General features: G+C 32.9%; 2 long non-coding RNA genes across 2 annotated transcripts; one reads left to right on the forward strand and one right to left on the reverse strand.

The window, feature by feature from the left end:
* Positions 1-29,842: 29,842 nt before the first annotated feature.
* On the forward strand, positions 29,843-32,007 carry LOC139526854 (uncharacterized). Its single transcript, XR_011665204.1, has 4 exons — positions 29,843-29,919; positions 30,729-30,783; positions 31,072-31,261; positions 31,912-32,007. It is a non-coding gene; the product is annotated as an uncharacterized lncRNA (long non-coding RNA).
* A 30,723-nt stretch (positions 32,008-62,730) lies between these two features.
* LOC139528773 (uncharacterized) lies at positions 62,731-65,942 on the reverse strand. The gene is made up of 3 exons (XR_011665674.1): positions 65,846-65,942; positions 65,354-65,470; positions 62,731-64,743 (listed from the first exon to the last, which is right to left on the reverse strand). It is a non-coding gene; the product is annotated as an uncharacterized lncRNA (long non-coding RNA).
* Between the last annotated feature and the right edge of the window lie 6,147 nt (positions 65,943-72,089).

Here is a 72,089-nt window from a genome sequence, read left to right on the forward strand (position 1 = left end):
TGCTGGAGAAAATTAAGACATCAATGGTTTACCGATATTCATCGACCGGTGTTAAACGTAATACAACAGATCCAATGCTGGAGAAAATTTAGCCAACAATGATGGTTTACCGATATTCATCGATGGATGTTAGACGTTATACAACAGATCCAATGGTGTAGCAAATGTAGACATCAATGGTTTACCTATATTCATCGACCGGTGTTAAACGTAATATAATAGATCCAATGCTGGAGAAAATGAAGGCAACAATGATTTACCGATATTCATCGACGGATGTTAGACGTAATACAACAGATCCAATGCTGGAGAAAATTAAGACATCAATGGTTTACCGATATTCATCGACCGGTGTTAAACGTAATACAACAACTCCAATGCTGTAGCAAATGTAGACAACAATGGTTTACCGATATTCATCGACGGATGTTAGACGTAAAACAATAGTTCCAATGCTTGAGAAAATTTAGGCAACAGTGGTTTACCGATATTCATCGACGGATGTAAGACGTAATGCAACAGTTCCAATGCTGGAGAAAATTTAGACAACAATGGTTTATCGATATTCATCGACAGATGTAAGACGTAATACAACAGATCCAATGCTGGAGCAAATTAAGGCATCAATGGTTTACCGATATTCATCGACATATGTTAGACGTAATACATCAGATACATTGCTGGAGAAAATTTAGGTATCAATGGTTTACCAATATTCATTCACGGATGTTAGACGTAATACAAAAGATCCAATGCTTGAGAAAATTAAGAAAACAATGGTTTACCAATATTAATCGACTGATGTAAGTCGTAATACAACAGATCCAATGCTGGAGAAAATGAAGGCAACATTGGTTTACCGATATTCATCGACGGATGTTAGACGTAATTCAACAGATCAAATGCTGGAGCAAATTAAGAGATCAATGGTTAACCGATATTCATCGACGGATGTTAGACGTAATACAACAGATCCAATGCTATAGCAAATGTAGACAACAATGGTTTACCGATATTCATCGACGGATGTCAGACGTTATACAACAGATCCAATGTTGGAAAAAATTAAGAAAACAATGGTTTACCGATATTCATCGACAGATGTAAGACGTAATACAACAGATCCAATACTGGAGAAAATTAAGATAAAAATGGTTTACCGATATTCATCGAAAGATGTTAGACGTTATACAACAGATCCAATGCTGGAGCACATTAAGACATTAATGGCGTACCGATATTAATCGACGGATGTTAGACGTAATACAACAGATCCAATGCTGTAGCAATTTAGGCATCAATTGTTTACCTATATTCATCGACGGATGTTAGACGTAATACAACAGATCCAATGCTGTAGAAAACGTAGGCAACAGTGGTTTACCAATATTCATCAACGGATGTTAGACGAAATACAACAAATCCAATGCTGGATAAAAATAAGGCAACAATGGTTTACCGATATTCATCGACAGATGTTAGACGTAATACATCAGATACAATGCTGGAGAAAATTTAGGTATCAATGGTTTACCGATATTCATACACGGATGTTAGACGTAATACAAAAGATCCAATGCTTGAGAAAATTCAGAAAACAATGGTTTACCGATATTCATCGACGGATGTAAGACGTAATACAACAGATCCAATACTGGAGAAAATTTAGACAAAAATGGTTTACCGATATTCATCGAAAGATGTTAGACGTTATACAACAGATCCACTGCTGGAGCACATTAAGGCATCAATGGCTTACCGATATTCATCGATAGATGTTAGACGTAATACAACAGATCCAATGCTGAAGCAATTTAGGCATCAATTGTTTACCGATATTCATCGACGGATGTTAGATGTAATAGAACAGATCCAATGCTGTAGAAAACTTAGGCAACAGTTGTTTACAAATATTTATCGACGGATGTTAGACGAAATACAACAGATCCAATACTGGATGAAAATAAGGCAACAATGGTTTACCGATATTCATCGAAAGATGTTAGACGTAATACATCAGATACAATGCTGGAGAAAATTTAGGTATCAATGGTTTACCGATATTCATACACGGATGTTAGACGTAATACAAAAGATCCAATGCTTGAGAAAATTCAGAAAACAATGGTTTACCGATATTCATCGACGGATGTAAGACGTTATACAACAGATCCAATACTAGAGAAAATTTAGACAAAAATGGTTTACCGATATTCATCGAAAGATGTTAAACGTTATACAACAGATCCACTGCTGGAGCACATTAAGGCATCAATGGCTTACCGATATTCATCGATAGATGTTAGACGGAATACAACAGATCCAATGCTGGAGCAATTTAGGCATCAATTGTTTACCGATATTCATCGACGGATGTTAGACGTAATATAACAGATCCAATGCTGTAGAAAACTTAGGCAACAATGGTTTACCGATATTCATCGACATATGTAAGACGTAATACAACAGATCCAATACTGGAGAAAATGAAGACAAAAATGGTTTACCGATATTCTTCGACAGATGTTAGACGTAATACAACAGATCGAATGCTGGAGCACATTAAGGCATCAATGGCGTACCGATATTCATCGACGGATGTAAGACGTAATACAACAGATACAATGCTATAGAAAATTTAGGCATCAATTTTTTACCGATATTCATCGAAGGATGTTAGACGTAATACAACAGATCCAATGCTGGAGAAAAATAAGGCAACAATGGTTTACCGATATTCATCGACGGATGTAAGACGTAATACAACAGATCCAATACTGGAGAAAATGAAGACAAAAATGGTTTACCGATATTCTTCGACAAATGTTAGACGTAATACAACAGATCGAATGCTGGAGCACATTAAGGCATCAATGGCGTACCGATATTCATCGACGGATGTAAGACGTAATACAACAGATACAATGCTATAGAAAATTTAGACATCTATTGTTTACCGATATTCATCGAAGGATGTTAGACGTAATACAACAGATCCAATGCTGGAGAAAATTTAGGCAACAGTGGTTTACCAATATTCATCGACGGATGTTAGACGTAATACAACAGATCCAATGCTGGAGAAAATTTAGACAACAATGGTTTATCGATATTCATCGACAGATGTTAGACGTAATAAAACAGATCCAATGCTGGAGCAAATTAAGGCATCAATGGTTTCCCTATATTCATCGACAGATGTTAGACGTAATACAACAGATCCAATGCTGGAGCACATTAAGGCATCAATGGCTTACCGATATTCATCGACGGAAGTTAGACATAAGACAACAGATCCAATGCAAGAGCAAATTTAGGCATCAATGGATTAGCAATATTCAACGACGGATGTTAGACGTAATACAACAGATCCAATGCTGGGGCAAATTTAGGCAGCAATAGTTTACCGATATTCATCGACGGATGTGAGACGTAATACGATAGATCCAATGCTGGAGAAAATAAAGACATCAATGGTTTACCGATATTCAACGACGGATGTTAGACGCAATACAACATATCCAATGCTGTAGAAAAGTTAGGCAACAGTTGTTTACCGATATTCATCGACGGATGTAAGACGTAATACAACAGATCCAATGCTGGAGAAGTTTAAACAACTATGGTTTGTCGATATTCATCGACAGATGTAAGACGTAATACAACAGATCCAATGCTGGAGCAAATTAGGGCATCAATGGTTTACCGATATTCATTGACAGATGTTAGACGTAATACTTCAGATAGAATGCTGGAGAAAATTTAGGTATCAATGGTTTACCATTATTCATACACGGATGTTAGACGTAATACAACAGATCCAATGCTGGGATAATTTAGACAACAATGGTTTCCCTATATTCATCGACAGATGTTAGACGTTATACAACAGATCCAATGATGGAGCACATTAAGGCATCAATGGCTTACCGATATTCATCGACGGATGTTAGAAGTAATACAACAGATCCAATGCTGGAGCAAATTTTGGCAACAATAGTTTACCGATATTCAACGACGTATGTGAGACGTAATACAACAGATCCAATGCTGCAGCAAATTAGGGCATCAATGGTTTACCGATATTCATCGACGGATGTTAGACGTAATACTTCAGATACAATGCTGGAGAAAATTTAGGTATCAATGGTTTACCGATATTCATACACGGATGTTAGACGTAATACAACAGATCCAATGCTGGGATAATTTAGACAACAATGGTTTCCCTATATTCATCGACAGATGTTAGACGTAATACAACAGATCCAATGCTGGAGCACATTAAGGCAGCAATGGCTTACCGATATTCATTGACGGAAGTTAGACGTAAGACAACAGATCCAATGCAAGAGCAAATTTAGGCATCAATTGTTTACGGATATTCATCGACGGATGTTAGACGTAATACAACAGATTCAATGATGGAGCAAATTTAGGCATCATTAATGGATTAGCAATATTCATCGACGGATGTTAGACGTAATACAACAGATCCAATGCTGGGTCAAATTTAGGCAACAATAGTTTACCGATATTCATCGATGGATGTGAGACGCAATACGACAGATCCAATGCTGGAGAAAATTAAGACATCAATGGTTTACCGATATTCATCGACGGATGTTAGGCGCAATACAACATATCCAATGCTGGAGAAAAAATAGGCAACAGTGGTTTACCGATATTCATCGACGGATGTAAGACGTAATACAACAGATCTAATGCTGGAGAAATTTAAACAACAATGGTTTATCGATATTCATCGACAGATGTTAGACGTAATACTTCAGATACAATGCTGGAGAAAATTTAGGTATCAATGGTTTACAGATATTCATACACGGATGTTAGACGTAATACAACAAATCGAATGCTGGGATAATTTAGACAACAATGGTTTCCCTATATTCATCGACAGATGTTAGACGTTATACAACAGATCCAATGATGGAGCACATTAAGGCATCAATGGCTTACCGATATTCATCGACGGATGTTAGACGTAATACAACAGATCCAATGCAAGAGCAAATTTAGACATCAATTGTTTACCGATATTCATCGACGGATGTTAGACGTAATACAACAGATTCAATGATGGAGCAAATTTAGGCATCAATGGATTATCGATATTCATCGACGGATGTTAGACGTGATACAACAGATCCAATGATGGGGCAAATTTAGGCAAAAATAGTTTACCGATATTCAACGACGGATGTTAGACGTAATACAACAGATCCAATGCTGGAGAAAATTAAGACATGAATGGTTTACCGATATTCATCGACGGATGTTAGACGCAACACAACACATCCAATGCTGGAGAAAAGTTAGGCATCAATGGTTTACCGATATGCATCAACGGATGTAACACGTAATACAACAGATACAATATTGGAGAAAATTTCGGCATCAATGGTTTACTGATTTTCATCGACGGGTGTTAAACGTAATACAACAGATCCAATGCTGGGGAAAATTTAGGCAACAATGGTTTACCGATATTCATCGAAGGATGTTAGACGTAATTTAACAGATCTAATGCTGTAGCAAATGTAGACAACAATGGTTTACCGATATTGATCGACGGATTTAAGACGCAATACAATAGTTCCAATGCTGGGATAATTTAGACAACAATGGTTTCCCTATATTCATCGACAGATGTTAGACGTAATACAACAGATCCAATGCTGGAGCACATTAAGGCATCAATGGCTTACCGATATTCACTGACGGAAGTTAGACGTAAGACAACAGATCCAATGCAAGAGCAAATTTAGGCATCAATTGTTTACGGATATTCATCGACGGATGTTAGACGTAATACAACAGATTCAATGATGGAGCAAATTTAGGCATCATTAATGGATTAGCAATATTCATCGACGGATGTTAGACGTAATACAACAGATCCAATGCTGGGTCAAATTTAGGCAACAATAGTTTACCGATATTCATCGATGGATGTGAGACGCAATACGACAGATCCAATGCTGGAGAAAATTAAGACATCAATGGTTTACCGATATTCATCGACGGATGTTAGGCGCAATACAACATATCCAATGCTGGAGAAAAAATAGGCAACAGTGGTTTACCGATATTCATCGACGGATGTAAGACGTAATACAACAGATCTAATGCTGGAGAAATTTAAAACAACAATGGTTTATCGATATTCATCGACAGATGTTAGACGTAATACTTCAGATACAATGCTGGAGAAAATTTAGGTATCAATGGTTTACAGATATTCATACACGGATGTTAGACGTAATACAACAAATCGAATGCTGGGATAATTTAGACAACAATGGTTTCCCTATATTCATCGACAGATGTTAGACGTTATACAACAGATCCAATGATGGAGCACATTAAGGCATCAATGGCTTACCGATATTCATCGACGGATGTTAGACGTAATACAACAGATCCAATGCAAGAGCAAATTTAGACATCAATTGTTTACCGATATTCATCGACGGATGTTAGACGTAATACAACAGATTCAATGATGGAGCAAATTTAGGCATCAATGGATTAGCGATATTCATCGACGGATGTTAGACGTAATACAACAGATCCAATGATGGGGCAAATTTAGGCAACAATAGTTTACCGATATTCAACGACGGATGTTAGACGTAATACAACAGATCCAATGCTGGAGAAAATTAAGACATGAATGGTTTACCGATATTCATCGACGGATGTTAGACGCAACACAACACATCCAATGCTGGAGAAAAGTTAGGCATCAATGGTTTACCGATATGCATCAACGGATGTAACACGTAATACAACAGATACAATATTGGAGAAAATTTCGGCATCAATGGTTTACTGATTGTCATCGACGGGTGTTAAACGTAATACAACAGATCCAATGCTGGGGAAAATTTAGGCAACAATGGTTTACCGATATTCATCGAAGGATGTTAGACGTAATTTAACAGATCCAATGCTGTAGCAAATGTAGACAACAATGGTTTACCGATATTGATCGACGGATTTAAGACGTAATACAATAGTTCCAATACTGGAGAAAATTTAGGCAACAATGGTTTACCGATATTCATCGACGGATGTAAGACGTAATACAACAGATACAATGCTTGAGAAAATTTAGGTATCAATGGTTTACCGATATTCATACACGGATGTTAGACGTAATACAATAGATCCAATGCTGGGATAATTTAGACAACAATGGTTTCCCTATATTCATCGACAGATGTTAGACGTAATACAACAGATCCAATGCTGGAGCACATTAAGGCATCAATGGCTTACCGATATTCATCGACGGAAGTTAGACGTAAGACAACAGATCCAATGCAAGAGCAAATTTAAGCATCAATGGATTAGCAATATTCATCGACGGATGTTAGACGTAATACAACAGATCCAATGCTGGGACAAATTTAGGCAACACTAGTTTACCGATATTCATCGACGGATGTGAGACGTAATACGACAGATCCAATGCTGGAGAAAATTAAGACATCAATGGTTTACCGATATTCATCGACGGATGTTAGACGCAATACAACATATCCAATGCTGAAGAAAAGTTAGGCAACAGTGGTTTACCGATATTCATCGACGGATGTAAGACGTAATACAACAGATCCAATACTGGAGAAATTTAAACAACTATGGTTTATCGATATTCATCGACAGATGTAAAACGTAATACAACAGATCCAATGCTGGAGCAAATTAGGGCATCAATGGTTTACCGATATTCATACACGGATATTAGACGTAATACAACAGATCCAATGCTGGGATAATTTAGACAACAATGGTTTCCCTATATTCATCGTCAGATGTTAGACGTTATACAACAGATCCAATGATGGAGCACGTTAAGGCATCAATGACTTACCGATATTCATCGACGGATGTTAGACGTAATACAACAGATCCAATGCTGGGGCAAATTTAGGCAACAATAGTTTACCGATATTCAACGACGGATGTTAGACGTAATACAACAGATCCAATGTTGTAGCAAATTAGGGCATCAATGGTTTACCGATATTCATCGACGGATGTTAGACGTAATACTTCAGATACAATGCTGGAGAAAATTAAGACATCAATGGTTTACCGATATTCATCGACGGATGTTAGACGCAACACAACACATCCAATGCTGGAGTAAAGTTAGACATCAATGGTTTACCGATATGTATCAACGGATGTAACACGTAATACAACAGATACAATATTGGAGAAAATTTAGGCATCAATGGTTTACTGATTTTCATCGACGGGTGTTAAACGTAATACAACAGACCCAATGCTGGGGAAAATTTAGGCAACAATGGTTTACCGATATTCATCGAAAGATGTAAGACGTAATTTAACAGATCTAATGCTGTAGCAAATGTAGACAACAATGGTTTACCTATATTCATCGACGGATTTAAGACGTAATACAATAGTTCCAATGCTGGAGAAAATTTAGGCAACAATGGTTTACCGATATTCATCGACGGATGTAAGACGTAATACAACAGATACAATGCTGGCGAAAATTTATGCATCAATGGATTAGCGATATTCATCGACGGATGTTAGGCGTAATACAACAGATCAAATGCTGGAGAAAATTTAGACAACAATGGTTTATTGATATTCATTTACAGATGTAAGACGTAATACAACAGATCCAATGCTGGAGCAAATTAAGGCATCAATGGTTTACCGATATTCATCGACGGATGTTAGACGTAATACATCAGATCCAATGCTGGAGAAAATTTAGGTATCAATGGTTTACCGATATTCATACACGGATGTTAGACGTAATACAACAGATCCAATGCTGGGATAATTTAGACAACAATGGTTTCCCTATATTCATCGACAGATGTTAGACGTAATACAACAGATCCAATGCTGGAGCACATTAAGGCATCAATGGCTTACCGATATTCATTGACGGAAGTTAGACGTAAGACAACAGATCCAATGCAAGAGCAAATTTAGGCATCAATTGTTTACGGATATTCATCGACGGATGTTAGACGTAATACAACAGATTTAATGATGGAGCAAATTTAGGCATCATTAATGGATTAGCAATATTCATCGACGGATGTTAGACGTAATACAACAGATCCAATGCTGGGTCAAATTTAGGCAAAAATAGTTTACCGATATTCATCGATGGATGTGAGACGCAATACGACAGATCCAATGCTGGAGAAAATTAAGACATCAATGGTTTACCGATATTCATCGACGGATGTTAGGCGCAATACAACATATCCAATGCTGGAGAAAAAATAGGCAACAGTGGTTTACCGATATTCATCGACGGATGTAAGACGTAATACAACAGATCTAATGCTGGAGAAATTTAAACAACAATGGTTTATCGATATTCATCGACAGATGTAAGACGTAATACAACAGATCCAATGCTGGAGCAAATTAGGGCATCAATGGTTTACCGATATTCATCGACGGATGTTAGACGTAATACTTCAGATACAATGCTGGAGAAAATTTAGGTATCAATGGTTTACCGATATTCATACACGGATGTTAGACGTAATACAACAGATCCAATGCTGGGATAATTGAGACAACAATGGTTTCCCTATATTCATCGACAGATATTAGATGTTATACAACAGATCTAATGATGGAGGATATTAAGGCATCAATAGCTTACTGATATTCATCGACGGATGTTAGACGTAATATAACAGATCCAATGCAAGAGCAAATTTAGGCATCAATTGTTTACCGATATTCATCGACGGATGTTAGACGTAATACAACAGATTCAATGATGGAGCAAATTTAGGCATCATTGGATTAGCGATATTCATCGACGGATGTTAGACGTAATACAACAGATCCAATGCTAGGGCAAATTTAGGCAACAATAGTTTACCGATATTCAACGACGGATGTGAGACGTAATACAACAGATCCAATGCTGTAGAAAATTAAGACATCAATGGTTTAGCGATATTCATCGACGGATGTTAGACGCAACACAACATATATTAAATGCTGGAGAAAAGTTAGGCATCAATGGTTTACCGATATGCATCAACGGATGTAACATGTAATACAACAGATACAATGCTGGAGAAAATGTAGGCATCAATGGTTTACTAATTTTTTATTCGACGGATGTTAAACGTAACATCGACGGATTTTAGACGTAATACAATAGTTCCAATGCTGGAGAAAATTTAGGCAACACTGGTTTACCGATATTCATCGACGGATGTAAGACGTAATACAACTGATACAATGCTGGAGAAAATTACGCAATCAATGGTTTACCGATATTCATCGACAGATGTTATACTGTATAGTCTAGCCCCAAAAAATCTCACTAGTTACTAGGGAGTATCAGATTTCTTAAATTTGTTATGATTTTTAGCAGACAGCTTCTGCAAATTGTTATCTGTAGCACCCCACTGAGCCTGTACTATGTATAAGAGTGCCAGTGTCAAATATAATCTAACGGTTCTTTTGACCTGGTATTATTATATAAAGAAAAAGAAGGAGAAAGAGAAAGGCAGATGCAAGGAGAAATTAATGATAAAGTTTTAAAGACAGTAATTAATTGGTATGTATTGATTAAAATTTCAAATATATATGAACATGATGAATTATGAATAAATATATTCTGATAAAAAAAATAAATAAGAATTATATTTTATTGTACATCTACATTTACTTTTAGAGGAATATATATACATGTTATATGTAAAAATATGTTTTCAGTTTATTTTTTTACTGATATATTTTTGAGGTAACAATTGAAGAAAGAAGTTGGATAGGTGCTTCTAAATATATATAAACTTCTTGATGTTATTTATTCATTTCGAATTATAAACATCTATTGATAAATTTGACTGTTTTATAAATGTATACTTATAAATAAAGGGAAGAAGAATGTGAGAGAAGGTGTAAAATTGTTAATTAAATCACACAATATTTATTAAACATTTCATGTGTGTTTAGTCATTGTTATTCTGTACGATTTTTTTTATTGTAGTTTATATTGTTCACAGTTCCAAATATTATCTAACTTCGGAGGCAAAAAAAGACCATGCAGATGTTACATGTAAGTATTTTTATTCTTTTTATTTATGAATTATCGGGCAAATATAGATGAATTTCGAACACTTTTTCTGTAAAGTAACACACGTATTAAATCCAGTTTTAAATAATTCAATAAGGAAAAATAGTAGTCCTTTTATGTCACTAAGATTCTTTACACGAACTGAATAAATACAAGCTTAACAAGAACCCTTAAACTTACAAAAAAAGGGGGGTGCACTAGTGTATCTTTGCCAAATGTTACTGAACATTTTAGGTCTGTTTTTCTTGTAACACTTTGCGGGGGACATTGAAATACAGCCCCACCCCCTGTATCCGTCCGTCTGTCCGTCCAGTCTTGTTAACACGATCACGCGAACAATTCTTGTCAGATTTTCATAAAAATTCTTATACAATAGGTTAATATTAGCAATATCTCTGACATAAGTTCTTCAATGGTGGACGATCAATATTTAAACAAAATTTCTCTTGAAAAAATGAAGCATGTGCAAGATGGGGACTTGAAAAGCTCAACATGCATAATTTGTTTTATATCAAGACTCTAGAGTGAATACATGTAGCACAGTTATATAAGGAAAGCTGGGTTTAGTAAAATTTTAATGAAATAAATGCTGAAGTTTCCCACATACGCTTGAATAATTTTAAAACTTGAATTCAATGAGTGTTGAATCAAATTATTATCAGATACAAATTTAAAAAAAATAACAATGAGTTTTTTTAATTACAGAATGTCGTCTGTGATTGTTCCAACATTAAAAGGTCTTGCATTTACTGAGGAGGAAGATGAAATTCTGTTGTTGCTCTCTGATTTCATTGGGTTTCTCCGTAGTAAAAGAGAAGAAGCGGATAAAAGCGTACGCCCAGATAATTTAAAAGTGGAACTATCAAAGAGGAATCTATTGAGGACAAGCAATGATCAAGTGTATGTAACATTTCAAGGTATTCTTTTATATACTGCAAATCATATCAACGACTTTGCCGTTTGTAATAATATTATTGGAGAAATTTCTAACATTCTCTGCACCAAAAGAAAAAAAGAAGACAACATTTCAACACTAGATTTGTACAGAGAAATTTCTGAGCTGAATATATTTGGATCATATAAATATTTGTCAAATAAAAAAGCAATTCAAACTCTTTACGTAAACTATAAAACAGTATTTACTAATGAAGAATGGAGCAAAATAACCATTTTTGAACATCAGTTTTGGAAGAACAATAGAACTGAATTAGAGTATGAAGAATCTTTAAGGAGAAAAAAACTTTTTTTGCTGAAGCTAAAACAGGCTGCAGATGTCGGAAAAAAACTCTCATTTGATGGTTCACGTTTAATCTATGAAAATCAGAGACGCAGAGAAGCATCGGAGGTTATCAATGGAGAGACCTTAACACTGCATGGTATTACACATACTTATGATGGAATCACAAAGATTCCTTTTAACGATATTATATCTAATGAGTAAACAGTTGTCGCTGCAGAGTGTATCGAGTCTTTATGCATTGACCATAGTCATGGAATTCATATTTTTGTTGAGGTAGAATCAGCAACAGATTTTCAGACATACGATGACCATGCAACACTTTTAAGATCAAATATGCATAAAAAACATGGAGTTGTTGTTCCAGAAATTATATTTATGGAGGAAAATATACTTTCAACGTACAATTGTAAGAATTGCTCAATCAGCGCAGTACATAAATTTCACATACGTGATGATTACTTTTCCAAAAAATTAGGAGACAAAATACTTTATGTATCTAGAGAACTTGAAGAGAGTTATACAGACATCTTTACCCCTGACACAATTGATTGTAATGATATAATCTATTGTGAACATTGTTTTAGAGGTATTGCAGGATACATTGACAGGCCTTTGAACTGGCGACAATTTGATTTACTTAAAAAATGGTATGTAGAAGTGCCACTGGAATTTCAAATTATTTTAGGCAGTTTGTTTATAAATAAGGAGAGTCTTCGGAGATCAGATGAAGGTGACAACTATCTATACAGTAAAATTGGACGTTTGTATGCTCTTCTTGATTCTGGACTGAACATTTTAAACAGAAATTATAATGGTATTGTACAGCAGCTTAACACTGAAGAACTTATTGTAAATTATCATTCAATATCAACTGTTTTCTCTGTAACTGGACAAAGTGGTACAACTAGAAGTTTAAAGTCAGCATCACGATGGCTCCAATCATTAGCTGATGTAGACAACAGATACTATGAAACATTCCTCAAGAAGTACTCATTACAGTATACCACCATAAATGATGAACTTTCAACAAGAAAAGTTTGCATGAGAGACTGTCATGCCATATTGTACTTGGACAATCTAGTTAGATTAAGTGTACATGCTGATCCAGATCCTGGTAAGAATCGAACAAGTCAAATTTGTACTCTGCCGATCACAATTAAAGGGTTACCTAAGGATTCTCGGATTGTAGAAACATGACACGAGAAAGACTGCACAGGCGGTGACGACTGTCCATGTTTTGAAAGAAAACAACTTGACAAAGATGACCACAACCTTCTTTTCAACTGCACAAAAGATGAACAGATTGCTCTGTACAGATTAAATGTTCAAACAAGTTTTGGACCTGCCATGCAAATTCCAAACATAGAGAAACTGATAGAAGACTGTTCACAATACTTGGACATGAGCTTTCAGATTGCTGACAAAGAATCTAGTGACATAACTATTGATGATTTAAACAAATCATTGCAGGCAATTTTCCTGCATGAAGAACAATTTGCCTGTGAAAATGAAAGTGAAGATGAAGATAATGCTATGGAAAAGTCAATGAATGATTTAGATATATCAATGATGTCTGTTCTTTTACAAGACCATTTAGAACAGGAGGAGGATGATTTTTTGCCAACACTGTCAGATAGCTATGAGTCGGACAATGAAAAGGATGTATATTTGGCAGAAGATGAATATTTGGCTGAACTTTTACCTGAAGATGAATTTATGGATGGCATCAAACCGTTAGACATTTCATTTGAGGAACCTGATATTTCCACAATCTCAAACATAACTCAAACCCCAATGAAAGTTACTGAAATGGAAACTGTCCAATCGCCATCAGTTGAAAAGAAACCAGTAGATCAAAATAACATATTAGCACTTTCAGATGAAACAAACTTGAAACTTTAAGAACTGGATGAAGTAAGCCTAAAATTTCAAAAATTTAAGGTCCCACCTCTACTTTGCAAGCATCCTACGCCAGCACAAGGAAGAGATGACGATATAGCCCACCTGAAAGAAATCCTTCTTGATATTTTGTTGAAACTTGGGCGATATCCAGGAACTTTCTCCAAAGACAGAATTCTTTTTGCACCTGACCACAAAATTGCAAAGAACCTACTGACTCTACTGAATAAAGATCCAGTGTTTCGACAATTCTTACCAGAGTTCCCAGTACTCCATCTAAAAAAGTCCAAAATCACTAATTTGTTTTCTGGATACAAAGATGCAGGAATACTTCACCTCATGAAATACATGAAAGATACAGATAAAGAAGCTGACTGGGTAGATTTATTATCATCAAATATTGAAACAGCAGCACGATATATAAAACGACTGGCACTTGCAATACATCTAGCATTTTTCCTGAAATTTGTGTCAACATTAACAAAGCAAGAAGCCAACAACTTAATACAAGACATCAAATCAACTGACCTGAATAACCTACGAACCCAATGGTATGACCGTCTCAGCTCTTTTATGGCAAAGGGGCGGGAAAATAATGCCACATTTGCTTTGCATGATGATTTAATGCAGCATTGTGAAGAAGTTTTTGGAATTAGCATTGCAGAGCGAATGGGAGGATCCAGTGGTTACAACCGTCTTCTTGGATGTGTAAAATCGTCATTGCCATTTTCGTTCTTAAATGGTGCCACATCATATGCCTCTTTTTGTACTGATTTACTCCATGTTCACTACACAGCTGGAACGTTTCACCAAAATATGAAGCAATCCCTGTTTTCAACACCACACAAGGACAGTGATGTGAACTTCGCCTTAGATACACAAAGAGAAATGGACCATCAGGATGCAAGCAAGGGTTTCAGACCTAGATCAACTATAGATTCAGTCATACCAAGAATGGCTATAGTAGATCATTTTACCGATGTGCAGTCCGCAAGAAGATGTTTGAATACATCTCAATTAAACACAACAGCCATTAATGAAGAAGAGGGGGACATTTCTTTTGCTTCTTCATCTGATGAACAAAAACAGCTCAACTTCAATATCACGGAAAAAGACCTGAAATGCATTGTACCTGTTGCTAAACTAATATTAAGAGTTGGAGCACTGAGTTTAGAAAAAGATTCAATTCCTAAGAACGTCTATGGACAAACAAAGCGAATTTTATCTGATGCTATTTTAGACAAGGAGTCATATAGTGCTGGAAAGTACATGGTCAAGAAGTATGCCTGTCAACAAAAATTGTTCAATTTATCTACTGATGATCTTCCTGATTTGACAACAGTCAAGGGACCAGCATCTCTTCTTCAAAGATTGAAAACATCAAAAGGAGTCACTATCAGAAGAGCAAATATAAAGACAAAAATATTATCAGAAGCTCAGAAGAAGGAAGTAAAAAGAACAGCATTTGTTAAGAGACAAAAAACAATAGCTGACTGCATCAGTTCTGAGATGAATACATGCCAGGCTATAGTAAATCCAGACTGTTCAAAATCTACCATTCAGAAATCTCCAAGTATCAAGAGAGCACTGCAAAATGTATTGTCATTATGCATACCATGTATTGAACAGCACAAATTAGAGGAATACCTTGCAAGTAATGACATTATTTTACTGAATGTTACAGAAATACCAGCCAAAATACAACAAAACATCAAATATGCAACTGTAGAATTTGCAGGGGTAAATTTTAAGACAACTGCAACATCAGGTGATGAATATTTATCTCATGTTGAGAATGGAATAGTTAAACGTTTTTTGAACGCCAACATTTCCCAAACTTGCAGAGAATAGTAATATGTGAAGAAAAGTACAGCTTTACTCCTGACGACTTCAAGGCAGCAACTAGACAAAAAAGACAAACCATATCATCTTCAACCATTTCACATCTAAAGATTGGATCAGAAATGTTATCTTAGCATAAGCTATCAAAGTCAGCTGTTATACAAACAGATCTTGGAAAAAGGCTTATCAGTAACTATCTTGCCCGAAATGTTAAGAACATGAACATTACAGATGTTGTTTTGGATATAGATAGTGAGTTATTCCTAGAAACGTGTACTAAACACAAGATTGATGAATGCTCCTGTCCATACAAGTTACACACAACTCCTGTACGGGCATACTTTTCAAAATCAGGCTTCATAAGACATGAAACGTTAAACAATATAAAACAAAGAAAAGGAGAAGGAGAAATGGCACAGGTTGATTGGTTGTCTGATATAAAAGAAAATTTAAAAGAAAATGAAGCAGTTGTCAGCATCGTAACATCAGCAGATGTTGACAGTCTTATCATTCATTTATTTGCATTGTCCATTCACTGGACGAGACGAAGTGACGGTTCATTCAGAAACAAAGTCTATGTTTATCTTCAGAAACAAAAATCTGAACTGTACTGCATAACTACTATCCTGGAGATTCTAGAGGCACGATTTGGACGACAGAATGTCTTAACGCTAGTCATTGCACTTTGCATTGGTGGAAATGATTTTCTTCCAAAGTTTCAAGGGATTTCCCACGCGAAATGGATATCTGCAATCTTTGAAACACCAGAAGCTCTTGAAAAATTGGTTGAATTCAACAATGATCCAGGTTCAATGCAACCAATTTCTGCTTCAATTAATGAGGAGGTGTACTTTGAAATAGTCAAAAGGTTGTACGTTACAGCTAGCATTAAATCCGAACAATTGAGTTTTGAAGCTACTCGTCAAATGTCAATTAAACCACCGGGAAAGCAACAAAAACATCCCAAATTTTGGATGCCACCAAAATCGGCACTTGTAAAAGTCACAAAACTTATAAACTGTCAAATCAAATATTTATTCACAGTTTGGACTCATGATGCTGTGTTGCCAAATTTTCTTGCTGAAGGTTGTTTGAAAAAGGACACCGCAGGAAGTATACAATATGATTTTGGGGATGAAATACAAATTAAGAATATCGAGACTACCTTCACCATTCAAGATGACGAACTGAAAAGACTGATTGGTGCTGCTTCTATTTCTAGAAAAAGGGAAAAGAAAACAAAAAGAGTCAGATCCATTGAATCAACACCAGTGAAGCCAGAGCAAATAAAGAAAAAGCCGATTATGTCAACTCCCATGTAAGTAATAAAGAATGACTTCTTTTTTTTTTGACTTAATATATAGATAAATGAAGATGTGGTATGAGTGCCAATGAGACAATTCTCCGTCCAAGTAACAATTTAAAAAAAAGTAAACGGTTATAAGTCAATGTACGGACTTCAACACTTCATTATGTTTATATATAAGACATTATATAAAAGATGGGATAACAAACAGTGATAGCTGGAGTACACATAAAAAAATCTGTAGTCTAAGAGTATTATTTTAATAAAATACTAATAGATACGGACTAAAAAAAAACTTTTCAGACATGCATACTATACTTATCGTAATGTTGTACCATTTTGTAAAAATACCCCCCTTTTTTCCCATTGAATCTTAAATATGCCCCTTGACTACTTATACCTGTATTTAATTTTTAACATTTATATGATTTATTCCTAATGCAATATAAAATGTGTATGTATAGTTATTTTTGTGTTTTTATTTTCAGAAAAATGAAACTACAAAAGAAAGATGCCTGATTTTCAGAGAAAGATACAATTCATTATGAACTTTGAATCAAAAACTACATCAATTAAAATATCAATTCATTAGCATTTTATTAATCATTTCAGTATTTGATTTATTTATATTTATAACAAAATTTTAACAAAATTATTTGTAATATCTCAAGCGTTCTAACATTTTTTTTAACTTGTGTTGATAGATCATGTGTTCCAATATTCTTCTCGTATATTTGTGTAAGCATAAAATAAGGAAAATAATAAAGAGAAAATATTTTTTTATCTTTGTTTATATAATTATTGATAAAATGTAATTAAACATGTTTTTGTGTATTTGAAAAGAGACATGTTTGTGAAAAATCAATACAATTTGGAAAATCAATATTTAGTTAAATTTTAAATAAACATTATTTAATATAATGATAGCTTTTCTACAAAAAATATTATTTGAAGTTATGTTACTTTTAAATATTGACCTATGTACATACATATTGGCTTATAAATGTGCTAATCACTTTCAACATGTGTTTGTCATTTTATCAGTAGATAATTTTAACTTTATCTACAAGCTATCCCACTGTGCCACTGACCATAAATTGTTTACAGAATTCATTAAGCAATTATTTATAACAGTTATTAATGTCATAGTTCTCCAGTACAGGTAAAACCAACCCAGGGCTTGTCCTATAAGTAGTTAGACGTAATTCAACAAATCCAATGCTGGAAAAAATTAAGGCAACAGTGGTTTACCAATATTCATCGATGGATGTTAGACGTAATACAATAGATCCAATGCTGGAGAAAATTAAGGCAACAATGGTTTACCGATATTCATCGACGGATGTAAGACGTAATACAACAGATCCAATGCTGGAGAAAAATTAGACAACAATGGTTTATCGATATTAATCGACAGATGTAAGACGTAATACAACAGTTCCAATGCAAGAGCAAATTAGGGCATCAATGGTTTACCGATATTCATCGACGGATGTTAGACGTTATACACCAGATACAATGCTGGAGAAAATTTAGGCATCAATGGTTTACCGATATTTATACACGGATGTTAGATGTAATACAACAGCTCAAATGCTGGAGAAAATTTAAGACAACAATGGTTTACCGATGTTTATCGACGGATGTTAGACGTAATACAACAGATCCAATGCTGGAAAAAAATTATACAACAATGGTTTACCGATATTTATCGACGGATGTGAGACGTAATACAATAGATGCAATGCTGGAGCAAATTAAGGCATCAATGGTTTACCGATATTCATCGACGGATGTTAGACGTAATACAACAGATCCAAGCTGTAGAAAATTAAGGCATCAATGGCTTACCGATATTTATCGACGGATACTTGACGTAATACAACAGATCCAATCCTGGAGCAAATGTAGACAACAGTGGTTTAACGATATTCATCGACGGATGTTAGACGTAATACAACAGATCAAATGCTGAAGAAAATTAAGGCATCAATGGCTGACTGATACTCATCCACGGATGTAAGACGTAGTATAACAGATCCAATGCTGGAGAAAATTTAGACATCAATGGTTTACCGATATTCATCGACGGATGTTAGACGTAATACAAGAGATCCAATGCTGGAGAAAATTTATACAACAATGGTTTACTGATATTCATCGACGGATGTAAAACGTAATACAACAGATCGAATGCTGGGAGGAAGATTAAGGCATCAATGGTTTACCGATATTCATCGACGGATGTTATTCATCGACGGCTGTAAGACGTAATACAACAGATCCAATGCTGGAGCAAATTATGAAATCAATGGTTTTCCGATATTGATTGACGGATGTTAGACGTAATACTTCAGATACAATGCTGGAGAAAATTTAGGTATCAATGGTTTACCGATATTCATACACGGATGTTAGACGTAATACAACAGATCCAATGCTGGGATAATTTAGACAACAATGGTTTCCCTATATTCATCGACAGATGTTAGATGTTATACAACAGATCCAATGATGGAGGACATTAAGGCATCAATGGCTTACTGATATTCATCGACGGATGTTAGACGTAATATAACAGATCCAATGCAAGAGCAAATTTAGGCATCAATTGTTTACCGATATTCATCGACGGATGTTAGACGTAATACAACAGATTCAATGATGGAGCAAATTTAGGCATCAATGGATTAGCGATATTCATCGACGGATGTTAGACGTAATACAACAGATCCAATGCTAGGGCAAATTTAGGCAACAATAGTTTACCGATATTCAACGACAGATGTGAGACGTAATACAACAGATCCAATGCTGGAGAAAATTAAGACATCAATGGTTTAGCGATATTCATCGACGGATGTTAGACGCAACACAACATATATTAAATGCTGGAGAAAAGTTAGGCATCAATGGTTTACCGATATGCATCAACGGATGTAACATGTAATACAACAGATACAATGCTGGAGAATATGTAGGCATCAATGGTTTACTAATTTTTTATTCGACGGATGTTAAACGTAACATCGACGGATTTTAGACGTAATACAATAGTTCCAATGCTGGAGAAAATTTAGGCAACACTGGTTTACCGATATTCATCGACGGATGTAAGACGTAATACAACTGATACAATGTTGGAGAAAATTACGCAATCAATGGTTTACCGATATTCATCGACAGATGTTAGACGTAATTCAACAAATCCAATGCTGAAAAAAATTAAGGCAACAGTGGTTTACCAATATTCATCGATGGATGTTAGACGTAATACAATATATCCAATGCTGGAGAAAATTAAGGCAACAGTGGTTTACCGATATTCATCGACGGATGTAAGACGTAATACAACAGATCCAATGCTGGAGAAAAATTAGACAACAATGGTTTATCGATATTAATCGACAGATGTAAGACGTAATACAACAGATCCAATGAAAGAGCAAATTAGGGTATCAATGGTTTACCGATATTCATCGACGGATGTTAGACGTTATACACCAGATACAATGCTGGAGAAAATTTAGGCATCAATGGTTTACCGATATTTATACACGGATGTTAGATGTAATACAACAGCTCCAATGCTGGAGAAAATTTAGACAACAATGGTTTACCGATGTTTATCGACGGATGTTAGACGTAATACAACAGATCCAATGCTGGAGAAAATTAAGGCAACAATGGTTTACCGATATGCATCGACGGATGTTAGACGTAATACAACAGATCCAAGCTGGAAAAAATTAAGGCATCAATGGCTTACCGATATTTATCGACGGATACTGGACGTAATACAACAGATCCAATGCTGGAACAAATGTAGACAACAGTGGTTTAACGATATTCATCGACGGATGTTAGACGTAATACAACAGATCCAATGCTGAAGAAAATTAAGGCATCAATGGCTGACTGATACTCATCGACGGATGTAAGACGTAGTATAACAGATCCAATGCTGGAGAAAATTAAGACATCAATGGTTTACCGATATTCATCGACGGATGTTAGACGTAATACAAGAGATCCAATGCTGGAGAAAATTTATACAACAATGGTTTACTGATATTCATCGACGGATGTAAAACGTAATACAACAGATCGAATGCTGGGAGGAAGATTAAGGCATCAATGGTTTACCGATATTCATCGACGGATGTTATTCATCGACGGCTGTAAGACGTAATACAACAGATCCAATGCTGGAGCAAATTATGAAATCAATGGTTTTCCGATATTGATTGACGGATGTTAGACGTAGTACAACAGATCTAATGCTGGAGAAAATGAAGACAACAATGGTTTACCGATATTCATCGACGGATGTTAGACGTAATACAACAGATACAAAGCTGGAGAAAATTTAGACAACAATGGTTTACCGATATTCATCGACGGATGATAGACGTAATACAACAGATCGAATGCTGGAGAAAATGTAGACAACAATGGTTAACCGATATTCATCGACGGATGTTAGACGTAATGCAACAGATACAATACTGGAGAAAATTTAGGCAACAATGGTTTACCGATATTTAAATAGAGCAAATCAAGGTAACTAACAAAGACTGAGGGAACCGAAGAGTGAAAACGAGTGAGATCGGGCGGAGTGACAGCGTATCTTAGGGTCTATGATCGCAGAATATGTCAAAATTATTCTGAGACAACGAGACATAGAATCTGCATCTGTAAATTTAGTCGTATAGTTATCTCAAATCTCACATGGTCGAAGCTGATTATCTTCAAATCCCTGTGATAAAAACTATGAATCCGACCCTGGTTTTTTCAGGTATGTTTGATTCACGATTACTTTTTTATATGCTTAGTGGTTTGCACATATTTGTAATTTTTGTCTATATATTCTTAAGTGATGGTTTTGTTTGATTACTAATGATATTTTGTTTTATTTTGCCTTCAGTATCCTTCACTTTGTCTACACAGACTCTGATCGACTTAAAATCTGCACTTTACATTTTTAGATTACTTGTCATAACTTCTCGGTTAATAAATACAACAAGCATTTTTTTTTTATTTCTTTTGTTGCATTTATGATTTCTATATTTATAGAAGTACATTTAAAGCAATGATCATTAACTTAGGACATAAATGGTATACTGCATCACGATTTGAGTTTCGAAAGTGATTGTAAAATCAAACCTAAGCATTTCGTCGAGCATAAGTATAACCTAATATCTTCTCTAAAAAGTAAAAACGTACTGAGTAGATAGATGAAAATGAAAGTACAACAACACCGCCAATAACAAAGGAACGGCAAACAAATTCTACATACAAACACTTAAAGCCATAAAACCCGACACTTACGAAAACATTATTGGAGAAGTCATGGTTATTGAATCCATTGTGTTGTACACATTTGGAAGTAATAGTCTTGTTACAATAGCGGTTGGAATATTTTGTTAAACCTACAAAAAATAAACCACATAACCATATTTTAGATATTCTTTCGAATCCTTACATTAGAAAAAGTAAAATCACAAAAATACTGAACTCCGAGGAAAATTCTAAACGGAAAGTCCCTAATCAAACGACGAAATTAAAAGCTAAAACACATCAACTTATAGATAACAACTGCCATTCCTGGGTTGGTACAGGCATTTTCGTATGTCGAAAATGTTGGTTGAAACCCTGGTTTTATAGCTAGCAAAAACTCTCACTTGTATGACAGTCCCATCAAATTCAATTATATTGACAACGAAGTGTGAACAAAACAAACAGTAATAACAGGTACAAATGTAAAAAAATAGGGGTACAGAGCTCAACAATGTGTTATAATCATAATTCCTATAAAAACAAACAAAAATATAATTATGAAGCAAAAAAGCAAAGCAAGCTGGCAAAAATGAAAGACAAGAAACAAAATATTTACAATAATAATGACGGGATCTACTTAAAATTTATACTTTAAATTTTCAAATTACTTGTTAAATCATAATTTCTCGGTTAATAAATACAACAAGTACTTTTTTATTTCTTTTGTTGCATTTATGATTTCTATATTTATAGCAGTACATTCAAATCAATGATCACTAACTAGGACATTAATGTTGTACTGCACAATATGTGAGTTTCGACAGTGATTGTTTTACGAAGCCTAGAGATTCTTCGAGTACAAGTATAACCCACTCTCAACCTCAAAAAGTAATTAAGAACGTACCAAATGGATAGATGAAAAGGTACATGTAAAAACAACGCTTCCGTCAATAAAAAATGGAAATAAACAGCAAACAAATTTCTACGCACAACAACTGAAAGCCATTAAACCAGAAACTTATGAAAATACTGTTGAAAGTCATGGTCACTTATTGAATGCATTGTTGTACACATTTAGAATCAATATCGGGTAGACTATTTTGTTTAACCTAAAAAAAATATACCACATAACCATATTTTAAAAATTCTTTCAAATCTTTACATGAGAAGAAGTAAAATCACAAAAATACTGAACTCCGAGGAAAATTGTAAACGGAAAGTCCCTAATTAAGTGACGAAATTAAAAGCTCAACACATCAACTTATAGACAGCAACTGTCATATTCCTAACCTGGTACGCGCATTTTCTTATGTCGAGAATGGTTGATTAAATCTTAGCTAGCTAAAACTCTCACTTGTATGACAGTTGCATCAAATTCAATTATATTGACAACGATGTGTGAACAAAACAAACAGACATAACTGGTAAAAATGTAAAAAAATAGGGGTACAGCACTCAACAATGTGTTATAATCTTAATCCTTATAAAAACAAACAAAAATATAACCCTGAAGCAAAAAAATGCATATATACAAAGCAAGCTAGCAAAAATGAAAGAAAAGAAACAAAATATTTACAATAATAATGACGGGATCTACTTAAAATCTGCACTTTAAATTTTCAAATTACTTGTAAAATCATAACTTCTCGGTTAATAAATACAACTATTTTCTTATTTTGTTGTTGCATTTATGATTTCTACATTTATAGCAGTACATTTAGATCAATGATCATGAACTAAGAACATTTATTTTAATGTTGTACTGCACAATATGTGAGTTTCGACAATGATCCTACTCATTTCTTCGAGTACAAACACAATTCAATCTCTTCTAAATGAAAGTAATAAGGAATGTACCGAATGGATAGATGAAACTGTAAAGACAACACCACCGTCAACAAAAAAGAAAATAAACGGCTTACAAATTCTTACAAAAACTTAAAGCCATAAAACTCGACATGGTCACTAATTGAATGCATTGTGTTACGCACATTTAGAAATAGTAGTCGTCTTACAATAGCGGGTAGAATATTTTGTTTAACCTACAAAAAATATACCACATAACCATATTTTAAAACTCTTCCGAATCCTTACATGAGAAAAATAAATCCCAAAAATACTGAGCTCAGAAGAAGATTCTAGAAGTCCCTAATTAAGTGACAAAATAACCACATCTACATTATCTTATAGATAACAACTGTCATGTTCCTGACTTGGTACAAGCTTTTTCGTATGTAGAAAAGTGTTGATTAATTTAGTTTTATAGCTAACTTTAAATCTCACTTGTATGACAGTCGCATCAAATTCCATTATAAAAACGATAAGTTAATTAAAGAAACAATAATTAAGGTAAACATGTTAAAAAATAGAGGTGCAGCAGTAAACATTGTGTTAAAATCTTAATCACTATTAAAAAAAAATGTTACCATGAATCACAAAAAAGGCATATGGACAAATCACATTCGGAAAAATGAAATAAAATAAAAGTATAACTGGTTTCATTGACAGGGTACGCGTCTACAGAAATATATGTGAATCACTCTCAATTTTGTTTACTCAGTCAAAATGTCATATTCTAACATGACGTGCTTCTTTAGCTTTGTAAACAACACTGTGATAAAATTCTCGATAAAATATACTTAGCGCAAACTCAGAGATATATTTAATAATGGCTGTTACAATATACTTTCCACGTAAATCTACATGTATTGGAACCCATTTGCAGACCCTTTGCCAAAAGACAAAATAACTTTTATTCTTATTCGTATGCATAATAAAAAGAAGTAATGCACAAGAGCTCGGGGAAAGCAACAAAATAAAAATAAAATAAAATTCCGCGAAAGTCTATTAATCTTTTTGGCGCATTTAAGTCATTTCAAAACATGACGTCATACAAATGAAACCGCTAAAGTTGAAAGTTTTCTGTTACGTGAACCATCGGTATTCGTATGATATTGTAATAAAACTGATGTTTGAGGTAGGTTTTGTTTTATTTTCTATTCTATTGCATTAAGCGCATATTTACTCATTTCATCAAGTCAACATGGTGGCTCCTTGGTTATAAAATGTCATCTTTTGATTTGTGACGGAAGCTTACGAGAAAAACATGGCAAATGTTGGGTTTGAGAATTTAAAGAATAAACAAGTTTTTTCCAGCAGTTATTCACGAATTAACCTATGCAACCTACATATTTATCAAGATATTTAAGCTTTATCTAACAGGGAGTAAAAAGGAACAGCCACACACACAGCATACCCACCCTCGCTTCAGTTTTTAATGACCGTATTTGTCCTATTAGAATCAAAATAATTCTGGAATATAGAAAAATATATAAAATATAAACAGACGACTGTTCTGGCATCTAAATAAATAAACCAAAAGTATTGATAGTGAGCTGATACACAGAGACAAAGTATCAATCAACCAATTCGTGATACAAATATCATTACATACAACATGTACAAAGCGTTCATTTCATTAATTTTAACCCTAATGAGCCAGAAACGAGTGTCTCAATGGGAAAACCATAATTCTACCACGTTTTTTTGCGGGTGTACGATGTTCATGTTGTACTCGATTTTTTTGCTGTTTAGTGTTAAAAGAAAACTGTCGTCAGTTTTTTTCTTTCTTTATACTTTTTTTCATGGTATATTACATGATTTGTTTTTACTGATATTTGGTAATTAGCCTTCGGTATCCTCTCCCTTTTCGACAAACGTATGCACTTTTATCTACTTACATTATGTACTAATTCTTTCAAAACACGGTAAAAATTACTTGTTAAATTATAAAATATTAGTAATACAAGTATTTTGTATTTGTATTTATGATTATTTTAATAGTAAATTTTATTCAATGCTACATATAATGAATTCCATAATATTATGGAGTTCGCTAAGTGCCCCGACTGATACATGACATAGTAAGGACATTAAATGTTCAATTATAGAGTACTGCATTATTACACAATCAAGTCTTAACATATTTTGCGTGTACAAGAATAATCTAAATTTCACTTAGAAAAAATAAACAGAAGGTACCAACATTATTTCTAAAAGACATGGACAACAAGAAAATACTGCCAAAGAAAATCCCATATAAAAACACTAAAAAATATACAACTCGCATCCCACTTAGATACTGTTGGCGAAGCCATGTACACCTTAGAATTCTCCATATCAAACCCAACCCAGCATTTGTTTGCTCATGTTTGGAAGTAATAGTCTGCTTACAATAGCGGATGCGTTTCGCTTTATCTGAGAGTAATGGTCATTGGAGACAACTGTTTTTTTTCATAATTGATTAAATTAATTGTATACTCCTAATAAATATTTGAGGTTTGTACATCGGCAACCTTGTGTGTTCTTCAATGAATACCATAAACCTTAACAGACTAATATTGGTTTCATGATTATTACCAGAATTAAATGAAAACAAATTAAAAAACAGTTTTATGTAAAATATTTCTAATACCGATATTCTATTATGGTTAAAAATAATAAAACATGCATAGGAAGGGTGAATAACTTCCAAATATTGAATAAAACTTAAGAGATAACTGTATTGTATTTGAAGCTTTGCAGACGTCCATAGGTAGTTTAACTGTGGCAAATTTAATTTACCTTGCGACACAAAACAAATTTATAATTAAATTTCAGTCATTATTTTAGTGTAAAATTTTCATTAAAAAAAATTCCGCGAAAAGATGTTATCGTTTCGTCTATACATAAGACTCATCAGTGACGCTCATATCAAAATATGTATAAAGCCAAACAAGTACAAAGTTGAGGATCATTGAGGATCCAAAATTCCAAAAAAGTTGTGCCAAATAAGTGTTTTTACTTATTATTGTAGAAATTACATGTCAATACATTCCGCAATTCAAAATATCGGTTTCCTTAGTTACAGACAAGGAAATAGAGAATTTTTACGCTTCCTGTCATCCAATCAGAATCATTGATACACAATTATTGCATTACACATTTATTCTAGAGCGCATCAGTATCATACATCAAGCAACAAGATTCAATACACAGAAAACCCATCTGTCTTTCTTATATTTCCGATAAACAACCACATTCAGACTGATACCCCGATATTCAATCAATCACGTGGACCGCATCTTGTACCAGTTGTTCTACATATTGCAGCTTTAATATATCAGTTACTTGTAATAATATAAAGTTGCTTTGCAGCGAATGTGTAAAAAAGAGTTCATATCGTGTAAACCGTTGGTTTTTTCTGTTTGAATGGTTTTACACTATTAATTGTTTGGGGCCTTGCTAGCTTGCTGTTCAGTGTGAGCCAAGGGTCCGTGTTGAATACTGTAATTTGACCTATGATGGTTTACTTTTTCAAATTTTGACTTGGATGGAATGCTCTTCAACTTCGTACTTTATTTGGCCTTTTTAACTTTTTTGGATTCGAGCGCCACTGATGAGTCTTTTGTAGACGAAACGCGCGTCTGGCGTATATTTAAATTTAGTCCTGGTATCTATGATGAGTTTATTGTCTCATTGGCATTCATACCGCATCTTCTTATATCGAAACCAGTTCATACTTAGCAATATTAATATACAGACAATCTGATTATCAACTTCTTGGTTTTCCTTTGTGTTTTTGGTTCATGATAGGCACCATACTGTTTTCTGTTTTATATTGGAACTTATATTTTGTCAAACATATCAACATCATCTAAAATTAATCAACGGAAGTCCAAGCAAAATTATAGTGTTTGGTAGAAAAGTAACTCTTTTCTGCTTAATATTCAGTTGACATATCCATGTAAACACATCTTCTTCTGACACACATCAAATGAATATAAAAAAGAAAATGTGGTATGATTGCCAATGAGACAACTCTCCACAAGATACCAAATGACACAACAATTAACAAATATAGATCACCGTACGGCCTTCAACAATGAACAAAGCCTATACCGCATGGTCACCTATAAAAGATCCCGAAATGACAATGTAAAATAATCCAAACGAGAAAACTAAGGGCCTAATTATTGTTCAAAAAATGAAAGAAAAACATACATGCAACACATAGACAAACGACAACCATTGAATTACAGGCGCCTGACTTGGGAGAGGCACATACATACAGAATGTGGATGGGTTAAACTTGTAACAATAAATAATCAATTTATGTCATGCATGCCCAACATGTGCATTTCGGTAGTTTTTTTTTCATCACTTGTGGTCAAATCCAAGTTCCGAAAATTGTATTTTGCATTTTAAATAAAAAATGCAGCAGTTTAAAAGAAAAATATCTGGCAAACAATGTTCGTTTTATTATACTTATAAAACATCAGGACGTATGAAAATCCCCTCATGATTTTCAAACACCAAAAAATTTAAATAAATGAGATAATTTTCTTCTCAGATCAAATAATTCAATTGAAAAAAAAAACACAGTGATATGCTTGACATGATCTTCTACTATACCACGAATTGAAAAAAAATACCTCTTCTTTGCCATACACAAATTTCTGCCAGAACTGAACTGCTAAAAACGATAAAGATTTCCACTGGACAGCCAATCCATTGGAAAGCTATTTATGGTTATTTTTTCCTTGTACAACCATCGCTTAGCTAACCAAGGGAGAGCACCGTTAACCTGCTTTAGTTAGTTATGTATTACCAACAAGCAGACGATTTCAAGCCCAAAAGAAAAAGATTACAAAACTTCAGCAGATGTTGGCCTGAGATAAAACGAGGAAGGTCTACATACGGTTTTCAATAATCGCCAAAACCTATACCTTACAATGAAATGAAAAATGATAAATAATTAAAATCCAAACACTTATTTCATGTTTTAATGTATATTCTGATAGCCGTAATCAACAAATTTTTGATTAATTAGCATTTTGTTAAAACAAGAAGTAAATACATAAAAGTGCAGCACATGTTTAAATGTATATTCGGACAGCCGATGAATAATTAACATTTAAAAATTAATTAGTTGTTTGTAAAAACAAAAAGTTAAATATATAAAAGTACTACACATGGTGTTTAAGACAAGAAATCATTAATATGACATTTTAAATTTTCAAATGAAATATTAAAAAATATACACAAGAGAAATTTGTTTACGCAGTAATGCCAATCTGTTACAGAGACTACCTATATATATATATATATATTTGTTTGTCGCCATAGCGGTGCATACTTTACAGTGGTTCTCAATCAACATAAAAGACAATCTTGGTAAGCACAAATTAGTTTTCTATTTTTTCCATTCTTCTTTTAGATTGATTAAGTATTTTTGTAAAAGTATTTTGTCATTGATTCACACAGCAATTTTATTTTTCAATTCGTTAATATGTTTACTTCAAATGAAGTAAAAGTAAAAAAAAATATACGCAACAGATTTTTTTTTGACGCAGACTTATTACATAAATTTTACTTAGGTTTTACATTGTATTTGACTGAAATATTTAGTATTAGCATTTATTATTAGTTTTGTTTTTTATTTTATCATTTTTTTTACGAGCATACCCAATGATGTGTAAGTCATAATATATTGCTCAATTTAATTCAATATATTGTGTACTCTCTTTTCCATGGTATTTGCATAATATTACTATGTCTCCTTTTACCTTTAAGGAGATGTTTGAAAATTTGAAAATGCCTGTACCAAGTAAGGATTATGACAGTTGTTGTCCATTCGTTTGATATGTTTCATCATTTGATTTTGCTATTTGATAAAGACTTTCCGTTTTGAATTTTCATTGCAGTTCAGTATATTCGTGATTTTACTTTTTGGTTATTTGTGCACTTTATAATAATAGAGATTTTCGCTTTTAGAAATAATGACGGTCAATCACTAGTTAGGGGATGATTTGCTTTAGTTATTTTTGGTGGTGTAGACAGCTTGAATACTAGTATTCATTATTATATGGTGTTACGCATACTAATTATCTTTGCCGATTGTAACATTAGTTACTGTTTTGTACACAAATATATCATGCATTTTGTGTAGTTCTTTGTTAATGTAAAGTAAATTCTAATTTCAGATAGACACCATGAAAACAATTTTAGCTATTATCATACTGCTCGTTTGCCTTTCAGGTAAGATATTATATAACTCTTGTTAATTTAAATCGATTTGTTTTGTAATGTCACTTGGAAGTTTAAAACAATGCATGCACTACAACAAATAGAAATTTTGTTTCTGGATAAAACTCCATTCAGTTTGCTCAAACCCAGATACTTGAAAGCCGAAAATGTAAAAATACATTAATGCGGTAGGATCTATATGACAAACAAGGACATATATTAAATTGGCAAATTCTTGGATGTATTTGTTTTTACCTTTAAATCACTCAAAGTCCCTTAGCGTTCCTCTGATTCTTTCAGGCATGACGATTAATCAAGCTGATGGACTAATCATAGATTGTAATTGGGGAGGATGTCCGTCACACAAAGCTTGTAACTTCTGTTGTCGCCACCTACATGGCCTAAAAAGATGTATAAGTGGAAAATGTGTTAAGAGACGATCATGGGCATTGATTAAAACCAAATGTAAATGTACTTGTCCATCATCTGGGTATGTAAAAAACTTACTTTTATATATTTGATCTAAAAGAAAACAAAATGGGTCATGCATCAGTGATATAATTACCAAATAACATAAAAAAGACACATATAGGCATCATACACAGATACCTTCACGTCAGTTTATACATCAACCCAACAACAAGAATAACAAAAAACATCTAGAATATAACATATACAGATGGCGACCCTACAACTCACATTATTAATTAAAAGACATCTAGAAGGAACTTATACAGATGTTTTAACAATGTTTTTATCTAAAAAATTCGTTCCATCTTTAATTAGTCTCAAAATCGAGAAGTTATGACTATATTATAAATTAAAAAAAAACACAATATACATTTGTCAACAGATTCTCTAAATAATAAAAGCATTTATTAAGATAAAGACAACAACTGTCGAGGCCTTTCGCCTTCACCCTCAGTATTTAAATGATTAACAACACTCTATTATTAGTACATATGGGATACAAAAATAAGGGGAAAGTAGTATATCGCTGTTCGATTGAGAGAAAACAAATCCGGGTTACGAAGTGAATACTTGGAGTACACGGAATGTTTTAATTGTTTTAATATATGCATCTATGGCAGAATATGGAAAATAGTTGATCATGATGATGATAAATGTTTTCTGTTGTAGATAAAAGACACAAGACAAGTAATCCATAATGTTTGCTTTGATGGTAGTCGGCATATTTTTAAAAGGATTTGAAAACTAAAATACAATTGAACTGATTATGTATTTCTTTTCAATTACTGTTGATCGATATAATAAGACTCGAGATGAGTTTATGAAAACGTATTTAGTATGACGTTACATGATAAAGCATGATGGCGTTGTCCCATGTTTTCAATGGCTGTTTTTGTCCGTATATTTAAATTAAGGAATTCCGTGAATATGATACTACTCAAACAAGAGTTGGAACATTTGTTCTATAATTATTTTCTGGGGTGGTGCTTTTTCTATACTTCGTAAACGCATTATGTTATTAGATATGGACAATTTGAACTTGTTTCCAATTAAGCAAGTTTTGCGCAAGAAAATCATATCATACAAACAAAGAAAATTGTGGTATGCTGGCTTATCCGACATCAACCAACCAAAGACCATACGAGGTAGACGCAAGAAAATAGAGGATGACCATTCGCGTTATGATTGACTTTTATGTTGAATGTTCCTCTGGTAACTCTCGTCTTTCTTTTATAAACGATAAAAATAATCCACATGTTAAAGTCAGATATGAAAGGAATAGATAAATGATGATAACTACTCATTATATGTTCTGAAGTCCGAATTTCTAGAAGTACCTTAAAAAAATTGCAGCTCCTACTCAGACTTTGTTAAACGTCATCAGTGTCTATCCAGAAAGTTGATGACGCAGGGGTATGTCTAGTCCTTTTTCTAAAAAAAGTTCATCGAAAGGTACCAAAACCTTGTTGATAATTATTCCGTATCAACAAATAAAACAGGACGGTCTTGATGTTTAGATTCTGCTTACTGACCTTGTTTATCATCTTAACAACATGTTATATTGTTTTTTTCATCTGTCTTTGTTCTATTATCAATATTACTTTTACTGTTGGATTGTTTTCTGTGATATCCATTTAACATGGCTCGGTACTTATACATCCCGTCAATGTGTTTGTATTATCTTTCATTTTTGCTGGCGTGTTTTGTATATGCGACGTTTTGTGTTTCGTTGGTTCATATAATTATAATGTGACTCGGATCCTGTCAGTATGTTATTGTTCTATTATATGTCATTATGTTATATTTCTATTATACATTAGAAAATACGGGGAACCACAAACGTCAAAATTATTTAATTACGTAGTTGAATGAACCATTTGTGGAATCTTATAAGTTCTATAGAGCTTTTGGACTTTTTTTAATCTCGGTCTATTTCTGAAATTAATTCTTACATTCTTTTGATTGTTGATTTTGAAAATGAGAAAGGAAATGGGGAATGTGTCAAAGGGACAACAACCCGACCATAGATCAGACAACAGCCGAAGGCCGACAATGGGTCTTCAATGTAGCGAGAAATTCCCGCACCCTGTATGCTAACATTGCCCATGTGAAAGTTTAGAGTTGTTTGTATAAACATCGAAGGACAAAAATATTTGAGGTATAAATTTTCTGACGTCAGACACACGAAATTGTTTATTTTAAAATTGTAACACGATGATGAACCCATATTTTGACTTTTCTATTATTATGTCTAATTAGTTCACGCATCATGAGACTGTCGTACAAAGTGAGAGGTTTAACGCTATATAACCAGGTTTAATATACCATTTTCTACCTTTGAAAATGTCTGTACCAAGTCAGGAATATGGCAGTTGTTGTCCATTCGTTTTTGAAGTGTTTTGTCATTTGATTTTGCCATGTGAGAAGTGACTTTCCGATTTGATTTTCCTCTGAGTTCAGTATTTTTGTGATTTTACTTTCAAATGAAAAGCACACGGCATAATTTATGATGAAAAAAACCCAAACATAGCAACAACAAAAACAATCGCATCCAACAATACGTATTACATTACAATTTCTTAAAAGTGGTCAAGCATATTTTTATTTGATCAACCATAATCATAACCGGAAACAGTGTTGCAACAAAACAAAAGATTGAAATTCAGTTGGAAATGGTATGACGCATTATATTTTCAGAAAAGAAAAAAATGCGTTCATCATTTTGAATTGTATATTAGACGTTTAGAAGTCTGATAGTTTTTATAAATCTCTTTACCAGTTATACGTTGCATATGGTGTTAAGTTATATGAAAAATAATGTTTAACAATAAGAAAAGATATACAAAGCTGATAGATCTAGGAAGAGTGGTATGAGTGCCAATGAGACAACTCTCCATACAGGTCACAATTTATAAAAGTAAACCATTACAGGTCAAGGTACGGTCTTCTACACGGAGCCTGGGCTCACACCAAACAGCAAGCTATAAAGGACCACAAGAATTACTACTGTAAAACTATTCAAACGGGAACACCAACGGTCTAATATAAACAAAAAAACGAGAAACGAGAAACACTTATGAACCACATGAACAAACAACAACCACTGAAAATCAGATTCCTAAAAGGAACGGTGTATAGACAGTTAAAAAAAAATTAAAGTAAAATAAACACAAAGACTTTATATAACTCTTATTACTTTAAATTGATTTTTTTTTGTAATGTCGTTTGGAAGTTTAAAAAAAATGTGAAGCATGCTCTACAACAAATAGAAATTTCGTTTCTGGATAAAACTCCAATAAGTTTGCTCAAACCGAGATACTTGAAAGCCAAAAATGTAGAGTACATTAATGCGGTAGAATCTATATGACAAACAAGGACAAATGTTAAATTGGCAAATTCAACTTCGACCGAGTTTTCCTGTTGGGAATGAAACTTTTATTCTTTGTAATTTCTAAATTTAGTTATGCGAAATGTTCTACCTATAGCAGACAGCATGTCGGTCTGATATAAGGTCTATTGAGATGTTGATAAGTGTAGGTTTAGCAATTGTTGACCGGTGTAATATACGGACTATTGAGCTGATGAAAAGTGTATGTTAAGTACTTGTTGACCGGTTTAATATTCGGACTATTGAGCTTATGATTATTGTATGTTTAGTAATTGTTGACAGGTCTAATATACGGACTATTGAGCTGATGATAAGTGTATGTTTAGCAATTGTTGACCGGTCTGATAAACGGACTATTGAGCTGATAATAAGTGTATGTTTAGCACTTATTGACCGGTGTAATATACGTTCTAATGAGCTGATGATAAGTGTATGTTTAGTACTTATTGACCGGTCTGATATACGGACTATTGAGCTGATGATAAGTGTATGTTTAGTACTTGTTGACCAGTCTGATACACGGACTATTGAGCTGATGATAAGTGTATGTTTAGTACTTGTTGACCGGTCTGATATACGTACTATTGAGCTGATGATAAGTGTATGTTTAGTACTTTTTGACCGGTCTAATATACGGACATGAGCTGATGATAAGTGTATGATAAGTACTTGTTGACCAGTCAGATAAACGGACTATTGAGCTGATGATAAGTGTATGTTTAGTTCTTATTGACCGGTCTAATAAACGGACTATTGAGCTGATGATAAGTGTATGATTAGCACTTATTGACAGGTCTAATATACGGACTATTGAGCTGATGATAAGGATATGTTTAGTACTTGTTAACCTGAAGGACACCAATGGGTCTTCAACGCAGCATGAAAATACCGCACACGGAGTTGGTCCTCAGCTGACCCCTAAATAAAATTGTGTACTAGTTCAGTGAACATGGACGTCATACTTAACCCCAAAACATATAAACAAACTAAAATTAAAAAAGCATACAAGGCTAACAAAGGCCAAATGCTCCTTACTTGGAATAGGCGCAAAAATGGGGCGGGGTTAAACATGTTTGTGAGATCTCAACCCTCCCCTTGTACATCTAGCCAATATAGAATAAAGAAAAACATAGCAATACGACAGTATAACTCAGTTTAGAATAGATAACAAAACAAACTAAGCAATATGACCATGATACATAAATGAACAAAGGACTACTAGCAATTACTGACATGCCAGCTCAAGACCTCAATTAAACTGATTGGAAGTATATGTCTTCATCATGTTAAAATCAAGTAAAACCTCTCCTTTAGGTGTTTAGTATCATACCATCGTAAAATGTACGAGAAGAACATTACACGTACTATGCCAACCATTGGTTTTAGAATAAATATGTTTATTTCCGATGCAAAGACTTCATGAGTGAATCAATATTAATACCAACATTTCTCGTTTTTTATATAGATTAGACCGTTGGTATTCCCGTTTGAATGGTTTTACACTAGTAATTTTTGGGGCCCTTTATAGCTTTCTGTTCGGTGTGAGCCTATGCTCCGTGTTAAGACCGTACCTTGACCTATAATGGTTTACTATTATAAATTATGACTTGGATTGAGAGTTGTCTCATTGGCACTCATACCACATCTTCCTATATCTATATGCAATCCTAAATGACCCAACACCAGAATCATAACTTAATCCGTTCCGAATAAGTCTTGTAAAGGTTTGGTTATATGTAGCTTCTGAGATGAATGCCGACATTTTGCTTTTTAAAGAATGTTACAATACATGATCATTTGATGTAAGATACCTGAACTTATAAGATGAATGCATGTTGATTTATATTTACTAATGATGTCCTTATACCGATGATTGCATTAAGTAGATGTTTTTAGTAGTTTGTGATATTAAAAACACTTGCGTAATAATCTTTCAGTAATACAATTTTTTTTGTTGGACTCAAATACAGACACTAGCGAATCGAAGTTTGAGATATATAAACACCATAAGACAGTGACTAGGGAACTTCATCATCTAAAAATTGATAATTAACAAAAGGAAATTAAAATCATCTCTTTTTATCATTAATTTTGCTACTAAGTTTCCCGTTTAAAGTTATAGATATCATGATCCAGGAAAGGGCAGTATTCATTTTTAGTATTAACTTTATTTAAAGTCAGTTCGACAGGATAAATCTCTTATGTGTATATACTGAAGTATTCATTATTCAGAGCCAATATTGTCTTTACATTTTCATCTATCCATTTGGTACGTTCTTAATTACTTTTTAAGGAAGAGATTGGGTTATACTTGTACTCGAAGAATTCTCTAGGTTTCGTAAAACAATCACTGTCGAAACTCACATATTGTGCAGTACAACATTATTGTCCTAGTTAGTGATCATTGATCTAAATATCTAAAAAGTGTTACTTAATTATTGAATCAGATGTTGTTTCGATGGGCCTTTGTTGATTTTAGTCATCCAGTGTAACTCCTTACAATACAGAAGTAGGTCCGCAATAAGTGGTGCGCAGTTGGTCCACATAGGAATTCCAATAACCTGACGATATACGGAATATCCAAAGCAAACCAAAATTTTATCTAATAAAATTCAAGGGCAGTTATAATATCAAAACAGGTCCAATTGACAAAGTTTACAATGAAACAATCTGTCAAATTAAAGAAAATTTAACCTACTTGTATTGAAAGACCATTTACTTGAGGACATTCAGGAACAAAGAAGGATATTGCCCTCTGTAAATAATGACGACGTTATTGCAAGTGACAACAAAAGGGCATAGTTGTGGCCACATTATATCTAGGGATAATTTGTATATATTTGCTTGAAGGACTAAATATGGAAGGTTTATTCTACAGAAAAAAGTGGAGATTGAACTTTAAGAATGTGTGAAAGAGACAACAATCAGTTCAAAGAGCAGAAAACATTCCAAGGTTCTGAGGTTCATTCAAAAGGGTCACAGCGAGCAGACCCCGCGACCGAAAGCGGGTTTTAGCTTATCCCTAAACAAAATGAGTAATAGTTTAGAAAAGATTCCACGCTGAACTAAAATAAATAATAAATTGATAAAATAATTAAATGCTCAATCCGAAACACTGTATGACCATGACTTGTAACACATAATGTTCTTAAAAAAAAAAAGTAGCAGTTGGACCTTCAATAATAGTTTAATTGTCCTTATTTGACATTTGACTGTCAATAAGATGCAACAGTTCTATAAAATCGTTTAAAAAGAGCAACGTTATCAGTTTAAAAATAACATCTAGTTACGAAAACAGTTTGGGATAATAATGTGCAAACAGAATCAATTCATTATCCTGTTATCTATTCAAATGTCAAAACAGAAATTGATTATGATCGTAAAAATATACATTTACCACAATAGTATACTACACATTCTAGATATGATGATGTTTTGAGCGATGTTGATTGGTTATAAAGCCCTCGCTCGTTCCTAAGATACAAATTAAAACGACTTTTAATATTTAATCACGTTGAAGTTTAAAAAAACTTAGCAATATTTCTTAAATGCTTACATATATATGCTACATTTGTTGAATGTTGTGGCAATTTATAAATTACATTTTGCTGTATTTCATCATTCATTCATTATAATGATTATGATGTTTTGTAAAAATGTATCAATTATACACATGTGTCTATGTATATAAAGTATGTCCTCTTGAACACTTATCGGTTATAGGTTGACACTGCATATTTTGAATGTTAGTGAATGTAAGAGATATTCGCAATCCATAACAGAACCTAGAACACACGAATAAATGCGCTATATATAAAAGAAATGTTCGTATATACACAGTATTTTATCTACCTCTGTTTACAAATAACATAAAAGATACTATTACAAAAGTATGATAGTTATGATGGTCAAAAGAGCCTCATACGCATTCGTTTTTGCATTAATCTTAATGATGTTCTGTTTATATACCATAAACATGTCTTCAAATTTGAACGATTGCCAGATATATGTTGTTTACTTTATGTCTGGTCATAGGCAGCACATGTTAGTTACTTCGCATTCTTTAAATTTTTCAAAAAAAATGTGTCATTGTTCCTTCTGAAATATTCACGGCTTTATTTAGACATTGTTTTTAATTACATTTGCAAATAGATAGAATTTCTCAACAAATAAACATAACATATTGGATTGGTAATATTGTGACTTCAGTGTTACATGCATTTATCTAGTCATAAACTAGCATGTAGAAAGGTCAGCTAATGATTTGTAAAACTCGATTAGTGGGGAACCTGTTTTTGTACAATATCTTGCAATGTTTTCTTTATCAATTAAGCTGTGCATGAGAAGTCATACTCATTTACATTGTGAAGATACAGTAGTTCCTTTACTATGAGCGGTACAGGTTCTCATATCGATTTTAATAATTACAAGACATTTGTTAAGGTATAACAAAGTTTTGAATCTGCTAAGCATTTCATTTTTGTTATATCCAAATGATACCCTATAGAACAGTGAAGATGACGATTTAAGAACCTTCAGATTCTCTAATTTATAATATATTAATTAGTTCATATCTCAATATGTTACACAAGAGGAATGTTAACGTATAGCCATTCTTTAGACCCTATAAATGACATATTTTATAAACCCTATCGTATAGCGTGTACATATCTTAATTGAAATAAACACTTATGCATGTGTTCTTTAACGGAATAATTTTATAGTTATTCTCCGCACACAAAAACTATTCAGACCAACTTCTGAGAACAATAAACCAAGTAGACACAACAGAAAGAGATTGAACTATACGTTTTTACTGTGTCTAAACTAACAAGTTGTCACAATGCAAGTATAGTGGGTTTTATCTACAATATTACCTTTATTTGTCTTTCGTCAGTTTCTTACACACATGTTTTCACCGAATTTTGATTAGCATGTCGGATAGAGCTTATCGTCGAGATACTCAGATTCAATACTTACCTGACTATACTGCATTGTTATGAAAAATTCAACAATAGGACACAAATGACTTTTCTTTATCTGCAAATAAACTTATAGAATTGGTTATCTCTAGTTTTCTAGAATACTTTTGTTTTGTAATTTAAGTAAAATCCGTAAAATCTGCTCAACACGTTCCTAAGGCGTTGTCAAACTTTAATTTTCACAGGGTTTACACTTCTTTGAATATCCCTCCAAATAAATTGGAATTCCAAATATAATTGGGACTTCAACATGCACAACTATCAGTTTCGAAATAGGAGATAAAAAATATACCAAATTCGTTTGTTTCATATTACTTTTAACATAAAAAGAGGGTATGAACATTATGCATCTCAAATCTGGATACTTTATTTCACAAAAGTCTGTATTAAGAATATAACCATATAGCCGATTCGGCAAGATGTTCAACGTAACATTTGTCTAATGTTCTTATAACCATTATTTAAGTGTTAAAGGTGACGTTGAAGGTGTAATAATGTACATTCAACTTCTTGTGTCATGTATATGTTATTTTTCAAAGATTTGCCATAATAAAGGCAATCCCCTTCTTTACAATTTAAAGTTATATCAAAATATTTGATTTTGAAACAATTAATACTATTATTCAATTATTCACCATGCTTAATTGACAGATCAACTATTTTGTCGTATTTAACATAAATAAATGTTTCTAACTCGGAGGCGTGCTTCAACTAGCTACATGTAATAAACAAAAATATGGTCTAGTTTTATGATATCTGACGTCATAAAAAAACTCCGAAACATATAAATGAACCAAAATTGATAATACGAAAAGACTGAAAAAAGACAAGAGGCTCATGACTTGGTAAAGGCGCAAAACTGCGGCAGTGTTAAACATATTTTGTGAGATCTCAACCCCTATACCTCTGTCCAATGTAGAGGTATAGTGTAAGTAGTGAAATAAATTTAATACACATTTACGACAAGCACAAACATCATAAATTATCTACCTATATCATTGTTTGAGAAGAGTACTCTGAAGAAAGTATAGCAATCTTAAGATCGATAAATATTGTTTTACCCTTTTACTTGTTTTATTAAAATAAAATTGATCGCAATACCATAAACAATAGTCATAAATCATCTAACTTTGTTATTGTTTGAACAAAGAAACCTTGTATAATTCAACAGCCGTTTTGTTTTATGACTTTTTAAAAAGAGTGATTCCTCAATGCTCTTCAACTCCGTACTTGTTTGGCTTTATAAATATTTTGATATGAGCGGCACTGATGATTCTTGTGTAGAGGAAACGCGCGTCTGGTGTCCTATATTATGATCCTGGTACCTTTGATAACTATATAAAATAGAAAATGTGATATGATTACCAATGAGACAACCGTCCACAAGAGACCAAAATGGCACAGAAATTAACAACTATAGGTCAGCGTACGGCTTCAACAAAGAGCAAAGCCCATACCGCATAGTCATCTATAAAAGGCCCCGAAATGACAATGTAAAAACGGCCTAATTTCTATAAAAAAATAAATAAACGAAAATGAAATATATAACAAATAAACAAACGACAACAAAAAAAACTATATGTTTTGTTTTAGAACCTTATCCATACACTGCTTCTATATAACTCCAGTTGTACGTTGACTTTACCTCACTCCATAACTAATGATGTTCAAAATCATATGACTTGTCATGTCGGGACCTTTTATGCACATTCGACGTTGCCTATTCTTGAAAACCGTACTGGTAGGATCCATGTTATTTAGTCGCTAGTGAATATATATTTCGTTTGCAACGTTCGTAATGCTACATCTCCTTATGTGGTATTGTAAATTTTGTTTTGCAATTTGCTTTATTTAATTCGAATACAATCTTCTAGAACACGTTAAAAATATTTCTATCTACTTTTATCTAGTATGCATCACATAACAATTATTCAAAAATAAAAAGTATTTATAAAAATGGTTTTTAATATATTATGACGAGTAAGAAAATTCATTTTAAAATTTTTATCAATCTGATATTGTCGTATTATATTTACGGGCAAACTTACCACCTAAATATGCTAGCACTGTGTTCCTCGGAATTATCTCAAAACATACAATCGATTGTACCTCCTATTAGAATACAGTTGTAAAATCTTCTTGTTGATTTAAAGGTCAAAATTTTAAAGGGATAAGTAATAATCTGCATTTAAACAAATCGGAATGCGTTCTAAATTCATTCAATAAGCTAAATTTATATCTTACCTTGATTTTGAAATACAAAAGTAAAACACTTTTTAGAAGCTGGTTATCAAGATAGAATAAACAAGTATGTATTGTTTGTGACGGGTGTGGATACACAATTCTGGTCTTCGGATGGAGTAGTATTTTAGTATTTTTATGTAAACTCTCTCTCTCTCTCTCTCTCTCTCTCTCTGTCTCTCTCTCTCTCTCTCTCTCTCTCTCTCTCTCTCTCTCTCTCTGTCTCTCTCTCTCTCTCTCTCTCTCTCTCTCTCTCTCTCTCTCTCTCTCTCTCTCTCTCTCTCTCTCTCTCTCTGTCTCTCTGTCTCTCTCTTTCTCTCTCTCTCTCTCTCTCTCTCTCTCTCTCTCTCTCTCTCTCTCTCTCTCTCTCTTTGACTTATAATGGTTTACTTTTATAAATTGTGACTTGGTTGGAGAGTTGTCTCATTGGCACTCATACCGCATCTTCCTATATCTATTGTAATTCACCGTCGGATCAGTACTTTTGTCCTGCTATCCGATCAAACGTTATTGTTTCATTTTGTTAGCAACTTCAAATCAGAAATGTGTTTTTTTTTCAAATATGTCATTGTATTTCTACTGTTTGTTGCATAGATACATTTTCTCCATGTGCTGCACTTATAGAAACTATTGTCGTAATTCTTTTCAGCAACTAACAGTGATTTGTGTTACCAATCTTTATATTGATTACCCAAATGGCTTTACAGTTTGATATAGAAAACAAAATTTAGTGGGAAGAAACTTGCCCAAATGTCCTTCTTGCTGGCTATCAACAGAAATGGTCTTCTAATAGACATTTTTAACAACGCTTGACAGCGACTATTGACACCTGCAGTGTACAGGAGAAATAGAGGGGTCGTATCAAAGATAAAAATCATGAATGTATAACATGCATGTAATGTTCTGTCACATTTATTTAATAGAGTTATCTTCCTTTCCCCACATTTCAATTTTGGTTAATTTTCGGTATGTTTCACTCCCTTAGATAACGTGTATCGATAAGGCCCGACATGTATAGAAAGGAAAATGGCACATGGCCCGCAAAGCAATTTTGGGAATTATTCAATTTTAAGAAATCTAGTGGTCCCCCACAAAGTAAGTTTTATTACATGCTTGATATAATCAATTATTTGTATGTAGATAAGTTTTGTGTTGTGAATTATTATTATTATTAAGGTTTTGTGGCAATTTATAAGCCACTTGGTTCTCTGCATTTTTCGATATGCATTTTGTTGAAAGATATTACTACTTTTGCGTACATTTGTGTATTGTTAGATATTTTTCATATCGGTTAAGATATTAGGATTAGGCACATATCATGTATATTTTTCGATACTGTGCATTTGGAACTTTTCTTACTTAAGAAATTGGTAATTGAACCGAGAGATTTCTTCTCGTAACTTTCATGCATCCGTGCACATTTGAGTATTTTGCGACTTGGAATAAACATTTATTATTATCTAGGACTAGGATATAGTAAACATTAGTCTATGTCAACGACCAACTCGCTTAGGACATATTATAAGTATAAATAATTTTGTTATTGTTGATGTTATCTTTTACTTTGGCCTTGTTGTGAACCGAGCATGTTGCAACTACAAAGTATGCTCACCTGGTCACAAAGGTTCATTTAGGAGCAAATTGATGAATTTGAGAGATACATTTTTCTTGTTTGTTTTTAACATATAAAGCATAATAATGAGGGATTTATTCATTGTGTTGCATTACTTGTATTATGTTTAATACAATACATGTAAGAAATAACTTAGGAACAATTACTTATGATTGTTTATTTTTATTGTAGCTTTTTACCTTCTCCTGGGAAGTTTGTAGTGAAATAAAGAATTACAAGAAACATGTTGTTAGTCAATAGGCATTACATGTAACATAAACATACATTGTAGTACATGTGTACTACATATTCTACTTTTGTAGACGAAACGCGCGTCTTGCGTACTAAATTATAATCCTGGTACCTTTGATAACTAGTAACGATATTATCATAACAAAACCGAATAAATTGCATACAGGTTTTGTTGATTATCTGTGGTTTTCCCTCATTTAATACTTATTATATGTTAAAAAAAATAACCAATATTTAACTTTTAAGTTAAAAAAATATATTCACATCCGAAAAAATCTCCTATAATACGATTACCGATATCCAGAAAATAAAACAATATCGTTGTGATAAATAAATAAAACAACGTGTTGTTTGTTTCCCTTTTAATTCAATTATTGATCAATGACAATTATATACAACCATTAGTACTTTTGAGACGACCATTTTTATTTTACAACTGTAGGTGTGGACAATTGTCTATTAGTGAGAATTTGTTATAAAGTTAATTCCAATCGCAAATTATTGAAAAAAAAATAAATACTTAGCTTTTTCCACAATTTTCGGTACAATTTTTAGTTTACAGTGAACGAGCTTTGGTTTTCACTGTTTTCATTATAGGTGTTCATTGTGTTTTTGTATTTGTATTTTCTGTTTCTTACAATTTTTGGTTATTGTAACAAGAGAAAAAAATGATCTAAATGCCACCAAATAATTTAAAGTGTCTTTAAAAGTTAAATAGATAACAATGCTGACATCAATGTCAGTATGGTTTCATCGACGGATGTTTGACGTTATACAACAGAGCCAATACTGGAGCAAATCAAGGCAACAAGGGTTTACCGATATTCAAATATCACAAATCAAGGTAACAAACAAAAACTGACGGAACCGAAAAACGAAAACGAGGTGAGATCAAGCGAGGCGACAGAGAAGGTGTTTTTTTCTTCGCTGGCAACTCCGACAAATCTCTGTTAATTGTCCAAATCTGGAAAATAATACGACCCACAGTCTGGTACAGTGTATCTTAGGGTCTACAGTTGCAAAAATATGTCACTACTAATCTGAGACACCGAGACATATTATCGGTATCTGTAAATTTAGTTGTATAGTCATCTTAAAACTCACATAGTGTAAATTTCATTTTTTTTTCGCTCCGTCGGAACTGATTCTTGTTCAAATCCTTTTAATAAAATTCATGAATCCGACCCGGATTTTGTCGGGTATGTGTGATTCTCGTTCACTGTTTATCTACTAAGTGGTTTGCTCGTTGTTGTTTGTTATTTTTGTCATCATATACTTAAATCATGGTGCTGTTTTATTGTTTTATTGTTTACTACTGATATTCTTTTATTTGCCCTTCAGTATTCTTCACTTCTAGACAAACTCTTAAAATTTACACTTTAACTACGTCAAATTATTTGTTAAATCATAGCTTCTCGGTTAATAAATACAACAATTATTTTTGTATTTCTTTTGTTGCATTTATAATTTCTCTATTTATATTAGTACATTCAAATCAATGATCATTAACTAAGAACATTAATGTTGTACTGCACAATATGTGAGTTTCGACAATGATTATATAACGAAGTCTACGCATTTCTTCGAGTACAATATAAAAAAAAGATGTGGTACGATTGCCAATGAGACAACTATCAACAAAAGACCAAAATGAGGACATTTACAACTATAGGTCACCGTACGGCCTTCAACAATGAGCAAAGCCCATACCGCATAGTCAGCTATAATAGGCCCCGATAAGACAATGTAAAACTAACGGCCTTATTTATGTAAAAAAATGAACGAAAAACAAATATGTAACACATAAACAAACGACAAGCACTTAATTACAGGCTCCTGACTTGGGACAGGCACATACATAAATAATGTGGCGGGGTTAACATGTTAGCGGGATCCCAACCCTCCCCCTAACCTGGGACAGTGGTATAACAGTACAACATAAGAACAAACTATAAAAATCAGTGGAAAAAGGCCTAACTCATCAGATGGACAAAAATACAAGTAGACGTGGCCGGGTACTTATACATCCCGACACTAAAAAAAACGCAATGAACAGATCTGAGAGTACTCGCAGTTAACCGACAGCTAGTTCAAAGCCACTAACAACTAATAAAAAAATCATCGTCTAAGACTAAACAATCAATCCGTACACATCCCAACATCCAATGGATTTTGTATAAAGACGTCATAAACAGCCAGAGAAAAACATGACCATGTGCAATGCCAAGTTACAGGTATCGACAGATTGTAGATCCATGAATATATATGTGTATATGACATACTAGTAATATTTAGTTAGCTTTTAATTTACTGATAACAAAATCAATATTTATACCAATAAAAACAATATTCAATGATCTAACTACAGTGTTTAATAGGTAACCTTTTAGAATAAGTTTATTTAAAGGAGCAACAAGTTTCAATGGATCATTTTTAAATTTCCGGGCACGGTTAACAACATTTCCGTAAAAATGATGATGTGCTATCCCGTTTGAAATAAGTTTTTTACAGGTACAACCAAACTTCAAAACCAAATCTTTATATCTATGGAAAAATTTAGTAAAGGTTTTAAGTAATTTATGGTAACGATATCCCTGGTTTAATAACTTACCAGTAATACAGAGGTTGCGTTCGTTAAAATCAAAAACGTCACAACAGATACGGGCATAGCGAACAAGTTGTGAAATATAAACACCGTAAGATGGTGCCAAAGGAACATTACCATCTAAAAATGGAATAATAACTATAGGGAACGAAAAATCGTCTCTTTAGTTTCCGGTTTTAAACCGAAATATCTAAATCCAGGAAGTGTAACTCAATCTCTTCTTTAAAAAGTAATTAAGAATGTACTGAATGGATGGATGGATGGATGGATGGATGGATGGATTAAAATGTAAAGACAACATCATTGTCAACAAAAAAGCAAATTCTACAAACAAACACTTAAAGTCATAAAACCAGAAACTAACGAAAATTAGTGATGGTCACTAATTGAATGCATTGTGTTACGCACATTTAGAAGTAACCGTCTTCTTATAATAGCGGGTAGAACATTTTGTTTAACCTACAAAAAATGTTCCACATAACCATATTTTAAAAATTCTTTCGAATCCTTACATGAGAAAAAAGTAAAATCACAAAAATACTAAACTCCGAGGAAAATTCTAAACAAAAAGTTCCTTACCAAGTGACGAAAATAAAAGCTCAAACACACCAACTTATAGATAAAAACTATCATATTCCTTACTTGGTAAAGGTATTTTCATATTTAGAAATGGTAGATTAAACCTGGTTTTATAGTAGCGAAAACTCTCACTTGTATGACAGTCACATTTTTATTCCATTATATTGACAACGATGTGTGAACAAAACAAACAGACATAACGGGTTAAAAAACTAAAATTGAAAGTCATGTCTTCACCCTGATATTGTATTAACTTGCCACGTGACAAGTGCTTTACATTGTATCTCCAGATGAATAATATGAAATATACAAAGCATTTTTTTATCTGACAATAACATTTTATATTAGCGAAACTAAATATTATATAAACTATTATAGTTGAAATTTATATCTTAAAGGGGCACTAGCTACGAGAAAATTCATTTGCACGAGAATCATGTCTTTTTATATCTATGTTTATATCTATATCGTGTTATGTGACCGTCGGAAGTTTTCCGAGTCATCTCGATAGTTAATTAGATGGCGTCTAGACTAAAATACACAAATAATTCTGATACATATTAGCATTTGCACTGTTAACTGTTTATCTAAAGCTTATTATAAGTTGGATATGTGTTTGAGTATGCCATAAATCAAATATTAGAATTTGAATCAAATCGGTGAACATGATTTTGACAGCTAGTGCCCCTTTAAGTTATTTTACATGTCCAGTTACTTTTTTAAGGAAAAATTCAGTCTGAGAGTTTTATAATGGCAAGTTACTTAATGACAAAAAGTCAATATTAAAATTAGAATTAAATAGATACAAGAAAAGATCAGAAATGTATACTGAGAGAAACCTTGAGTCTTCGTCATGTTTTGACTTTTAATGTTACGCGTTATTTATTCGGGGTTATCAATCTTCCAATAAAGTATTTCATATAATGCTAAGCACTTATTATGTTTACCTGTCTATTAGATTTTAAAGTAGCAAAACTGGAGACATTACGATGGTGTTGTCTACTATAAGGGAACATACTATCTTTAGTAATTTTACATGTGCATGTACAATGACCTTGTTTAATGTAAAATTACAATTAAGTTAAAGCAACAGTAGTTAATCAGTGTTGAATGCCAATTATGCGATGAATAATAACAAAGATATAAATGAAGGGAACAAATAAAAACCCAGAAAGTCACATAAACCAAAATAAAATAAAAAAAACCTGGTTGCTTCGACAGGGTAAACGTCTCGTGAAAGTACATGCATCAATCTCCATGCTCTTACTCAGTCAAAATATCATAATCTTGAATAGAACACAATCGATAAAAAATAAACTGCCAAAAAGTGTTGATAGTTAACTGATACCAAGAGACATATTAGAAGTCAACCAATTCGTGATAAAAATATCAAATCATTCATAGAGTTGAGTTCATTTATTTTAACTCTGTTCAACTAGTTCGTCTTTAAAACTGATGGCCTGATGAGAAAACCATACTGCTAACCCGGTTTTTTTGCGGGTGTATGTTGTGATCGATATTTTTTTCTCTTTAGTGTTATCCAAACTGTCGTTAGTCATTTTTCTTTCTTTATTTTTTTTGTCACGATATTGCATGATTTTTTTTGGACAGATATTGGTTTATCCTCTTCCTTTTTAATAAACGTACGCACCTTATCTATTAACATTATGTACTTTTACTCTTTCTAATCACGGTCAAATAACTTGTTAAATTATAAAATATTATTAATACAGGTATTTTGTATTTGCATTTATGAGTTTTTGTAATAGTACATGTTATTCAATGCTACATATTAAGAACATTAACTGTGCAGTTATAGGGTACTGCGTCATTATATAATCGAGTTTTCGCATATTTTTTGTGTACAATAATAATCTTTTCTATCATCATTTCTAACAGAACTGGACAAAAAGAAAATACCGTCGAAGAAAATCCTACATAGAAACACTAAATAACATATAACTTGAATCCCTCTTAAATACTGTCGGTGAAGTCATAAGAGTTCTCCTTATCAAACACCGAGTTTGCTTGCTCATGTTTAGAAGTAATGGTCTGCTTACAATAGCGGATTTCTTTTTCCTTTACCTAACACATTACATGAGAGTAATGGTCATTAAAGACAACTGTTTTTCATAATTGCATACTATTGATTTGTTTACTCCCCATAGATATTTGAGGTTTGTACATCGGTAAACTTATGTTGCCTTTAATGTATATACCCCTAACGTTAACAGACCATTATTAGTTTCATATACAATATGCTTATTTCGAAAACTTAAATGAAAACAAATTAAGATAAAATTATAGGTAAAATATTTCTATTATAGTTAAAAATAATAAAGCATACATAGGTAGGGTAAATAACTTCAAAATATTGAATAACACTTTATCTTATAGCTCCTCAGTATTACACATCAAGCAACGATATTCAATACAGAGACAATTCATCTGTCTATCTTATATTTCAGATAAACAAACATATTCAGACTGATCAACCGGCATTTGATCAAGCACGTGTATCGCATCTTTAAAATATCCAGTGCTTGTAACAATTTAAAGATGTGTTGCAGCGAACGTGTTTAAAAAGAGTTCATATCGTGTAGACCGTTTGTTTTCCCATTCAAATGATTTTACACTAGTAATTTTTTGGGACCCATTATAGCTGGCTGTTCGGTGTGAGCCAAGGTTCCGTGTTGAAAATCGTACTTTGACCTATATTAAATGGTTTAATTTTACAAATTGTGACTTGGATGGAGAGTTGTCTCATTGGCACTCATACCGCATCTTCTTATCATCACTTGCGGTTTAATCTAAATCTAGAAAACTATATTTTGCGTTTCTTTAAAAGAATTGCTGCAGTAACATGAAAACAAATTTGCAGGAAATGATCTTTTTAATATACTTGTAAAACGTCAATTCGGATGAAAAGCCCGTCAGGATTTTCAAAGACCACAAAATGAAAATAAATGATATAAATTTCTTCTCAGATCCAATAATTCAATTGAAAAGAAACCTGACAATGATATGCCTTGCATGATATGTTACTATATCACGAATTGGAAAACACTACCTTTCCATGGACAACTCTCCGCCAGGACTTAGTTGCTAAAAACGTTGGATACAGTTATCCAATGGATAAAAAGCCTATCCAATTTGTTTTCCTTGCTCAACCACTGGATAGCGTATCGCCTAGCTAACCATTGGATAGCAACTGTTTTAGCAAGTTGTTTCTTACAAACATTGCTTTATTACTTGAAATAAAATAGAAACAGACAATTCAAAGCCCAAAAAGAAAAAGATTAGAAAACTTCAGCAGACGTTGGCCTGAGATAAAATGATGAAGGTCTACATACGGTCTTCAACAATCGCCAATACCCATACATCACAGTGAAATGAAAAATGATAAATAATTCAAAAAGGAAAATGCCATCCTAAAAAGATAATAAGATACATGATAGAAGAAAAAACCAAAAACGTACAGCCCGAGTTGGGAAAGATCAGTTTGGACACAAGTTTAAACTACCATTTGACGCATGTGTGTTGACACATCAGTATCCAAATAACAACATTTGGAAAATGCCTTGTAAGGAACAGATCTTCAAAGTTTAAGTTGTATTGTGTATATGCTGTATCAAAAAAAAGAGGAACAAATACTTAAAGACGCCGAACGCTAAAGCTAAGGCAGCATTTTGAAAAGTTTAGAATATAGACATCTGATCGACAATGCAAACACGATCAAGCAATACTATGTAGTGTTGATAGATAAAGAACAATGGGCTATTTGTTTTACTCTTTCGTTTCAAATCCAAACATTTATTTCATGTTTTAATGTATATTCTGATATCCGTAATCAGCAATTTTTTGATTAATTAGCATTTTGTTAAAACAAGAAGTAAATACATAAGTGCAGCACATGTTTAAATTTATTTTCGGACAGCCGATAAATAATTTACATTTACTTCTTAATTAGCTTTTTGTAAAACACAAGAAGTTAAATATGTAAAAGTACAACACATGGTGTTTGAAACAAGAAATCATTAATATGACATTTTTAATTTTCAAATATACGCAAGAGAAATTTGTTGACGAATCAATGTCAATCTGTTACAGAGACTACCTATAAATATATATATATATATATATATTTGTTTGTCCCCATAGCGGTGCATACTTTCCAGTGGTTCTCAATCAACATATACGGCAATCTTGGTAAGCACACACTTGTTATTAACATATTCTTATTTTAGATTAAAACAGTATTTTTGTAAAGGTATTCTGTCATTAATTTACACAGCAATTTTGTGTTTCAATTTTTTAATATGTTTACTTTAAATGAAGAAAAATTAAACAACATATACGCAACAAAAATATTTTGACGAAGCAATGACAAATTGTTTCAAAGACTCATTACATAAATTTTACTCAGATTTTACATTGTATTTGACTGAATTATTTATTATTAACTGTTATTGAACTTAATATGACGAAAACTGCCTATGCAATATAAGGTGTAAACTCGGCCAATACAGAATAACTCGGCCAATACAGATTGTTTCTGTATTGGCCGAATTGAAACAAATACATGGATTTTGGAACGTCTCTAGTTTTTACATCGCAAGTCAAGATTAACACCAACTTGAAAGTAAATAGTTGTTTGGAAGACGCAGTAATAAACTTGCTCAAAAGTTCAGTATGGCATATATTTCAGGCTAAAGACGGTCACATTCATTTAAAAAGCATTTTGAAAGCAGACAATGGAATTATTTCAGGTTTCAGGAACGAGTAAATTATCACAAAGTTCTGAAATTTCTTGAGGACCTCATAATTTCACGAAATGGCGAAGGTACAAATCGATTAATTGTTTACTTTCGCTTTTTTTTTTGTAAACTCTCATTTATTTTTAAACCCGAAACAAGGCATATGCATTCTGTAATTATGCAAATCTTCGTTCTTTGGTCATTTGGCCTATGGATAGTTGTATCATTTTCAACTCCTACATTATTTGTTTTGAAAATATACAATTTGTGTCTGCATAACACATGCAATGGCAGTAACTTCCCAATTACTATTTATGTGTTGCGTCCAAATTTAAGCTGTAACACTTTATAGTGACTGGAAAGGGTAGAAAAATTCATCTGATGAGAAAATGCTAAAGACACATGGAAACAGCACCAGATCAATATATATTGCATCTAATAAAAAAAACCTAAGATTTGGATAGTTCCACTTCAAGGTAAAATTATTTATCTCTTGTGAAATGAAATTTAAAAAAAAGGTAACACTGTAGTTAATTAATAAAGACACTATTACGTGTATTTCTGTATTAGCCTTGTTATTGGTCCTCGGCCAGCTGTATTGGCCTTCGGCTTCGCCTCAGGCCAATACAGCTAGCCTCGGACTAATAACAAGGCCAATACAGATATACTTACGTAATAATATCATAGTATTAGTATTTATTATTAGTTTTGTATTATATTTTATCATTTTGTGGTTACGGGCATACCCAGTGATGTGTAAGGCATAACTATAATGCTCAATTTAATTCAATATATTTTGTAATCTCTCTTCCATGGTATTTGCATAAAATTAATATGTCTTCTTTAACCTTTATGGAAACTTTTGAAAATTTGAAAATGCCTGTACCAAGTCAGGAATATGACAGTTGTTGTCCATTCGTTTGATATGTTTCATCACTTGATTTTGCCATTTTATAAGGACTTTCCGTTTTGAATTTTTTTTTTTTGAGTTCGTTATTTTCGTGATTTTACTTTTTGAATATTTGTGCACTTTATAATAATAGAGATTTTGGTTTTGAGGAAAAATGACGGTCAATCACTAGTTAGGGGATGACCATTTTTAGTTTTATTTGGTGGTGTAGACATCTTGCATACTAGTGATCATCATTATATGTTGTAATGCATGCTAATTATCTTTGCCGATGGTAACATTGGTTACTCTTTTCGACACAAATATTTCATGCATTTTGTGTTGCAGAATAGTCACTGACTATTATATATAATACAGTAACATAATTGAGAAGATACATTTACTTCACCTTGATAGAACCGTCTGCTTATTTTAAATTTTATAGTTCTTTGTTAATGTAAAGTACATTTTAATTTCAGAAAGACACAATGAGAGCAAGTGTAGCTATTTTGGTACTGCTCGTTTGCCTTTCAAGTAAGACTTTATAGAACTCCTGTTACTTTAAAACGATTTTTTTATAATGTCACTTGAAAAAAAAAGTGGAGCAAGCATTTCAACAAATAGATTGTTTTTTTTTTGTTGGATAAAACTCCATTCTGTATGCTCAAACCCAGATACTTGAGAGCCAAAAATGTAAAAGTACATTAATGCGGTAGGATCTATATGACATACACGGACAAATATTAAATTGGCAAATTAAACTGCGACGGAGTTTTACTGTTGGGAATGAAACTTTTATTCTTTGTAGTTTCTAAATTTAGTTATGCGAAATGTTCTACCTATAAAAGATAGCATGTCGGTCTGATATATGGTCTAGTGAGATGTTGATAAGTGTATATTATGCAATTGTTGACCAGTCTGATATACGAACTATTGAGCTGATGATAAGTGTATGTTAAGTACTTATTGACCGGTCTGATATACGAACTATTGAGCTGTTGATAAGTGTATGTTTAGCACTTTTTGATCGCTTTTATATAAGGTCTATTGAGCTTATGATAAGTGTATGTTAAGTACTTATTGACCGGTCTGATATACGAACTATTGAGCTGTTGATAAGTGTATGTTTAGCACTTTTTGATCGCTTTTATATAAGGTCTATTGAGCTTATGATAAGTGTATGTTAAGTACTTATTGGCCGGTCTGATATACGAACTATTGAGATGTTGATTAGTGTATGTTTAGCACTTATTGACCGCTTTGATATAAGGTCTATTGAGCTAATGATAAGTGTATGTTTAACAATTGTTGACCAGTCTGATATACGGACTATTGAGCTGATGATAAATGTATGTTAAGTACTTATTGACCTCTCTGATATACGGACAATTGAACTGGTGATAAGTGTATGTTAAGTACTTGTTGATCATTCTAATATACGGACTATTGAGCTGATGATAAGTGTATGTTTAGAACTTATCGACTGGTCTAATATACGGACTATTCAACTGATGATAAGTGTTTGTTTAGTACTTATTGACCGGTCTATTATACGGACTATTGATCTGATGAAAAGTGTATGTTAAGTACTTATTGACAGGTCTGATATACGGACTATTGAGCTAATGATAAGTGTATGTTTAGTACTTGTTGACATGTCTGATATACGGACTATTGAGCTGAAGATAAGTGTATGTTTAGTACTTATTGACATGTCTGATTTACGGACTATTGAGCTGATGATAAGTGTATCTTTAATACTTGTTGACCGGTCTGATATACGGACTATTGACAAATGATTGAGCTGATGATAAGTGTATGTTTAGTACATATTGACAGGTCTGATATACGGACTATTGAGCTGATGATAAGTGTATGTTTAGTACATATTGACCGGTCTAATAAACGGACTATTGAGCTGATGATAAGTGCATGTTTAGTTCCTATTGACCGGTCTAATATACGGGCTTTTGAGCTGTTATAAGTGTATGTTAAATACACATTGACCGGACTAATATACAGACTATTGAGCTGACGATAAGTGTATGTTAAATACTTATTGACCGGTCTAATATACGGACTATTGAGCTTATGATAAGTAAATGTTTAGTACTTATTGACATGTCTGATATACGGACTATTGAGCTGATGATAAGTGTATGTTAAGTACTTATTGACATGTCTGAAATACGGACTAGTGAGCTCATGATAAGTGTTTGTATAGTACTTGTTGACTGGTCTGATATACGGACTATTGAGCTAATGATAAGTATATGTATAGTACTTGTTGACCGGTCTGATATACGAACTATTGAGCTGATGATAAGTATATGATTAGTACTGGTTGACCGGTCCGATACACGGACTATTGAGCTGATGATAAGTGTATGTTAAGTACTAATTGACCGGTCTGATATACGGACTATTGAGCTAATGATAAGTGTATGTTAAGTACTTGTTGACATGTCTGATACACGGACTATTGAGCTGAAGATAAGTGTATGTTTAGTACTTATTGACATGTCTGATTTACGGACTATTGAGCTGATGATAAGTGTATGCTTAATACTTGTTGACCGGTCTGATATACGGACTATTGACAAATGATTGAGCTGATGATAAGTGTATGTTAAGTACATATTGACAGGTCTGATACACGGACTATTGAGCTGATAATAAGTGTATGTTTAGTACATATTGACCGGTCTAATAATTGGACTATTGAGCTGATGATAAGTGCATGTTTAGTTCCTATTTAATGGTCTAATATACGGACTTTTGAGCTGTTATAAGTGTATGTTAAATACATATTGACCGGACTAATATACGGACTATTGAGCTGACGATAAGTGTATGTTAAATACTTATTGACCGGTCTAATATACGGACTATTGAGCTTATAATAAGTATATGTTTAGTACTTATTGACATGTCTGATATACGGACTATTGAGCTGATGATAAGTGTATGTTAAGTGCTTATTGACATGTCTGAAATACGGACTAGTGAGCTCATGAAAAGTGTTTGTATAGTACTTGTTGACTGGTCTGATATACGGACTATTGAGCTAATGATAAGTATATGTATAGTACTTGTTGACCGGTCTGATATACCAACTATTTAGCTGATGATAAGTATATGATTAGTACTTGTTGACCATTCCGATACACGGACTATTGAGCTGATGATAAGTGTATGTTAAGTACTAATTGACCGGTCTAATATACAGACTATTGAGCTGATGACAAGTGTATGTTTAGTACTTATTGACCGGTCTGATATACGGGCTATTGATCTGATGATGAGTGTATGTTAAGTACTTGTTGACAGGTCTGATATACGAACTATTGAGCTGATGATAAGTGTATGTTTAGTACTTATTGACATGTCTGATATACGGACTAGTGAACTGATGATAAGTGTATGTTTAGTACTTGTTGACCGGTCTGTGATACGGACTATTGAGCTATGATAGGTGTATGTTAAGTACTTGTTGACCAGTCTGATATATGGACTATTCAGCTCAGGATAAGTGTATATTTAGTTCTTATCGACCGGTCTAATATACGGACTTTTGAGCTGTTGATAAGTGTATGTTAAGTACTTATTGACCGGTCTGATATACGGACTATTGAGGTGATGATAAGTGTATGTCCTTTTTCCTTAATCAAAGATAGTCTTGACTTTAAAATAATCAGCTTTCTTATGAAAATATATTAAATCAAAACCCCTTGGACGCATGATACTTTATCTTAATCAATACGAGTTGTTGTGCATTGCATGCATAATAAAAAATAGAGTATTAAACTGAATTGTTTACACACTGCCAGATGTTCAAAACATAGGTCTCATTTATTGAAATTTTGTTTTTGTACAAAGTAATTTTTTTCTTGAGGATATCAGACATTTTCAATAGGTTTCTGACAAGTCGAACTTTTTTTACCATTCTGATTTAACCAACACATGTTCATGGTCCAAAAATCTGTGCCAAAAAACCTGAGTATTCTCACACCATGCTTAATCCAATATTTTTCCTGGCCCCCAAGTGTGTCGGATTGGACAAGTTCCACTATATATATATATATATATATATATTTATTTATATACTATCTACAGAAATAAGTAGTTTGATCAAATTAAATACCGGAATAATATATGACGATGTAGATATTTGTATGACCACTTTTGTTTTCCACATGTCATCAAACATTGGACAACCATTTTAGGTAGTGCCCCGAACGCGTTCTTGGATGTATTCTTTTTCCCTTTAAATCTCTCAAAGTCCCTGTGCTTTTCTCTGATTTTTTCAGGCATGACGATCAATCAAGCTGATGGACTATTCTTAAGATGTTATTGGGGAGGATGTCCGTCACCCACAGCTTGTAACTTCTGTTGTCGCCGCAGGGGATGTATTAGTGGAACATGTTTGAGGAGACGACGATGGTGGTCATGGACTAGACACCATTGTCGATGTAATTGTCCATTTGCTGGGTATGTAAAAACTTACTTCTATATATTTGATCTAAAATAAAGCAAAACAGGTTATACATCAGTGATACAACTACCAAATAACATAAAAAAGACACATATAGGCATCATACACAGAGCTTATACATCGACCCAACAACAAGAATAACCAAAAAGATCTAGTGGATAACATATACAGATGGCGACCCTACAATTCACATAACTAGTTAAAAGACATCTAGAGGGAACTTATACAGATGTTTTTACAATATCTTTATCTCAAAAATTCGTTCCATCTTTAATTCGTCTCAAATACAAGACGTTATCTCAATATAATAATAAAAAAAACAATATACATTTGCCACCACATTCTCTAAATAATAAAAAAAGCATTTATAAAGTTAAAGACAACAACTGTCGAGTCCTTTGACCTTTACTCTCAGCATTTAAATGAGTAATAACACTCTGTTATTTGTACATACTGGATACAAAAATAAGGCATAAGTAGTATATCGCTGTTCGATTGAGAGAAAACGTATCCGGGTTACGAAGCGAAACCTTGGAGTGCACGGAATGTTTAAATTGTTTTAGTATATCCCTCTATGGAATAATATGGAAATGAGTTGATTATCATGATGATGATAAATGTTTTTTTCTATTGTAGATAAAAGAGACAACACAAGTTATCCATAATGTATGCTTTGATGGTAATCGGCATATTTGTAAAAGGATTTGAAAAATAAAATACAGTTGAACTGAATATTTTTTTTCTTTTTAATTACTGTTGGTCGATATAATAAGAATGTAGGTAAGTTTATGAACACGTATTTAATATAACGTTACTTGATACATCATGATGGCGTTGTCCCATATTTTTAATTGCTGGTTTTGTCCTTAAATTTAAGTTAAGGAATTCCGTAAATATGCTATTACTTTCTTCTGTACTCCTAAACGCATTATGTTATTAGATATGGACAATTTGAACTTGTCTGGTGAAACAATTTCCAAGTAAGTTTTGCGCAATAAATCATATCATACAAACAAAGAAAGAAAGTTGTGGAATGCTGGCTAATGCGACATCTACCAACTAAAGATCATATGACGTAGATTCCAAAAAATAAGGGATGACCATTCGCCTTATTATTGACTTTTATATTGAATATCCCTCTGGAAACCCTCGCCCCTCTTTTATAAATGATCACATTTTAAAATCCACATTTTAAAGTCAGGTATGAAAGGAATAGATGAATGATGATAACTACTTATTATACGTTCTGTACGTCCGAATTTCCTTAAAAAAAACCTTCAAACGGAAAAAATATAAAGTAAATATGTAATAATTGCAGCTCCTACTCAGACTTTGTAAAACGTCATCAGTGTCTGAGCAGAAAGTTGATGAACCAGGGGTATGTCAAAGAACGTCTCGTCCTTTTTTCTAAAAATGTTCATTAGAAGGTTCCAAAACCTTGTTGATAAATATTCCGTATCAAATCCACAAATAATACAGGATGGTCATAATGTACAGATTCTGCGTACTGACGTTGTTTATCATCTTAACAACATGTTATATTGTTTTTTCATTTGTCTTTGTTCTATTATTAATATTACTTTTACTGTTCGATTGTTTTCTTTGATATCCATTTAACGTGGCTCGGTACATTCCGTCAATGTGTTTGTATTGTCTTTCATTGTTGCTGGTGTGTTTTGTATATGCGACTTTTTGTGTTTCGTTGGTTCTTTTAACGTGACTCTGTACTTTAAAAGATCCTGTCAGTATTTTATTGTTCTATTTTATGTCATTATATTATGTTATAATTCTTTTATAAATTAGAAAATACGTGGAACCACAAACGTCAAAATTATTTAATTACGTACTAGTTGAATGAACTTATAAATTCTATAAAGCTGTTGGACTATTCTGAATCTCGGTCTATTTCTGAAATTAATTCTTACATACTTTTGATTGTTTAACCCTGTATATATGCTAACATTGCCAATGTGAAATTTTTTAAGAGTTGTTTGTATAAATATTGAACGACTAAAATATGTGACGTGTAAATTTTCTGACGTAAGACACGCGAAATGTTTTTTTTTTTAAACTGTAAAACGATTATTACTGCTGTACCCATATTTTGACTATTTTATTTATTATGTCTAATTAGTTCACGCATCATTAGACTGTCGTACAAAGTGAGAGATTTAGCGCTATACAACCAGGTTTAATCCACTATTTTCTACATTTGAAAATGCCTGTACCAAGTCAGGAATATGGCAGTTGTTGTCCATTCGTTTTTGATGTGTTTTGTCATTTGATTTTGCCATGTGATAAGTGACTTTCCTATTTGATTTTCCATTGAGTTCAGTTGTTTTGTAATTTTACTTTCAAATGAAAAGCACACGCCAGAATTTATGATAAAAACAAAAACAAACAAAACAACAAGAAAAACAATCGCATCCAACAATACTCATTACATTACAAGCTTTTAAAAAGTGGATAAGCATATCTTTACATGATCAACCATTACAATAACCGGAAACACTGTTGTAACGACAAAAAAGATTAAATGTTGAGTTTTATAAAAAAAAATTATTATAAAATTATGTTCAACAATAAGAAAAGAAATGCAAAGCTGTTACATCTAGGAAGATGTGGTATGAGTGCCTATGAGACAACTCTTCATCCAGGTCACAATTTATAAAAATAAACCATTATAGGTCAACGTATGGTCTTCTACGCGGAGCCTAGGCTCACACCAAACAGAAAGCTATAAAGGACCCCAATAATTACTAGTGTAAAACTATTTAAATGGGAAAACCAAGGGTCTAATACATATAAAAAACGAGAAACGAGAAACACTTATGAACCACATGAACAAACGACGACCACTGAACATCGGATTCCTAACAGGAAAAATGTATAGACAGTAAAACAATCAGAGTAAAACAAATACTAAAACAATTAAAAACCACTTGTTCTGTAGCTTCTTTCACACTAATTCCAAAAATATAGTTTATATACTTTTGCCTGTAAACCCGGATATAATTGACCACTTCCGGTTAACAGAAAGTAATTTCTAGTCTTTAGTGATCAATAAATATATAAAAATATATCAATTTTGAGTACTGTTATATGAAAAAAGTAGCTACTTGGAGTTTTCTCAAGGTCACTTCCGGTTGTAATTTTTCAAGGTCATATGTCACTTAAGCTTTTGTTAAAGGTCATAAGGCTTTATAATGCATAAAGTTAAAGTAATAATCAATTAACCTTATAATTAGACATTTCAGGGGCACTAACTCCTATAAGATGCCATTTGATAGTTTCAGACCAAAGGTAACATATCTTCGTTACAATAAGACAATCATTTTGCACTTGTTTTTTTAAATATATCTTTTAAAGTGTTTGAGAAAATGCAAAAACAAGGAAAAGTCAAAATTTAGAACTTGACCTTGACCGTTGACCTTGACCTCACTTTTTAAGTTAGAACCTAGGGACCACAAGTAAAATGGTTCAAGGGGTATATGGTTTAAGGTTTATTAGTTAAAAAAACATACGAACAAATTTATTTTGTTAAGGTAGATAACTCCTATAACATTTCATCGAATCGCTTCGATCCAAATTAGCCCAAATTTTATGAGGATGTAACGAACAATTTAGAAAAAAGAATTTTGTCGATATCTTGTTTTGCTACGAAGGAGATGCACTCACTTGATAAACAGTGAATAGGGAGATAACTCTTACAAAGAAAATGATTTGGCTTAGCAGGGTGAAATTTAAAAGCGTATAAACTATACGATACAATCTGAAAAGTATCTAAGCAACATCTTGCGAAACAAAAATTTCAGAATGTTGCGGAAAAAAAATAATACTCAGAACAAATACAATAGGTCTTTCCACAGAAAAGTTGAAAGACCTAATAAGCAAACGACCCAGACTTGAAAATAAAGCTGTCGTTCAAACACAAAGGCACGGCGTAAGGGGGTCCGTACTAGATTTCGAACCAATTAATTACTAAAAACTGCAATATGATAGATTGCTGATCAGGACTATATATAAAAAAGAAGATGTGGTATGATGCCAATGAGACAACCGTCCACAAGAGACCAAAATAACACAGAAAATAACAATTATTGGTCACCGTACGGCCTTCAACAATGAGCAAAGCCCATTCCGCATCGTCAGCTATAAAAGCCCCCCCCCCCCCCCCGAAATGACACTGTAAAACAATTCAAACGAGAAAACTAACGGCCTTATTCATATAAAAGTGTATAAAAATATATGTCGTTATTACCTGTCACTGCTGTCTGGTATTATACATCCTAAACAGGCATTCAAACCCAATTACCAAACATGAAAGACAGGGATAAAACGGAACATTATTATCCTTTTGTTAATATAAAAATTGAGGGAGAGCTTTTTTCTTAAATTCCCTCCCATGCATAAACAAAATTAAATTTGAATTCCTAATTTTGAATGAACTAACATTCAAAGAGGTCGCAATCCTTTAAACCTTTTCAAACATATAAACAATTAGAAGATCACAAAAGTTATTTTCTCATTTGTAACATGTTGATAGAAAATGATTTGCTTGTTAATTAAACGATTTTTTTTAGCGCCACGGCGGTATGAGTATTTTTTTTATCCCAGGCATAGATTACCTTAGCCGTATTTGGCACAACTTTTTTGGAAATTCGGATCCTCAATGCTTTTCAACTTTGTACTTGTTAGGCTTTATAACTACTTTGATATGAGCGTCACTGATGAGTCTTGTGTAGACGAAACGCTCGTTTAGCGTACTAAATTTTAATTTTGGAATCTTTGATAACTATTTGAGTATGAAAGTTTCTTTGTAATTTACGTTCCCCCCCCCTGTTTTAGACATGATTTATAAAAGTGATTTGTCGAAAGTTGCCAGGCGAACATCATTATAGAGCTTAACAGTTTTATGGAAATGGGGAATATGTCAAAGAGAAAACAATCTGAATATACAGTAAATATCAGCTGAAGGTCATCAATGGGTCTTCAACGCAGCATGAAAATACTTCACCCGGAGTTGGTCCTCAGCTAGCCCCTAAATAAAACTGTGTGCTAGCTCAGTGAAAATGGACGTCATACTAAACCCATAACATATAAACAAACTAAAATTAAAAATCATACAAGACTAACAAAGACCAGAAGCACCTGACTTGGGACAGGCGCAAAAATGGGTCGAGGTTAAACATATTTGTGCGATATAAACTCTCTCCTTATACCTCCAGCCAATTATAGAATAAAGAAACACATAGCAATACGGCAGTTAAACTCAAGTATATATTGATTACATTCACTTTGGTTTGCTTTTTCAGTTTTTGACTTAGCATATAGTTTAAAGTATGACAAAGACTTGCACGACGAAGATTGATCATTCGGAAGTAGGTTTACACAATATAAGATCAAAAATAAAATAATGAAGTAAATCGTAAAATTTAATCGTATTACTTAAAAAAATTACTTAGATTTGCCCCGAGCTGAAAGACAAGTTTTTATTATTTTTATATTTTTGGATTAATAATACCAATCAATTACAATTTATCACATAAGAGCAGTATATATAATATCAAAATGACGATTCAAAGTGTTGGATATTTTAAAAGAGTAACACGTATAAAAAGATATTTTATATATAAAGAATGTGTCGAAATATAGTAATCAGGACATCAGAACTTAAGGAATATAGTGTACAGCGTGATGATTTTTATTTGTAAATATTCATATACATGTAAATATATTCATATTCTTCTCTTTCGGGAGTGCTCCTTAGACAGGAGGAACATACCAGTAACAGTAACTACTTAATGATTTCAAAACAAATTTATATCAAATCTATTAAAATTGACAAAAAATCCGGTTAACAAGTTAGCGTTTTTGGTTTTCGGTATTCGGTCGTTCGAACGGTTCGGTTAACCGTTGACAACACTACTGATTATAAATGCACTGGTGATTAAAGCAGACAAACATGATATTTTGCACTCAACCATTTCCATTATATATTTTAACCGAATGCTTATATTTTAACCGAATGCTTATATTTTAACCGAATGCTTATATTTTAACCGAATGTGTATATTTTAACTGAATGCTTATATGTTAACCGAATGCTTATATTTAAAACACATAGTTTCTTTGACTGTTGATGTAGATGAGTCTAATAAGAAGAAACAGCAAAAAGTCGATTTATGACTTTTGAACACCGATATACTACTGCTGTCTTTATTTATCAAACAATATAACAAACAGTGTCCTATCGGATATAATTCAAAGTACGTGTAAATGAAAAGTAAATAAAACACATAACAATGGTCATCTAGAAATCATCTATGAATGCTCTCAGATTCAAGAGGAAGTATAAATGTACTTAAGATAGCTGTTTTAATGATACCAAGCCGTGCTTATCCATAATACGGTAGCTGTACTTTTTGTTGCGCTAATAAATATCTAATGCTGATATTTTTTGTGAAATGTATTAATATGAACAGTATATCTGATAGTCCGTAGCCAATGTATATGCGACAGAAATACATTACCTTAATTCAATTACTGTAAGACCCTCTTTAAAGCAAGAAACCTACTGTGAAATATGAAAATAAAAAGAGGTCGGCAAGGAGAGGCGCACAGTTTGTTCCCATAGGAATGCCGACAATTTGTTGAAACAGTCTACCTCCAAATTCAACAAATATGTTGTCAATAAGAAACTCCAGCATACTGATCACTTGTTCCTCTGTGTAATATGTTTTACCCTTATGTTCCTTATTAACAAAATATGCTTTATGGTATCCCAAAATGATAAATTTATAGCGTATGCTGCCATTTTTATGATGAAAAGCATTGTGGATTATTTCTTTTAGACGGTTTTTCAATTTCACATGGGGAATGGTTTTCTACAAGGTTGAAAAATCTAAAGTTTTAATAGAACTAATTTCAGAAAAAGACAGAGATTTAAAATTATCCAGGAGTTCTTTAGAGTTTTTAAGAATCCACATATGGTTAATACCCCTACAGGTACGTGAGTAAACAGTTTCACAGTATGTCTGAAGACCCTCTTTAACTGCGGACAGAATTTTAGTCAATCTAATGGACAATTCTTTAGTAGAACAAGAAGATGAGCCGGCAATGTACCGTTGTTTGTACGGAATTTTGTGAAGTTTAGGTATCCAATACAAACAAGGTAAGTCCTCCGATTTGTTGTTCAATGCAATGTTCATAGAAGCCACGAAGGACTTATGATTCGCCAAAATCTCATCCTTGTCAAATGATATGTTTTTGTATGTGGGATTACCTGAGTGCTCATTTATTCCTAATTCTTTTATAAGACACTCGTAGTAATACGATATACATACATAATAAAAAGATGAATAAACTCGTTTTGACAAGAGTCAACAATTGGTAGGACCTAACTTACATAGAAGATTACTATTGTTGGTATAAGGAGTGTGCTCTTCAGATGAACAGAAGCAGACCCATCTGATGTTGCTGTTGTTTCTTTAACTGAACTTTGAGACATGTACATAGACGACGTAGGCATAATGTCGACTGAAGTTGACGTATACAAAGAAGAAGACTGTAGCTGAGATGAACGTGTGGATGCTATTTGGGTTTGAAATAAAATTGATGTTGGGCATCGGTTCAGGTCGGCAACACATTGTCCGGTAGATTATCTGTTTAAGCCTTCATGACACTCGTTCACATTTGAACCTAAAATTAAACCCATTAAGATTGTGAACAAGAAGAAGTAAATATACAATTAGATAACAGCATAATAACCATAAAAAACTGTAAACAATTTAGTAGTAACAATAAAAAAACGTCTGTATAAGAAGCGTATAAATTATCAAATACACCGCATGGTTTTGTTGATTTGCAATAAACGATAGATTGGTAAATGAAACTTTATTCATTCCGTTCTTTCGAAATTCTTTACTGGATTTACTTTCATCAGCAACGCTTAGGAGGAGATGATTTGTATAAGACACATGTTAGTTTTTTTCTATCATTATATTGTGTACCTGTATGTTTTATCTATTTATTTTCTAAACAAATGTTTGTTTTGATAAGAATTTCTTTAACTTCCTTTGATATGAGTGTCACTAATGAAACTTTTGTAAACGCACATCTGTGCCAAAAATGAAATTCCAATCTTGTTATAATAAGTTTATTTTAAACCGGAACATTTGAACACTAGGAATGTAAAAATTCATTGAAAAGCTATATTTTTTTTTTGTGTATCAGATCTATTATCTGATTATTGTTCACTATATTTGAATTACTATGCAAACCAAATACGCTACACAAACTTTGTACTTACAGTTTAGTTCATCAGAGCGGTCGTCTTCATATGGAATTCATCGTCGCACCTATGTTCAATAGGAATACATAGTCCATTTGAACATTGAAACTGGTTTGTATCACATGATTTGACTGCCTGTTTTGGAAAAAAGAAGACTGTAGGGAGATGTACGTAAACGAGATGCTACTTATAAACTAACTTAAGATTTGTTTTCATGTTGCACACTAATGAAATAGAAATTAGGAAATAAGTAAAATGGAATGAGGCACAAACGGGATAACATCGGGTGTATCGTGACGGTCATGGTTTGTTATTGGGTTAATATGGAATGCACTGACACAAATATAAAACTTCGACAGAAATACTAACTATCCGAGTCTATTCATATTGTAGTTGAGTATGTTCTTGTACATTTCTGAAGGTCAAATCGTCAACAAATATGACAATACTTAACATGACACTGAATAAATATGCTGTTTACCCTATCTTATAGTTAGTGTATGTTCTTACACATATATAAAAGACGATACAGATTGTTAAGGTGATCAGGGCAGTCTTCTTCATGACTTTCTTGTATACTGAAATTCAACATATACATGTAATTCACCTTAAATAAAAAAAAATGTCAAAATAAGATACAAATAAAGACAACAGTAGTATACCGTTGTTCGAAATTCATAAATCGATAGAGAAAAAACCAATCCGGGTTACAAACTAAAACTGAAGGGAAACGTATCAAATATAAGAGAACTACGAAACAACCGAAACACAACATTAAAATGTAACACACACATAAACGAACTATAATATAACAATGGCCATTTTCCTGACTTAAGAATAAAATGGTGGGTTGAACCTGATTTTGTGGCATGCCAAACCTCCCACTTTAATGGCAATGTTAATTATAACATTAAAATGACAAGATTACATGACAGGACTACAATACAAATAAAAGGGAGAAATTATAGGACAGAGAAAAAAGTAAAATAAAAAAAATACTGAACTCAGAGGAAAATCAATTCGGAAAGTCCATAATCACATGGCAAAATCAAATAACAAAACGCACCAAAATCGAATGGACAAGAACTGTCATATTCCTGACTTGGTACAGGCATTTTCAAATGTAGAAAATGGTGGATTGAACCTGGTTTTATAGCTAGCTGACAGTCGCATCAAATTCCATTATATTGTCACCGATGCGTGAACAAAACAAACAGACACAATAGGTAAAAATGTCAAAAATAGGGGTACAGCAGTCAACATTGTGTTATCATCTTAATCATTATAAAAACAACAAATGTAACGAAGAAGCACAAAAAGGCATACATCAAATTAACATCCTCATTTTGATTATATTATACGATTTTATTTGTCTATGTAAAATGCACCCATCAAGGAAGGAGGGTTTTGAGTACTGGTGTAAAATTGTGCGTTTGAAATTCGCACAGGTAGACATGAAATAATATTGTCGTTCAAAGTATGACGTAATGCATAAGTATAGAGTCACGTCAAATGTGTATCACACAAAAAGTAGAGAGAGGCGCGCAGTTCGTTCCCATAGGAATGCCGACAATTTGTTGAAAAAGTCTACCTCCAAACTCAACAAATATGTTGTCGATAAGAAACTCCAGCATACTGACCACTTGTTCTTTTGTGTAGCATGTTTTACCTTTTTGTTTGTCACTATTAACGAAAAATGCCTTATGAAATCCCAAAAGTATTAAATTTATAGCGTATGCTACCATTTTTATATTGAAAGGCATTGTGGATTATTTCTTTTAGGCGATTTTTCAATTTCACATAGGGAATGGTGGTATACAGGGTTGAAAAATCAAAAGTTTTGATAAAACTTATTTCAGAAAAGGACCGAGATTTAAAATTGTCTAGAAGTTCTCTTGGATTTTTAAGAATCCACATATGGTTAATACCACTACGCGAGTAAACAGTTTCACAGTATTTCTGAAGACCCTCTTTCACTGCGGATAGAATTTTAGTCAATCTAATGGACAATTCTTTAGTGGAACATGAAGATGAGCTAGCAATATACCGTTGTTTGTACGGAAATTTATGAAACTTTGGTATCCAATACAAACAAGGTAAGTCCTCCGATTTGGTGTTCAATGTAATGTTTATTGAAGCCATGAAGGACTTATGATTTGCTAAAATCTCATCCTTGTCAAATGATATGTCTTTGTATGTGGGATTACCTGAGTGCTCCTTTATATCCAATTCTTTTACAAGACATTCGTAGTAATACGATTTACATACAAAGACAATATTATTTGAAGCTTTGTCCGAGGGAACAAACAAATAATAGCCAACAAAAGGTACCATGTTAAAAAATTAATATGTCAGACGCGCGCCACATCAACAAAAGAAAGTTTGAAAGCCAAAACAAGTACAAAGTTGAAGATTACCGAGGACCAAAAGTTCCAAAAGTTGTGACCACTACGGCCAGAGTTATCCGCCTGGGACAAGAAAATCCTTATTATTTAGAATAATTCATACTTTTGTGAACAGTAAATCTTATAAAATGACTATATAATAGATATACATGATTAAACTGAAGTGGTGACTAGCTAAAGAATAAAAACGGATACATTACAAAAATACACAGCCGTGCTAGCCAAAGCCAGTGCAAAACGCACAAATTACAAAGTGACTTAACATTTGAATTTTAAAATGAGTTCCCAAAATTAAGAAAGAATTTGGATGAAATTCAAGATTAGATTTGTATGACTGATCTAGCATTTATTATTAACAGTGCAAATTACAATACTAATTAATATCAAATTGTAGTAGTAATTAGATAATTAATTGTTTTATCTAGCTATGTCGGTGTTTCTTCTGAATCAAACTGTAAACCAAAGAAATCGTGTAAATTTTGTCGATCTATAGTATAATCTAATAAATGAACTGGATGATTAACTATACAACCTTCTACATTTGTATATTATTCATACTAAAAGACAATTAATTTGATAGGAAATGGTTACTTTAAAAGTGATTTTGAGGGGAACAGCTAAATTTATTTGGTTTGCAATAATTCACAATTATCTCTACGGTGGTGTTTTATAAAAAGGGGATGTCCAAATAAAAAAAAACCTTTCATATTTCCTCCTTAGTAGAGGCGTTAAAAAAAGGTTAGTTAAATCTGGTTTAAAGCAACAATTGTATAGCAACTTGAATTGTATAGTAGTTGTTTTATAGCTCCATTATATTGACCTAACTGGGAGAACAACCAAGACAATAACAATCAAAACCAAGGAGTAAACAAAGACTCACAAAACCAAAGGACATTTACATCAACAATTATAAATAATAATTAAGAAACAACACGAACTCCACTAAAAAACGGGAGTGAAATCAGGTGCTCCGGAAGGGTAAGCATTCCTGCACCGTATACGGCAGCTGTCGTGTTATTTCTTTGTTCAGTTCGGTAATGATGAAAGGTTATTATGACTGAGGAAGAATATCAGATATGATTTCTGACACACTTATGTCATAATGGCCAATCAGCTCATGATGGCGACCGTAAAATGTCTTGAGTAATGACCTTAATTTGTTTGATTCATAGCCCTGTCTTAGCAATTTTTGAGAAAGCGGACATTATACGTTCAGATAGTTCACACAAATATTTATGGTAATAGTCTTTACAAAGCACAAAAAGTTCGGGATTCTCCTTAATAGCTAAACAATCTTTAAACAGATTTATTAAGAAGGGATAGAGTTACGATACTGTTTTCAGGGCATTAAAGATTGCATATTTTGTATTTGATATTGATTCACTTACAGGGTCTTTGCATCGGCAATAAACATATTTATTCTAGTACCAGTTGTTGGCATGATGAGGGTTATATTCTTCTCATATATTGTATAATGGTATAATACTAAACCCCATATCAGGAACGATTGTGTTTGATAATTATATGATGAAGACATAATTGTTCAATCAGTTTAAATGACGTCTGAAGCTGGCATGTCTGACTCGGACTTTTAAACGGAGTTTTACTGTGCGTATTGTTGTGTGTTAGTTTTTTTCCACATTGTCTCTTTGACACATTACCCATTTCTATTCTAAATTTTAAAATTGGACAACATAACAACAATTAGGACCAGCAGCTCAAACGATGTCAACACAAAACCTACAAAAAAATCTGGCAAAGACGCCCACATAAAAAGAATGTGAAGTCTATAGTATAACAGTATAGTAAAATAAAATGCATCACCTATAATACAGTTTTTTACATACGAAATGCTTGTACCAAATCAGGAATACGACAGTTGTTATCCATTCGTTTGATGTGTTTGAGCTTTTAATTTTGCCATTTGATTAGGGACTTTCCGTTTTGAATTTTCCTCGGAGTTCGGTATTTTCTGATTTTACTTTGTTTTGACACATATATAATATCTGAAACAGAAATGATGCAAAATGATGAATGCTTTATTAATATTGTTGTGTTATTTGGACAATTAAATTGCATTGACAATGTGTTCGCAGCCGCCTTGTGTATAACGTTTTTGTCGTATTATATTTATGACATTACATTATTTATACAAAATACGGAATTTATAAAATATATTGGTTTTTACCCTAAACATTTCATTTGAAATAGTTGTTTGATTTGCAGTATATATATACTGTCTCAAATTAAAATTTCATTTGGAATAGTTGTAAGATTTACAGTTTATATTAAAATTGTTTGTACAAAAGGATGATTTAACATGCTTGTTGCCTCATATCAAAACAAGTTGTCGGAAGTATATGATAAAGACAATAATGATTATAAATGATATTTGTCCTTTTTTAAGTTAAACTAAAACGATGTTGTAACTTAAATTTCCTGTAAAAATCCCTCATACGAACAATCAGAACGAATCAAATCTCAAGAAGGTCATAATTTGTATCAAATTATTCAACATGTTCTTAAAAAATGAAATATAAAAATATCTGAACTAAAAATCAATAATAGATACTTCTAAAATAAATAGATGATTTTAAAGCACTCCATATACTATAAACTGTGTAATGCATGGATGCCACGTTTCTATGTTAATCAATAAAAAATATTCCGATGCATAAAATAAATATAAAACTATCCGAATGGTCGAGTGTTCAGGTTATGTGTAGTCTGTTTTAAGGTGCGATATGAATAAAACATAGTTTATGATAGAAACATATTTGAGAACATTTCATATTTACAATATCACCATACACATACAGTATAGAACGAGTAACAAATGAATGGATGATATTACCTGTGTAGTGTTAATAATTCTTCATCCGTTTAACTTCGCTTGCGTGTTAAAACGCAAGTCTTATTCACCAATATATCTCAGTTATACTTCCCCATGTTTACAAGAAGTATAATTCAATATATGTGTTTCACATTTGGGGAAATGCTTATTTTCTTTACAAAAACCGCATTGGTGTTTGTTTTGAGTGCGGAAGGTCGTGAATTCGATTTGCGTTTTTGTATAAAAAAAATTACAACCTGATCACTCAAAATTATGACTGTCCCAGATAATGAAAAAGTCCCCATCGTCATTTTCAATATCAGCTAAGCGTATTGCATTGTACTTACACAGCTTTGGTTTGTTGGCAGTAGCACCCACAGTTATACTAGTTATTATATTACTAATGTATGACATACTTATCGGCGAATTATGATTTGTCCTTCATTTGTTAGTGTAAATTTGCAAAATATAAGGCAGGAAATAGTGGTATTTAAAACATGCATTTTCAATTCAAATGAAACATTATTTAAGGAACAAAATGTCTCCATCTTGGAACTTGTATTCATGTGGTTGGTATCAAAACATTGCATTGAAAATACGGAGATAATACACACGAAGACCGTAAGTAGACTATTGCCAGACCGCCGAACTTTTCATAATATTTTAACATTACTAACATGCATGACGTATTACAAAAAGATGCATACACACTTGACTGAAGTAAACAAACGAACATTATCAATGTCAAGTGTGGTTGTCTTAGTGTGTATAATTTTAAACTAACTAAACATACTAGACAGGATTTAATGTATATTAAGGTAAATGCATATGCTTTCATTCTTCTTATTTCCTGAAATGTTATCAGTTAAAATGAAACAACATACTTACAACTTTCGTCGAAATCCTAACAATGACCATTATTATTAAAAATTTAGTTGCACACCTATACTATAAAAGAAATATATTATATTGCGGAAAATAAACACGCATTAAAATAACTGGGCTTTCCCATGGTTACATAATTTAACTAAACGATTTAAAAAAAGACTTTTATCTATAAGATATTTTCTTTCAGAAATATTTAAATTAAATGAAAATAAAACTGCCAAACATGGACAGTCAGACTGGACTCAAATTTAAACGATTGTCAAATTTGGTATATACTTCTCTTGTTATGTCCGTCCGTCCGTCTGTTATTTCTGCATTTGGCGTAAACATTTTATCATGTATTTAAAAAAAATAAAATGAAAACGCTTCCTTTTGATTTTGACAATTGTTTTGTGTGTGATTCCAGAGCTAATGGAATTTAACTGTCTGAATGAAGGAAATATTCTACGGATGGAACACTTACTCCAGTAAGCATAGATTGATTTTCCTAAAAAAAATTATTATTGTTTTGATTTTCTTTATTCCGTAATAAATAAGACAATTTTCATATATTGCACATAATAGACACCAACTCCAGTAAGCCAGTATTGATTTCCTTAAAACTTCATAATATTGTTAAGATGAAAAA

Source organism: Mytilus edulis, chromosome 6 (assembly GCF_963676685.1).
Source record: "Mytilus edulis chromosome 6, xbMytEdul2.2, whole genome shotgun sequence".
NCBI classification, from domain to species: Eukaryota; Metazoa; Mollusca; class Bivalvia; order Mytilida; family Mytilidae; genus Mytilus; species Mytilus edulis.